Source organism: Mixophyes fleayi, chromosome 11 (assembly GCF_038048845.1).
Source record: "Mixophyes fleayi isolate aMixFle1 chromosome 11, aMixFle1.hap1, whole genome shotgun sequence".
NCBI classification, from domain to species: domain Eukaryota; kingdom Metazoa; phylum Chordata; class Amphibia; order Anura; family Limnodynastidae; genus Mixophyes; species Mixophyes fleayi.
The window spans coordinates 73,666,330-73,738,418 of record NC_134412.1 but is presented as its reverse complement, the minus strand read 5'-3'; the positions used below and the strand labels follow the sequence as shown (position 1 = coordinate 73,738,418).

At 40.5% G+C, this 72,089-nt stretch overlaps 2 protein-coding genes across 2 annotated transcripts; both read left to right on the top strand.

Annotated features, from left to right (window-relative positions):
- The first annotated feature begins 28,253 nt into the window (after positions 1–28,253).
- Positions 28,254–30,569, top strand: LOC142107375 (transcription factor HES-5-like). The gene is made up of 3 exons (XM_075190780.1): positions 28,254–28,479; positions 28,675–28,855; positions 29,346–30,569. The coding sequence occupies exons 1-3, from the start codon at positions 28,420–28,422 to the stop codon at positions 29,582–29,584; spliced, it is 480 nt and encodes a 159-aa protein (XP_075046881.1). The 5' UTR covers positions 28,254–28,419; the 3' UTR covers positions 29,585–30,569.
- Positions 30,570–44,302: 13,733 nt separating this feature from the next.
- LOC142108006 (tumor necrosis factor receptor superfamily member 14-like) lies at positions 44,303–71,868 on the top strand. Its single transcript, XM_075191701.1, has 7 exons — positions 44,303–44,542; positions 53,808–53,889; positions 56,278–56,406; positions 58,467–58,622; positions 65,174–65,264; positions 67,190–67,326; positions 71,216–71,868. The coding sequence occupies exons 1-7, from the start codon at positions 44,489–44,491 to the stop codon at positions 71,299–71,301; spliced, it is 735 nt and encodes a 244-aa protein (XP_075047802.1). The 5' UTR covers positions 44,303–44,488; the 3' UTR covers positions 71,302–71,868.
- Positions 71,869–72,089: the final 221 nt, after the last annotated feature.

The window sequence follows — 72,089 nt, the reverse complement described above, 5'->3', positions numbered from 1 at the left end:
ACTGTCATTTGTTTAAGGCAGTGGTTATCCTGCAAAGAAGCAAAACTTGTTCACCCTGATTTAAACTGTTTTCATAGAATGTTCGGGAAAGAAAAATGATATTTCTGGAAGAAAGCACACAATGATGCTGTCAGGATATAATGGTGGGGTGGAAAAAAGGCCCTTTTCAGTGATTTTACCTATTCTTAAACGTATTTAAAACCAACCCTTTTTCACCTCTTCTCGTCTCATTCTGGTGTCAAGGGGCATTGCATTCCCAGGTCTTAGATGGATGTGACAATACTGCCAGTTCAATGTATGCCTTGGGAAAAGAGCGATCCAGATGGCCTGTGGGGACAGGAATTGCTGGTGGACACAATAGCAAGTTAAACATCATCAGTAATTTGCTTCTTGTACGACACACTTCTTTTGTCCTCCATTCTGAAAGTTACAAATAGACGGAAAACTGTGGGGGACTCTGAGAAAATTCACATCCCATTCAAAGCTCTAGTTTCTCAGAGTATGGGCCACCGATGACTGACAATTCTCAGCAAATCTCATCTGTAATTGTGTATAGCCCAATTAACAATGCACAGTGACGTTAACAGAACTAGCTAGCTGGAGATCAAGGGAGAAGTGAGCATGTAGCTAGACCTCAAAGTGGTGTTTAACCTGGGAGTAAAGTTGCCATCACCAGGGGCAAGATTGTATTTATCATATGGGTGCACTAAGAACAAGACAAGGGGTAACTTAGAAGCGGGTTTATGTTGATTGTATGTGCTGAATGTTTTTATGTGTACTTGACCAAAAGCAAGAACCAGCTTTTGTGTGTCTCTGATACTGTCCATTATTAATATAGACCAGGCCTGTCCAACCTGCTGCCCTCCAGATGTTGTGAAACTACAAGACCCAGCATGCTTTGCCAGTAAACAACCTGTTGATAGCTGGAAGGGCATGCTGGGACTTGTAGTTTCACAAACATCTGGAGGGCCGCAGGTTGGACAGGCCTGATATAGACTGATCACACTTGTGTCACATGACTTTTAGGGGTATATTTACTAAACTGTCAGATGTTGCCTATAGCAGCCAATCAGATTCTAGTTATCATTTATTTAGTACAGTCTACAAAATGACAGCTAGAATCTGATTGGTTGCTACAGGCAACATCTCCACTTTTCCAAACCCGCAGTTTAGTAAATAATATATATATCCCTTTGTTCTTGTTTTCTTCCAGCTCCTTCATTTATGCTTCATGCTTTTACTACAGTTTAAAAACCTTTCTATACGTTTGATTATTACTGAATTTTGTTAAGTATACACTATTGCTTGGCAGATACATTTAGAAAAATACTTATGTATTCCGTGACGTGGGGTTGCCATGGTAACCTCTCAGTGATTAGTGCTTTACTTCATATTCTGAAAACAGTGATAATATCAATTTGTACTAATTACGTAAAGTTACAAAAACTATTAAAACTAAAAAAAACAAAAACGAGAAGTTATTTATATGAGGTGACCTACGTATTTACTGTTTTGCTAGTTTTCTGATTGTTACACATTCCATTATAGGTCACTAGTGTGCTTTAAAAACAAATTATATAGTCACACAGGGTCTGATTCATTAAGGATCTTAACTTAAGAAACTTCTTATTTAAGTCTCCTGGACAAAACCATGTTACAATGCAAGGGGTGCAAATTAGTATTCTGTTTTGCACATAAGTTAAATACTGACTGTTTTTTCATGTACCACACAAATATCAACTTTAAATTTCAGTGTACAAATAAATTATCAAGTATTTGTGTGCTACATGAAAATGTCACCTATTCTGGCCTATTTTGGTCCTTACTTTGTGTACAATGTGTGTTGATACCTTATAAATAAAGTTATTAAAAAATAATAATAATGTAATGCAAGTGGGTTGGTTCTTGAGTCAGTCAAGTGAGTACAATGGGTTTCTTTTATATTTTAGAACAGGGCAGTACAAATAGTTTGTGCTATACTTTTTTTTATCCAAGCCTGTAATGATTATTTAGTATTATACAGATGCATGACCGTCTCCACCAATGCTTCAATTTATAGAATTGATAATAGTAAACACATATCCAGATGTGAGATTATATGGGAGTCTTAAATATAATTTGATTTGGCATTTATTGCTGATACTACAACATTGCAACAGGCAAGCTGCTTCTGAGAAAACAGCTACAGGGCGCCCACCATTAATTTGCAAGTCCCTGGGAAAGAGGAGCGGAACGTTTATTACTGTAAGAGAATTGATGGCCAGATGGTCTTTGTGGAGTAAGGTTTCCCCTCTATTCATCCAAATCAAACAGCAGCACTAATGTGAGTACTAGTAGGAAGACACACTTCTATTGTGCAAGGAGAAGATGTCATCAATTGGTGGGAGGGGGGGAGACTGTGGGAACGAAGAGGAAGCCGAAACGTCCGCAGTCTGGTGCTAATAACCTTGTTGTCAGACTGCTATTATTTCCATGCACCATGAACTCCCTTTGCTTTATATGATGGCCCTTGTATTGTAAAGCACATGGACAGTGCAAGCTGTAGAGCACTTTCTCATAGCTCTTTATTTAGCAACAGAGGAGGAGAAGACAGTTAATTGCCCTTTCAGCTGAAAATGATAGATAAATACCTTTTTGGTTTACTTTTGGTTCATTGAAACATCAATATTTTTGCTGTTTCATGAAAAAAAATGCAGGTAAATGATACAGTACTGTAGGTGGACATGAAAGTTCACCACATATAGGGGTAGATTTATCAAACTTTCTTAAAAGGAAAAGTGGAGGTGTTGCCTGTAGCAACCAATCAGATTCTAGCTGTCATTCTAGAGCATGATAGCTAGAATCTGATTGGCTGCTATGGATAACACCTCTACTTTTACTCCTTAATGTGGATGAGACTGATATGGAAGAGGATGCAGGGTTAAATAAAAGGGCAGAATAAAGTAAAGGAAATGTGTAGATACATGGTAATATACAAAATTAATGCAGCAGAAAATATAAAATATGGCTTAAGTTGGCCAAGAGTAACAAGATCACTATTCAATTTGACCACGCATGTGGGTGGATCACTACCAGCATTACTAGGGGACGGATAATGAGGTTGGAAGATGTCCAGACACACTAGGTTCATGTCATTATACCCAATAATAATGTTTTTTTTCAATTTCTAAAGCATTGCACTAGTGTTCACGTCATACCTGAGGCTGCAAAGTTCTTTGTTCCTATTTTGTGATGTCGTGCAACTATTTTCGGGTGGTTGTGCCTGTTTGTATGGGCACGCACATTGATTATAATATTGATTGCAAGGAGCACATTTTTGCACCATATAATGTACAGTGCTGACTGGACATGGACGGATCAGGGAGTTTTTTTTCTTTGGAGTACATAAATATATGCTACAATAATATAATAAAAACATAAGAAGTAATTAATTATAAAAAATAAAAATAAGTACTATATTCAAAAAGGTGGTGATGTGTTTATTTGTAATAATAATCTCTATTAGATGTGGTGGAAATTTGCAAACTATTATTATGATTGTGGAGCTGGTGGGGGAAATAGGCGTTTGTATTAAATGGGAATGGTATTAATACTGGGCCTGATGATGGCGCTATGTCTTTATTGAAAGGGAATGCTGTTAATTTATTGTTGGGGTTGATGAGGGGTGAAATTGGCCTGATAATTAAATGGGAATGCTATTAATTCAATGTAAACACTATTTAATGTCAGGATGATTAGGTGGAAGGAGGCCTAATTATTAAATGTGGGTGCAATTAATTTACTGTCGGGCTATATGGCGGGGGGGGGGGGAATAGGCATATATATTAAATTCTGGGGATGATTGGCTGGAAGGAGGTCTGTTTATTGGACAAAAAAAAGCTAATAATTTAATGTCGGCTGGTTGGGGTTAAGGTGGTCTAGTGTTAAATCAGCTCCCTCTTCACGAGCAAAGAAGTGTGAAGTGGGACATATCTCCCAACTGTCCTTGCAGTGGGGACAAAGTCCTGACTAATCGGGACTGTCACCAAAAATTGGGACTGACCCACCAGAATCGGGAAAGACGGCTGACTGTCCACTCTCTCCTGTTCATGTAGCTTTCACTACCTCCTGCTCCTCATTTCTTCAGTTGCTGTTTGTCTGGATCCTGGAATGTTGGTCTCTATTTGGAAAAAGGGATAGGTGCATGAAATAAGGAAAGTCTAGTAATAAGTACACCCTCTAGGTCTCCCTCTGTATATCCGTGGCTGCATGTAGTACAATAGCTGATCCTGCAGAATAATTAGACCAGTTACTCAGTCCTGGGCCAGAGTTGGGGATTCTGGGCAACTGAAACACCCACCTAAGTGTGCACCTGGATGATGCAACATGTCACCATAGCTTCTCTCCAGCAGGCCACCGTAGGTCTTTGTCTCCTCCAATGGCGGAGGTTGTCTAGCTGGCAGGTTCGCTGCAGGTTGTCCTAAACTCAGGACGAAATATACTTGATTTTATTACCCAGCCTCAGTGGTGCCTTCCCCCATCCCAGCAATCGAGTCAGCTGCCTAAAGCTGCCTATGGATCATTATTTCCGTAAAATATGCATTTTCATAATGCACATGTCAAAAATGCCTATGCGTACGTCCATATCAATATTTTTGCTATCCCTGACTTGCATCCCCTTATGCCTGGAGATGCGGAACAATGAAGCAAATGGCCATGCAGGCATGGGTCGAGTACAGTAAGGGAAGGTTCACATAAATGCGGACACATCAATGGAGATGTCTGTCAATACAGGGAGGACAATGATACAGAACAATGAATTATATAGGGATAGTTCCCGGTATCTGTTTTATATGGCAGTTACTGGGATGCTCTCTGTTGTGTATGGTGGTCATAAGGACTTTTGCGGTATTATATGGTGGTCACTAGAATGCTCCCTATATTGTATCATGTTCACAAGGATACTTTCTGTATTGTATTTGGGTCACAAATATGCTCTCTGTATTGTATGACAGTCACTAGAATGCTCCCTGTATTGTATGGTGGTCACTAGAATGCTCTCTTTGTTATATTATGGTCACCAAGAAGGCTTTCTGTTTTGTATAGTGGTCACAAGAATGCCCTCTATATTGTATGACAGCCACCAGTATGCTCTCTGCATTGTATGGCAGTCTCTTTGTATTTTAAAGAGGTCAACAAAATGCTTTCTGTATTATACAGATGTTACTAGGCTGTTGTCTATATTGTATGGCAGTCACTAGCATGCTGTCTTTATTGTATGGCAGTTACTAGGATGCTTTCTGTAATGTATGGTAGACACAAAGATGTACATGTACAAACTGAGGGTAAGTCAGGACCTAGACCAATGTGTGGAGAAAAACAAAAGTTCAATAAACATAGTCAACCGATCATACAGAGTAAACAACAGTAAATCAAACCTTACACATAAAATTAGTGGGGGATCCCATGTGGAGGACCCGGAGACGGCTTGGAGAATGTCCAGCAAATGCAGGACACAGTTACTGCAGTGAGGTAGGTCTAACGGTGAACAGGGAGAACTGCAACTCTCTCTATGATACCAAAGAGCCCAAATTAGGTCACATTTATGCTGTTTGTCGTGTAGATAGTAAGGGATACTCTCCATGCTTACCATGTGCCAGACGTAATTTTTGAGAACCCACAGAGTCGGAGGGTCAGGGCTTTTCCAGTTTTAGCTACTAGAGATTTAGCAGCAGCTAGAATATGAGAGAGAAATTGGATGGTGCACTCTCATCTGGCAGTGGCCGAGAGAAGAGAATAGTCCAAGGATCTTTGGAGACCAGTTGATCAAATAGAGAATTAAGAGGCAATAGGAACTTTGTCCAAAAAGAAAGAATACTTGGACAGGTCCATCGTGTGTGGAGTGGTGTACACCCTATATCCGCAGTTCCGCCAGCATTTCGCAGTTACAGTGGGAAACATTCTAGACAGCCGATCCGGGGTGTAGTACCACCGGTAGTAGAGCTTATAAGCTGTTTCCTTAATTTGAGTCGAAATGGAACTAGTGGCAACCCCATTTCTAACATCCTCACATCAAGACTAATCTGGAGGTGGTTTCAAGTCCCTCTCCCATTCTCTCTCATGGCGACCCTGGAAGCTGGAAGTCATAATTAGTATCTATCAGCATGTTATAGAGGGAGGATATCATGCCTTTACAAAGTGGTGATCGCAAGCAGAGCCTCTCGAAAGAGGTGGGGGGTTCTCAGGGCATGTGCCGGGGGGGGGGGGGGGGGGGGAGGATATGAGAAAGTGTCTAACCTTAAAAAATTTAAAAAAATAAGGTGCAGAGGGGGGGGGGGGGAGGGGGGAGAACTTTTGTTGAATATTGGTCAGGGAGGCCCAAGTATTATAGTGAGATCATGGATCAGTCTAATCCCGGTCTGAATTCACAATTTAAAATAAGAAGAGAAGACGCCAGGAGGGAAGTCAGTATTCTTCCGAAGGGGGATTAATGGGGATACAGAGGGATGAAATTTTATTCGGAACCTACAGTAATCCCAGACAGACAAACCAAATTTGAAAGTAGAGAGAACAGCCAGTCTATTGGCAGTAGACAATCTGCAAATAGAAGCCAATAAGTGAACATTAACATAATGGGTTTCCAAATCTACCCAAGCTACAGTGTTGTAAGGGGCGAAAGTAGCCGTCATTTGGCTTAGGCGAGATGGCAAATAGTAAAACGTAACGACTGGAAGAACGTTATTTAATTCTGAATTACGTTGACTTATTTAGAAAACTCAATGCTGACCTTTTTTTCCACGGCGGGGTTAAACAGAAGTTCAATTAGCTAGTTTGCACATGAATAGGAAGTGTGCTGAACAAATATGTGAGTTTCTGGGAAAGATCTGACCCCCAGTTAGAACAAGCTGGTGCTGGGTGTAAAGAATTCATGTTTTGTTTGAACTGACTTGTTTATGATGCATGTCTGCGTGTGTATGACTCTATTACTGAGCCAGAAAAAAAAAATTAAGAATATTACTAGTGAGAAAGTATTAGGTGTCTATAAGCGTGGCACAGACCATTTGTGGTAAGACATTCATTTGTATAAAGATCACATGCTGTATATAGCATTTCCCCCAGGACATACAATGTATGTCTAATGATAGAATTACTTTCTTAGAATAGTTGTGACCATTGTTTCTTGTAAGCAGACTGGCCTGGAAATTATAGTGTTAAAGATTGAACTTGCCAGGACGACTTCTGCAGACTGATATTAGGGGGCACCTAATTACATAATTAACTTTTAACTGTCTCTTTTCTGAATTGCTCAGCTTAGAGGAAACATTAGCCGTGACACAAGCTCCACTTGGCTTGTTGCTTTGCATACAAAATATAGTGACATAAGTTAATTATATGAGGTGTTCCTCATATGTGAAAATACTCTACATCATTGTTTGTAATAACCTTTAAACCTACAAGGTTACTTATTGGGAAAGTTTAGTACGGTATATACTTTTGTATATTCTTGTCATGCAGGTGCCCTGATTGTGCACTAGATGGTGCTCTTCTATTGCTGACCAGTGACCTATGATTCACCTTGCAGATCAAACAACACGGTTGTCTTCAATATATTGCTAAATGCAAATAAGCAGAGAAATATTAATAAATGCAAATAAGCAGAGAAATATAGGTATCTGTGCTGAATAACTTGTGCTTATACAGTATGTTTTATTAAGTGTTTCCTGAAAGATAACTAAGGGTGCATTTACGAAACATTTCACGAATGATAAGTAAGGGTTCATTCTTTTCAGTTTAGAAGCATTTCATCATCATCATCACCATTTATTTATATAGCGCCACTGATTCCGCAGCGCTGTACAGAGAACTCACTCACATCAGTCCCTGCCCCATTGGGGCTTACAGTCTAAATTCCCTAACACACAGAGAGAGAGAGAGAGAGAGAGAGACTCAGGTTAATTGGCTGCTAACAAAATTGACCCACCAGTATGCTTTTGGAGTGTGGGAGGAAACCGGAGCATCCAGAGGAAACTCACGCAAACACGGGGAGAACATACAAACTCCTCACAGATAAGGCCATGGTCGGGAATTAAACTCATGACCCCAGTGCTGTAAGGCAGATGTGCTGACCACTGAGCCACCGTGCTACCCACATTTGTTTTCAATGTCTAATCTAGACTGGCCAGTTAGGCAGATAATATGGAGTCAGTGCTGCACGTACATGATTGGAGGTGAAAACCTGCCTCCACTGTACCCCCATATCACACTACATCATTACATCTTATCGCACACATTGACTGTGAGATGATGGCATCCCCACACCCCCTCTCACACTTACCACCTGAGCTGGGAGAGACTACGTTGGCAAGTATGTTCTAAAAATGAGCGAAGTTTCTGCAGAATTGTACAAAAATCAAATTTTGTAAATAGTTCGGCTTTAGCATCAGTATTCTGCAGTGTATCTGCAAATTCCGTATTCTGTATTCCGTGGATTTTATGATAGTGTGATAACAGTGGTGTGGTTGAGGTATAATAAGGCAGAAGTCTAGTTGGAACAAAAATCATACGGGAAATTCCACGTGGAAGACTAGCGGACAAATTCTGCTGGAGAAACATGCAAAATTGTCCTTATAGATATATACAATGGATATAAAATGTCTACACACCCTTATAGAAATGGCATGTATTTGTGATGTAAAAGCCAGAAATCAAGATAGATTATGTGAAACCTTTTACCACCAATTCAAGTGAAAAAGGAAGATCAAAGTCTTAGAATGGCGCAGTCAGAGCCAATTCCCTCAATCTCATGGAAAACCTATGGAATGACTTAAAGAGTGCTGTGCACAGGAGACCCCCTCACAATTTTGTGGCACTTTCGTTGCAGCAAAGAGTGAGGTACGATTTCAATGTCCAGGTGTGCAAAGTTGATAGAGACTTAGTCAAAAAGACTCACTGCAATAATAAAGGCAAAAAGTGCTTCCACAAAGTATTAGTAGAGAGGTGTGCACACTTATACAACCTGGGTATGATAGATTCTTTATTTTCACTTCTCTTTCCTAAACATTGGGGGCCTGAGTCATTAAGGAGAGCAAAGCATAAAAAAGGAGTAACTTTGCATCTTGGCAAAACCATGTTGCATTGGAGGGGGGGTAAATTTAAAATGTGGGGATAAATTTATAGTTGGGATTGGGCATGTCCTGGATCAACTTTAAATTTCAGTTTAAAAATCAAGCTATCAAGTATTTGTGTGCTATGTAAAAAAGCAGACAGTATTTTCCTTACGTGCAAAATAATAAACTAATTTGCACCCCTTGAATTGTAACATGGTTTGTCCAGGATCAATGTTACTCCTATTTTTGCCTTGCTCTCCTTAATGACTCAGGCTCTGTGAATTTGTGTTTCACTTGAATTGTATTAGTTGCTTGGTCACATTAACGGGGGAAAAAGGTCCGACATGATTTATCTTTATTTCAGACTTTGCATCTCAAACGCCTGCAATTTCAATACGTGTGTGTAGACTTTTTATATCCACTGACTAAGGAAACTTTATCCAAATGTTTTACTGGCCTGTTAACTGTAAATGAGGTGGCAACCCAAGTTTTTCCTCCTGATTTTTCTTTTTACTTTCACACAATGCTGGGCATTTGAAGGTTTGTATCTAAGGACCTATGACTCTCTGCCATTGCATGGACAATAGTAGAAAGAAGGTGCACGGGCCACCACGTGATCTACATATGTATGAAGTCAAGACCCACGTGTTGGGTGGGGGTCCATGGTGTATGTACAGCCCAGGGCCCCAGATCTTCTTGATGTTAGTTGCTGAGCCAGTCATGTCACCTTTAAAACAAACTGTTTTGCATTTGAAACTTCAATACTTGTTAACTTATTAAGACCAGTAAATAAGAATTGGATCTTATGTATAGAAAGAGGAATTGTATAGTGAGGTTGTTCAATGTTTAAAATGGGTACATTTCCAGAGGCAAATTTTCTTTAATACCTGGGAATGCCCATGAAAATTAGGGACAGTTGCCCCCACAATAATGGCTTTACTTGTATGTTAGGTTACTGACCCTTCAAGGGGGAACCAATAAATACAATCACCTTTACTGCAAAATGTTACATGTGCACATAAAAAGTGAACCCCATGGGGTAAATTTATCAAGCTGCGGGTTTGAAAAAATAGAGATGTTGCCTATAGCAACCAATCAGTTTCTAGCTGTCATTTTGCAGAATGTACTAAATAAATGATAACTAGAATCTGATTGGTTGCTATAGGCAACATCTCCACTTTTTTAAACCCCCAGCTTGATAAATTTACCCCCGTATCTATTGCAGCAACAGATAATTTTCCTGAGCGCAGTGACCATTTACAGAACAATTGCTCATTTTCAGTAGGTATCATGGGTCCGTGTCAAACATTATCACCTCTTATATTGGGATGGTGCTATTTTCCAATGAACATCAAGCTGTCATTGAGAGTTATTAAATAATAACAATCCATAACAATTGCAATCGCATATTATAATCGCAATGTAAATGGGCAATCCTTGGAAAACAGAAACTGAAATGGCTGGTTAAATTAAGTTATTTGCAGTTCATTTGATTAATTTAGTAACTGCCATGTATGGTATCATTGTTGTATCAAAAATTCTGTTTCTGAATAAAATTATCTAACGATATCCATTAAAAAACAAAATCATCCTTGGCAAATATTAGAAACTAGAGCTGACAGGCCTTGATCAATGTCCCTGTAGGACACAGTTGCCTCCAGATGGCCTGCCTGTGTTCAGTGATATACAGAGAATACAAAACAAAGCTAAATACCATTGCTAATTCAGCATGTAGCCTGGCACACTTCAATTGTTCTTTCAATGAATGAGCTGAATAGAGCAAAAGTGTGGGAAACTCAGAGCATCTTGGAACTCACAGAATCAGAGGTTTGTCACCAAATCCTGTCACGGGTTTAACATCTGCCTGAGAGAGCGGGAATGTGTCAAGCAGTAAAATAGAGGGAAATGTGACATCTGTCAGAATAGTAGGTGCTCCTTTCCTTGCCAGAGGCTTAATTTGCCTTGAGTAAAAGAAACTTTACAATGTCTACTACAATAACTGCACACTTATGGCGGTTTATCATGTAACATTTACCTGAAAATAACTCATAGCTGCCAGTATTGAAATACAATTTCAAGGGACAATTTGTCACAAGATAGGTGATTTTATGTACATAACTATAACCCTATAAAGACATTAGTAATATATCTGTACAACAGGACGTGACCCATAGACATAATTATAATACAGCATAGATTTAAATATAGGTACTCGCACAAAATCAGACGTTGGTGTGCAGACATAAATGTTTTAACCAAAAGCTCATATTTCTGTATTTTTTATTATATATATATTCAGATTTGTACTGATAAGGATAAGTTTCAGCAACAACTGTTCTTTCTTTATCCATATGGTGTATTTATATTGCCACGAGGCTGGTCCCCTTAAAAATGCAGGTAAAGCCAATTGCGGGCATATTTCTTTTCTGTTTTGCTTTCTAATCATGTCCCTTCAGCTGGGACAAATTTCTGATGGTGTGAGACAGTCCCCATAAATCAAGACTGTCCCACCAGAATCGGGGCAGTTGTATACTACCAGTTCTTGCACTGTTGACTACCTGCTGCTACTGATGTCTTACATTTGGTTTCTGCTAAGCTAGATCCTAGATTGTTGGGGTCCTATTTGGAAAACGGATAGGTGCTATTCGCTTCTTAGAAAGCCAAGCAACAAGTGAATGCTCTAGACTTCCCACCACCCAATACACCTTATTATTAGGTCAATATCACCTACGTTTAATAATTATGCCTTTCTACCAACCCCGCATTAAATAAGTAGCATTCACAATTAATAAACTGAACTATTTTCTCTCTGTCATGATTTGCCTCTGGTTTCACAACAGCATCCTCCATTGAGATACTGCTTGCCTCCTGCAGCTCCTGTCTGCTAAGAACTATGCTTGAACTTTGCCTTTGTGTGTATCTGGCCTGCAGTACCCCTCTACCACCAGAAGTTCTGCTGTCTCACCATTACGCACACCACCTCTCTAGCAGGAGTTACCTCATTCCCCAATCAGCACCCACACCTGTTCGCTGCCTTTATAAGTCTGCCTCTTCCAGTAACCTGTGGCAGTTCATTGTTGTCTTGCCTGTTATTGCTGGCTCTTCTGTGTATCCTGTGTCTAACTTACTGGTATTGATCTGTGCTTGTTTCTCGGCTTTTCTCCTTATCTCCTGACCCAGACCCTGGCTCTGTACTTAAATATGCTTCTGCTCATTCCCTGGTACCTTCTCGGCTCTCCTGTTTTGACCCCTTGGCTTGTTTGACCCTCCTCTATTCTGTCACCCACAGTTCGATCCAGTGCCTCGTACCTCCTGGCAAAACCTCGAGCTCTGCTTATCGTGGTTTATCCAGTACCTCGTGCATCCAGGCAAGATCTTGAACCCTGCTTATGATCGTTTATCCTGTACCTTGTGCCTCCTGACTAAGTCAGGCTTCTCTGCTTCTCCAGTCTCTGAGTTAGGTCTGATATCCAGCTAATCTGTTCTGCTTCTACTAACTATGTTCCCGTTTGGAACTTTCTGAGTTATTTAGCCATATTACCAGTGTGTCCTGCTCTGCTATCCCAGTGGTTACCTGTTCGCAGTTCATGGCACCTTCTGATCCAGTCATCTGCTGCAACTACCTGGACTCTGGTGTATACCTGTCGCAGAACATCACACCTTCCGATCCAGTCTCCTGCTGCAGCTAGCTGGACCCTGGTGTTTACCTGTTGCATAACATCGCTGCTTCCTATCCAGTCTCCTGCTGCAGCTACCTGGACCCTGGTGTTTACCTGTTGCATAACATCGCTGCTTCCTATCCAGTCTCCTGCTGCAGCTACCTGGACCCTCTGATCCAGTTTCCTACTGTCACTACCTGGCCTCTGCTGTATACCTGCTGCAGATTATCTACCCGCCTGATCCAGTCTCCCGCTTGCTGCTACCCGGACGTCAGTGTACACCTCCCACAGATCTTCCTTTCTGCACTCTCCACTGGGCCTCGCTGAGTACCTAACTGGAGGGCCGTGACCTGCGGGGCGGATGCTGCTAAACCCAAATTCCCTTGCGGGGGTCACTGGTGAAAACCTTCTGTCCCGTTAGATTCCGTGCCTACCTGTAGGTGATCGTGACACCCCCAACCATCCTTAATATCAAATCACTTGCATTTAAATCTAATAAATAGGCCTGTTTCCTCCATTGCGGTTGACATTAAATTATTAGCCTCCACATTTAATATAGAGGCCCCACAATGCAACACAAAAACCCCACATTAAGTTAACAATCCCCATATGTAAACAACACCTCTTACATTACATTAAGTCCCCGAACAACCCCATTTAACATTAGTACCCCCTCAACAGTCCCCATATTATATTTACTGGCTCTGCAGGTACTCTGTGTGCCTCCCATCCGATTTCTGCATATGTGGGCAGCCAGCAACAGCCCTAATATGTAGTTGGGACAGGGAGCTGGCCTGTGAAGTGGGCAGAGATGGAGATGGAAGGAAAAGGAGGAAGGACCAGACCCCTGCCTTGCCTGTCGGGGCTGTGAGCTGATCCGTAGAGCACTTACTATAAGGCCAGCACTGGCTCCATAATCCTGGCCATCCAGACCTGCGCACTAGGTCACATCCTGCAGTCAGGTCCTATGGTGTCACGGGGGCTGCTGGTCTCCTAGGAAAGCTCACAGTGAGGCCTATGGTTAATGGCCAATCTGCTCCTAGTTATAGTAATTAGTCTGTGATGTTTTATCACTCAACATAGATAGCGGTAACTTACAGTACTACCACAAAAGGTCATTGAGAAACACTGATTCCTTTTAAGTGTAACTTTTACTAAGTAAACATGTATATTGTGGGCCTGATTCATTAAGGAACGTAAATGCCAATACGTACTGTATTTTGCGTAAAATACATCTGCACATGCCCAGAACAGGATGATACACAGTAAACGCAGCAACATCCAATTCATCGTCAAGCGCAAAGGACCCTACTACAGCCTATGATTTTCAAGGGCGGAACGAGGAGGGGGGAGTAGTCAATGTATAGTAAGGACATGCCAAACTATAGCACACGCAGCATCGCCCGATTTAAGCTTTGTTCATCTCAAAGATACGTGACATAAGTTTTAATTTTTTTTTCTCTGTGCGTTTTGGGACATTATCTACCATATATATATTGGACATATCCTGCAATGTATTGTCTGTTAGAGCAGTACGCACCTAGACCTGCATTCAACAAAAGACTGATCTTCAGATCCGCTTGTAGTTGAATATGGACGTGCATATGCCCGAATTATGTGCGTTTTAAATAAAATACAATTTACGTTTATTTTGCGTGCCTTGAGGAATCAGACCCCGTATGTGTATTTATATTTTTCTATTACTGAATTTTTCCTACAGATGCATATTATTCTAATTTGACTACTTTTGCTGTTCTCTTTCTCTGTTCTCTTTGTTTACCTCTACCAAAAAATTATTTCTGTCTGCTATCACCAACCAAAATATTGTTGCACATGTAATATGTTCACATTTCTGTGGCTATAAAACCATACCATATAGTTTTGTGATGAGGTGCCTATATTGTGATAATGTGATATATATTTTAATTTCCAACATTTTGTACATTTTGGAATCTACGTTAGACTGATTTTATATTAATATCTCGTCTGTCTATCTATATATATGTACTAACAATAGCATTACCTATAGAAGATATAAACTAGTCTTATCGGCACAACATATCATGTACAGTTCACAAATTCGTCCGTCTATGGGTTATATTTACTAAAGTTTCTAAAAAGGTAAAGCAGGGGTGTTGCCTATAGCAACCAATCAGATTCTAGCTATCGTTTATGTAGTACATTGTACAAAATGAAAGCCAGATTCTGATTGGTTGCTATGGACAACACCTCCACTTTTCCTTTTTTTTATCAGATTTAGTTAATCTACCTCTAGGATTTCATTATTCTACACTACTGTATATTACAAAATGTAACCTATGACAGATTGCAGGCCTTTGTATAGTAGCAAAGGGTATTATTTTTAGATTCTCTGAGCCAGGCCAGCTTGTCTGTAAGCTGAGTTCATGACCCATCTCATGATTGTCGCATCAATATCAAACTTAGCCTTCAGTCTGTCACTTCTGATGTCTGTTTATCCATTTGCCTATTGAGCCTTTCCGCCAAACTATATGTCGTATTAGGCTAATAAGTTGAAACATTTCCACTCCTTTCACTTTCCCACACTATTACCCTATGATCTATACTCAGCCTTGTATAATAGAAGTGTGCCGAGCAACAAAGCCCATTAGGAATGGTGCTTGACTTTGTCTTTGTATTTGGTGGGAACGCTGGCTGTCAGAAAGCCATCTGGGATGCAGTGATCGCAGCCAATGTTTGGAGCGTCTGACCGTTACTTAGCCTTTGAAGATTTGGGACTTTCCACAACTCTTTCATTGCTGCAAATTTACCTTAACAATTAACATCTGTCTGAAATCCAACCAGTTTGAGATTTCCAGCTCTGTCAGAAGAAGACTTAGTATCTTTGATTTGTTGTGTCTTTTATTTCAAGTTGATGCTACTTTGGTCTACTTTTATGGACCGATTCAAACATGCTTATGAGAGTTATGCTTATTTACCCAAAAATAGATGTATTTAAATGTTAGCCGGGATGCACTAGTATTAAAAATTAGATGTCCAACATGTCTGGGCCAAATATGGATCATGGAACACAGGTGGTTCCAGGATTAACCAGATGGTTCCCCAGTAGTGACTAAAGCTAACTAATAAGTTAGACGTTGTATTCTTCAAAGTGGCAACGTTATTTTTGCTTGGGTCAAGGGCTATAAGTCTAAACATCACACAAATTATATTTAACGTGCTATCTTTAACGATGGTCAGGTGGCACAGTTGTGGAGTGAGAAAATAACGGTCGGGTTGAATTAATTCCAAAGTAAAGTTGATTGAAACTGGGATGAGCACTCCCAGGGCTAGATTTACTAAGCTGCGGGTTTGAAAAAGTGGGGATGTTGCCTATAGCAACCAATCAGATTCTAGCTATCATTTTGTAAAAGGTACTAAATAAATGAAAGCTAGAATCTGATTGGTTGCTATAGGCAACATCCCCACTTTTTCAAACCCGCAGCTTAGTAAATCTAGCCCCCAGTGTTTTCAAGACTTCCTAATAAATTGATACTCTAGAAACAAAAGAACCAGGATTCTATACAAATGTTGGTTCATTTAATAAAATGATGCCATGTCCAAAAATGTGATGTAATCCATAACAACTAATTGCACATAGCACCAATGTATTAAATAAGACCCATCAGGGGTATTTATAAAAAGTTAGTGAAAAGGTCCATAGCAACCAAACAGATTCTAATTATCATTTTGTAATGAAGATTAGAGAATTAAAGTAACTATCTGATTGTTTGCTATGAGCCATTCACATGTTGCCTTTGTACTGGTTTTCAATAATTGCCCCCCCATTGTGTCATACCAGTGCAGAACTGTGTGACTATGTGAACGTATGAATAGCCAGGTGTATTGATAAGTTACCAAAAGGCCAGCAATTAAAATGCAACCAGAAATTAAATATATACATACATACAGCAACTTGTGGTAACCTCTGCCCCACCTCATTGCTACTTTTAGCTGAGAGCCAGTTTGCACCATGGGGTAAATGTATAAAGCTGAGATTTTTCCGGCGGGTTTAAAAGCCAATCAGATTCTAGTTTTCATTTAGTTAGTATATTCATTCATGTACAAAATGACAGCTAGAATCTGATTGGTTGCTATAGGCAACATTCTCCACTTTTCAAACCCGCCGGAAAGCTCTCAGCTTGATACATTTACCCCCATGTCTTCTGGTCCTGGAGAAGTCCAGTCTGTCTAAAGTTATTCAGTAGAGCTTTGTACTATATTTGTTTTCCTTGAAGCAAGCCGGCTTTCAGTTTTAAAATTTTGTTCATTAGTACAGGTATAATTATTATATAGCCAATTAAATGTATGACAAATTGTTATGTCAACGAGCTGTAATCCAATATAACACAGCCCCATCTGACTACTATTCAGACCTCTCTACAATGCAGACAGCATTCTAGTTACCGACACACAATACACAGAGCATTCTAATAAGCCAATTTGCAATACAGAGAGCACCTCATTGACCTCTATGCAATAGAGAGAGCATTCTAGTGATCGACTTAGAATATAATGAGCACCCAAAGTGACCTCTATGCAATACAGAGAGCATTCTAATGACCTATATATAATACAGACAGCAGTCCAGTGACCTATATACAGTACAGAGAGTATTCCAGTACCTCTGTACTATACAAAGGGCAATTCAGCAACAAAGAATCACACTTTGACTACTTTTCAATGCAGAAACTATTCTAGTAACCGCTAAACAATACAGATAGGATTATGGTGATCTCTATATAATCTAGAGAACAGCCTAGTAACCAATATACAATACAGAGAGCACTGTAGTGACCTCTAAACAATATAAGCAATATTATAGTGATCTCTATACAATGCAAAGATCAGTCTTATGATCATTAGTCAAAACACAATGCATGCTGCTACTACTATTACCGACTACTGTTCAATGCTATACAATGCAGGCTACTTTAACATGCAGACACCTAACATCTCTGGTTGTTTTAGAATTCAAGTCCCCCAAATCTCTGATGCCTTTTCTATACAGACCTCAGATCTGTGGTGTCTTTCGTGTATAGACCCCATGGGATAAATGAATCAAGTTCCAATCTCTGCAAGTCACCGGAAAGTTTGCCTTTACAAGCCATCACCGCTTTAAATTTCCCCTGCAAAGTCGCCGATTTCCGGCGACTTGCAGATAACGGAACTTGATACATTTACCTCCAGATCTATGGTGACTTTAGAATGCAGACCCACCAGTCTCTGTCTGTGATAAGCATGGTGGCTTAGTGTTTAGCACTTCTCCCTCACAGCAGTGGGGTCATGAGTTCAATTCCTGTCCATGACCTTATCTGTGTGGAGTTTGTATGTTCTCCCTGTGTTTGGGTGGGTTTCCTCCCAAACTCCAAAAACATACTAGCAGGTTAATTGGCTGCTATCAAATTGACCATAGTCTGTGTGTGTGTGTGTGTGTGTGTGTGTGTGTGTGTGTGTGTGTGTGTGTGTGTGTTAGGTAATTTAGAGTGTAAGCTCCAATTGGGCAGGGACTGATGTGAGTGAGTTCTCTGTACAGCACTGCGGAATTAATGGCGCTATCATCATCATCATCATCATCATTTATTTATATAGCGCCACTAATTCCGCAGCGCTGTACAGAGAACTCATTCACATCAGTCCCTGCCCCATTGGAGCTTACAGTCTAAATTCCCTAATATATACACACACTCACACAAAGACAGACAGAGAGGGAGACAAATATATAGAGGCGCTATATAAATAGTTGATGATAATGATGATGATGATGAAACCCCAGATCTCGGCAGTATTCAGATTAATAAGTTAGCCCTCCTGTGTTCCCACGCTATCTCAGCAAGCTGGAATATCACAGCTTTCAGCACTATAATTGGTGGATAGTTCCAACCATTCACCAACTAGTGTGTGGAGACCATTCACCATTCTGATTGGTGAATGGCCAGCTCCATCCATCATGCTAGGAGCCATTTACTGACAGAAGCCTATTATATCCAGTAACTGTGCAGTGGCATAGTGCATGGCTGCCTCTGGTGACCGAGGAGCAGGCAGAGTATGCTGGGGATCATTTTCTACCTATTCCCCCCCAGGCACAACCATACATTGTGTAGCCGCAGCCAGCCTGGCCCCAAGAGTCCTGGGGAGGCTGATGCCCTCTGGCTCAGTGTGCCCCTGGTTTCAACCATGTGTACTTATAGGGAACTCTGCAATCCCACAAAACGAGATGCATCTGTCAGTTACGGAGGTAGTTCCAAAGATTGGGAAGTGGACTTGTATCTGTGTGGAGTTTGTATGTTCTCCCTGTGTTTGCGTGGGTTTCGTCCGGGTGCTCCGGTTTCCTCCCACACTCCAAAAACATACTAGTAGGTTAATTGGCTGCTATCTAAATTTGACCCTAGTGTCTCCCTCTCTGTCTGTGACCCTCTCTGTCTGTGTGTGAGTGTGTGCCTATATTAGGGAATTTAGACTGTAAGCTCCAATGGGGCAGGGACTGATGTGAGTGAGTTCTCTGTACAGCGCTGCGGAATTAGTGGCGCTATATAAATAAATGATGATGATGATAGTTTGAAATACGCTTGGCAGAAAAATAGGCGTATTTAAACAAATAATGCAGCGCAGGTGGACATATTTTGCAAGTTTTTAATGAGCCTTAGTGACGGTAGGATCAAAATGTGTTCAATAAAGACATAAAAAAAACAAAAAATGTTGGGCCTGATTCATTAAGACATGCAAAACAAATGTATTGTGTGTTTGTTTTAAAAAAAACATATGTGTCAAGCTCCACTCCAGTTCTAGCGGAATCTGAATATGGAATGGTGCCTCTAAACAAGTCTACTTCTTCTTTATTTGATATGGGAATCCTCAATCCCCTCAGCCCTTCCTCTGGTCCCTACATTCCTCCCCTTCTACTCATTACTCCCATCCCCTCCATACCCTATAGTTCTGAAATGTTAAAACAACATCTTTGCTGTTCTGGATAATTACACAATTATCTTCCGAATATGATAGAACCATGAGAGTGTTTTTGTGTTTAGCTGTATGTAAACACATGTTATTTGTTATTGATTAACCTCTCGAGACTTTGTAATGCTTTTCATTGAAAAAAAAGATGTTCCTAATAAAAAGTTTATAAAAAACAAACAAAAGAAAACACATGTGAATTGGGCATCGACACGTCCGTATTCAACAAGAAGTGGATGTAAAAATACATCTGTGATTGAATATTGGTCTAGGAGTGCTCAGTTCTAACAGGCAATATACTGCAGGATACGTCCAATGTGTGGAATATAATAGTCCCAGGAGAATGCACAGAAAAAAAGAAAATAAAACCTAACATGTCACCTGTTAATAATATAGTTATTAATGCCAAAACATAAAATAAAGAAAAGCCCCCATAAAATACATTTATGATGATGGTATGAATGTCTACTGTACATAATTGTAATTGATTGTAAACACATGTTCTAACATGCATGCCCAGCCGTCATCACCAGTAACTTACACCTGACATGTAGTTGGTTCAAGTGATATGACGTAAAAACACGTACCTTTGAGATGCCCAAAGCTTGAATCGGACACTGCTTCTTGCGCTCGAGCTTGGCGCGCCCTTACTGTACATCATACATGCCTACTTCTAAGATTTCTAAGACCCGGGGGAAAAGTCATGTGACCTGGGGCAGGAGGAAGGCGTGGCGACCATAGACCCGCCCCCACTCTAAAAAGCCGAAATTCACGGCATTGAATGGAGGGGGCGCAGCTTAATGACACGATTAAGCCCCGCTCCCTCCATTTACTGCCGTTAATTTCGCCAAATTTCGGAAGTTTTGCCTACTCTTCCGGGAGCCCGGGAGGACTCCACGAAATTCGGGAGCCTCCTGGGAATTCCAGGAGAGTAGGCAGGTATGCTGTTCATTGACTATGTGCCTACGCCCATTTCCCTCCTCATTCCGCCCCTGAACTCGTAGGCTGTAGTAAGTGTCCTTTGCACTCGAAGTTGAGTTGGATACACTTGCGTTCTCTGGCGTATAGTTCGTTTCTGGGCCGTGCCAATTTCAACGCAAAATATGGCACATATTGGCATTTGCGTTCCTTGATGGATCGAGTGTAATTTCTTTAATCAGGTTCCATTTATCTATTAATGTCTCATTAATGTAGGCATACAAAAGATATTTCAGGGTTTACACGGTTTCTCTTACTACTTCCACATGAGTTTCATTCTAACACAGTTAGAGCTAAATTCTTCCAGTAATAGAGAATTCTATGATATATGGTTAAGTACAGATGACTGTAGCAAGACCTATAGATTGTACAGACCTAAGTGTTTATGAATAGAGATCATCAATAATAATTTTGAGTGATCTAAATGACCACCCTCTGACGGACAAAAATATGTTATCCAGAAAAAAAGAAAGAGAACTGGTGTATTGAACATATTGTCACTACACATAGACTGGGCTAATCTTTGGTTTCTAAGAGCCAGTCTGAGAAGGAGTGACAGACACTTTCCCACCAGTTCATAAAAAGGACTGAAAGCCTCACAGCTGCTTTACTACACAAAAGACCTGATCTTATTCCCCTAATAATAAATGTGATAGAGGAGAATAGATTAGTGTGCTTAAGCCTTACCTGGGTTTGGTTACATGTAGATCGGAAACTGTAAACGTGCTGCCTAGTGTGGTGCTCTTGAAGTCAGGGCCCTTATGTTTACACTGTATATCATTTACTTTCAGCGACTGTGTTTGATCTTTTCAAACCCACATCCTGCGTTCTACTTTCATCTGAGCGGGAAGTTTAAAACATTGCATCCTATCCAATAACTGCCCGTAGCATATATCATTTCAAATGGCCAAATAGTAACATTGAAATGGGCACCTGTCACAGATATGGGCAATTTTTTTTCCGGCGCCGGATTTGAAAATCTGGTACTTCAAGGGACACTAAGTTCAAAATTTTTACTTCTTCATTTCTTTTGTTTACAGGACAGTGAATGTGAAAACATATATGTTTATGTTGTAACTTTGAACATTTTGTAGTGGGTCTGTTTACGCACACGGAGGATGTAGACCACCTTTAGGATTCTCCCAGGCACCCAGGGGCTGATGAATAGTTGGTCGCAAAATGGAAATGGAATTACTGTGAAAAAAAAAAGAGCGTTGCAAAATAATGGATTTCTGCCAAATTACTGTGCACATCTCGAGATTCGTCCGCCTCCACAGCAGCTTATACACCTGGTATATGATAAGTCATCATAATCAGTGAGTATTTCCATCTGCCCTATACAAGGTGGAAAACATACACCAAGGGCTAGATTTACTAAACTGCGGGTTTGAAAAAGTGGAGATGTTGCCTATAGCAACCACTCAGATTCTATCTGTCATTTTGTAGAATGCACTAAATAAATGACAGCTAGAATCTGATTGGTTGCAACATCTCCACTTTTCCAAAATGGCCGTTTAGTAAATATACCCCCAAATGCATATGTCGCATTTGCGTAAGCTTCCTACACGGCATCAGCCCCAAAATGTTCAATAAAAGCTAAACTTTATAAAAGTATTTGTAGAAACATAGAGGAAGCCATCAGATCACCTAGATAATAAAGTTTGTCTTTTATCACAAATTGTCCGGCAGGGACGTGTGTATTATTGAAACTAAATGTGGGTGTGGTTTATTCAAATGTCGTTTTAATGGAAATGAGACAGCTCACACTTATTGGATACCTCCATCTTTAAATAATAATGTAGTAAAGCTATTATTTGACCAATGTGCTTGTGATTTATTTTATTATGTTATTCCAAACAAAACCCTGTAAATACCATTTTACTTTGTGGAACTGCAAGTCCCAGACAGCCCAGATGACCACTAAAAGTGTGGGCATGCTGGTGCTTGTAGAACTACAAGCACCAACATACCCATGGCTGCCAGGGCATACTCTGACACCCAGGGCCACTTCATTACATTATTATATTGTGTACCAATAGGGTAATATCATAATTCCATTCCGGGAGACTCCCAAAGTCCGGGTCAGTCTCCCGGACTCCCAGGAGAGCAGGCAATTCTCCCGATTCCCGGCTGGCTCTACAAATTAAACAGGGGGTGGGGCTTAGTGGTGCAGTGTATGCCTTATTGTGGCCCCACCCACTATTTTATTGGTTAAAAAAAAAGTGATGAAGACTTTGGGGGTGGGGCTAACAACACGATCCTTTGAGCCACGCCCCACACACCCACCTGCCTCCCGGGAACACATTTGGCCAATGTTGGCAACTATGGGTAATATGACATTCACAATTACAACTAACACTGTCAATTCACCTCTCTTCTCTTTATAAACGCTATTGTGGTGTATAAGTATACACACTTGTTGCTCCAGAGGTAACCCTGGCACATATGCTGGTATTGCAGAGCTGGAGATGAATCCGAGTGACCATATGCACCGTAAATGCGTTTTTTCATATGTGCATCTTTTCCTACTTATCTTCAGGGAGAAAATGTGTCCAATTCTACACAAGCCCCTTAACACTCAGCATAATGGAAGGTATATTGCATGATGGAAGGCGATTGTGTCTCTCACCACAGGTGTGCCCTATCTGGTCAGACATCTGTAGTCTCTGCCCTAGAAATGTGTAAAGTTGCTGCAAAAGAACCACATTTGCTACCATTCCACACTGAGGGCCTGAGTCATTAAGGAAAGTAAGGCAAAAAAAGTGTAAATGTTCTTTGGGACAAACCATGTTACAATGCAAGGGGTGCAAATTAGTTTATTATTTTGCACACAAGTTAAATACTGGCTGTGTTTTCATGTAGCACACAAATACTTGATAGCTTTATTTATTTATTTATTTATTTTCTACCTCCCCCTCGAATGCAACATGGTTTTGCCCAGGTGCAAAGTTACTCCTTTTTTATGCTTTGCTCTCTCCTTAATGACTCAGGCCCTATATTTGTAAGTTTGCCTTTTGCAGAATCATTCTGCTATGTGGTGTGTTTGGTGTAGGACTGGGAGCAGAGAGGAACAACATTTTCTAAACTGTTCCATAAACTACTGACCCCAGTCTGCATTTGGCCAGGTATGATTAAGGGTATAGGATCCACGGAATTCACGGAATAGAAAAACGAAAGCAGAACTGGAAGTTTGTATTGCTGGAACTTCCCACTTCTGTGAAATGGCCAGTTCCACTACGAAGCGTGATTTAGTCTGAAATTTCACAGCAGTTTCATCTAATCTCTGACTGAGAACACACTAGGACAACTGGCAAAGTCTGCAAAATTTCACTACTAAATGCAAAATTAGGTGTATATTTAGTGTAACGGTTTGGAAAATTTAGCTCATATCTACTCTCTTCCACTACTTTTATCACACCCAAAGATGTTCCTTGTCCTCACCATGAGAAGACACAATTTGTAGATATTCTCCAAAATTGGAATATACAGTATGTCATGTATATAAAAACTCCTGCGAATTTTGATGTTGTCACAGCTGTATTTGGAACTTGCTTTCTCCAGGTATTCTTAGAAGTCATTTGACAGAGGTTGAATTAAAGCATGCGTAATGCTATTATGTAATAACTTCCCATCCATCATTCTGCTTTAAGGATCAATACAGTTAAAGCTTCTATGGTGGAAATGGGGGCTCGCATACAGTATTAGAGGACCCCCCACATTTTACAAGGTACGGTAGTGCCCTGCTGTAGCATCCAATCTTCTTCTGTTCATTTTGTGCAATTACATACTGGCTCCAAACACAAAGAGGGATCTCACAAACAGAAATAAGGATATCACCTCATAATTGATTGGGTTTGTGGCCATTTAATCTGGAACTGACTGCTTCAACACTGAATTGCTGTTGGGGTCTCCAGCGGGGGCCCTAGAAAACAGATGCCAGTGGGCGTGACCAGCATGCATGGGGGCGTAGCTATAATTTTAGACAGTGCTTGGCTGTTCTCCAACTCTTCCTATCCCCATAATATACATGGGCAATGCTGAGTGCACTACTGTTAGGTGCACGCAGCTCTCCCTTTTCAAGCAGAGCTGTGTGAAGCGGGAGCAGTGTCCAGTCACCTCAATTATACAGTGCCCCAGGCTTGGAGGGGGGTTTCCATGCTCTAGAACCCCCCCCCATCCTCAGTTTGCCTATGGATGTACTACTTTGGATATCTCTAGTACGTAAGGCAGGGTTCTCTTCTCCTTATTTCTCATGTAGGTCTTCCTCGTACAACCTTGTTATCATAGCTGTGTGATTCGGTGCTTGTTCTTTACTCTGTGGAATGCAGTAGATACATTCATGTTATTACTGAGAAAGAATCTTGCTCCATCGATACATGTAACATTGTTGAACACATTTTAAACTAATCTCCATGTATCTGATTGGCTAGTATTGTAACTTCAGCCAGCCTACGGGGATTTATTGATTTATCTAGAACTATTAAAGTCAGCAGTTACTATTTTTCTTTTTTCTTTTTTTTTGTTTCAATTTATTTGGATGTTTGACTGCAGATGGTTTTGTTGACATACCCGCAGGGACACCAGTCCGGTGACATGCTCACTGTGCCTGGGAAGAAGAGGTCTGAACTAGACTAGGGTTGTATTAGGATCTCCAGAGACATGTGCCTGAGTGTATGTATCTTCACCAATCCACAGACATAAAAGGGCTTCACAGAACTGATGTAAGTTAGTATATTTCCATGCATCACATTCATGTGTATTATTATTAGCTAGTCTGACTAAACATAACAGCTATTTTAGCAGACATACAAAGGGAAGGTGCTATACATAGTGTCATAGACATTTTTTTCAGATAAAAAAATACTTAAAAATATACATTGACATAATGGGCATGCGTCATTAAGGAGAGCAAAGCATAAAAAAGGAGTAACTTTGCACCTGGGCAAAACCATGTTGCATTGGAGGGGGAGGTAAATTTAAAATGTGGGGACAGATTTATAGTTGGGGTGGGGCATCTCCTAGATCAACTTTAAATATCAGTGTACAAATAAAACTATAAAGTATTTGTGTGCTAGATGAAAAAACAGCCAGTATTTTCCTTATGTGCAAAATAATAAACTAATTTGCACCCCTTGGATTGTAACATGGTTTGTCCTAGAGAACATTTACTCCTTTTTTTTTTTGCCTTACTTCCCTTAATGACTCAGGCCCCATATACACAAACCAATATAACGTACATATAACAGTCTGACATTTTACACTGCATTACAGCACCACAGTGCCTCCTTCATTACCTGCAGTCATCCTTATAATATACTACACAATACTTTACTTGTCTTACACTGTATGCGACCATGTGACTTGACTAAATGCTATTGGGGCTGTGACCCCAGTGGCTTGCTATCTGACCCTGTGGCATCAAGTGTGCTTCATAAATGAGCTCCTATGTTATACATAGGCATAATCCTTCTACGCCTTCATAATTAGACATCTCTGTCCCATATGGCTACTCAGAAGAATAATATGTAAAATGGCAATACATTTTATTGGTACTTTAGACTGACTGTGGCCCATAGAATGAGCCTTTCATCCTGTTAGTTAACGCGACAGTGAGAGACCAGGGGCTAGATTTACTAAACTGCGGGTTTGAAAAAGTGGGGATTTTGCCTATAGCAACCAATCAGATTCTAGCTTTCATTTATTTAGTACATTCTACAAAATGACAGCTAGAATCTGATTGGTTGCTATAGGCAACATCTCCACTTTTTCAAACCCGCAGTTTAGTAAATATACCCCTTAGTATCTTATGTCTTTGTAGGTTAGCTTAGTATATGATAGCTGTGAAGTATTCATGTAGTAAAAACATTTTTGAAAAAAGTAATTATATTTTTTATTTACATCACTTATTTAGCTTAGTGCACACTGTTCCCTTTCGCTATTATTTATTGTGGGCTTCAAGAGGCTCTTTGGAATACTCTATTAAGGTGGTGTCACATGGGCACATTAAACTCTGAATTTGTCCCATGGCGACAGGTTGAATGGAAGCGGGAACGCTCCTCCTGTCTCACCGAAGCTCTGAAGACACTGCATGCAATGTTTCCTAATCTTAATATAAAAGCTCTTCTGGGACAGGAGAGGAGCTTTCCACTTTCATTTCAACCTGTCACCATGGGAGCAATTGAGCGCTATAAATAAAATCGCTTTTCTATCAGGCACAGTGATATCGTTCAAAGCAGCCATATGACACCACACAATCCCAGCCTCATACTTAACAATATTAGTATTAAGTTTAACCATACTTGCCAACTCTCCCGGAATGTCCGTGAGACTCCCGAAATTCGGGTAGATCTCCAGGACTCCCGGGAGAGCAGGCAAATATCCCGCAAACGGCCTCTTGCTGTAAAAATTATGCGATTTGCGGTGAATCGTTTAATTTTGGCCCGGTCCCCGCGAGAAAATTACGTTTTTGTGGGGCCACAATGACGCGATTCACCGCGCCCCGCCCCTCCCGCCCTCAAACCAAGCCCCCCTGCTTGGGATCTCCCGGAAAGAACTTTAAAAAGGTTGGAAAGTATGGTATTAACATGTTCCACAAACATTTGCATATACTGTATAACATATACATCTATCTATCTATCTATCTATATCTCTATATGTATATCTATCTATCTATCTATATCTCTATATGTATATCTATCTATATGTATATCTATCTATCTATCTATCTATCTATCTATCTATCTATCTATATATCTATCTATATGTATATCTATCTATCTATCTATCTATCTATCTATCTATCTATCTATCTATATGTCTATCTATCTATCTGTATATCTATCTATCTGTATATCTATCTATATGTATATCTATCTATCTATATGTATATCTATCTATATGTCTATCTATATGTATATCTATCTATATGTCTATCTATCTATATGTCTATCTATCTATCTATCTATCTATCTATCTATATCTCTATATGTATATCTATCTATATGTCTATCTATCTATCTATCTATCTGTATCTATATGTCTATCTATCTATCTATCTATATGTATATCTATCTATCTATATGTATATCTATCTATCTATATCTCTATATGTATATCTATCTATATCTCTATATGTATATCTATCTATGTATCTATCTATCTATCTATATATCTATCTATATATCTATCTATCAGGACTCCACACATGGTAAACCTCATTCAGTGTGCCTGCACGTGTGTCACCAGAGATTAGAGCCTAACCCCACTCCTAACTGTCTGTGGTGATTAGCTACTTCCCGCCAAAAACAGAATGCTGTGTAATTCATGAATTGCTGTGAATTGTTAAGTGTGTGTTGCCAGAATGCTATTGATCCGGGGCATTAGTCAGTAGCCCACCACTCGTCAAGGAAGCTTTTTTCCCAGCACAGGTCACGTCATTCCCAGCACACTATATCCCCTCTCACACACTCCCCACCTGCTCCTCTGAGAGCAGCTTATTGTACCCAAGCCATTCACTGTCAATGCAGCATGACATAATGGATGCCTCTTCTATTGTCCCCTGCCCCCCTCTGATTGGCTACCGAGTGTGGGAAACTATAACAAACCTCAGACTCACATATCTTTAGCCAGTCTGTGGAGTATAAATAGGAGACAGAGCCACTCTCCTCAATCTCACTTTTCACAAGGATTTACAAAAGACAAGAGCCTCTGTTCAGCTCTGAAATATGGCACCTAGCACTGTTTTCCTGGATCAACGTAAGATGACCCCAAAGGAAAAAAATAAGGTAAGAAAATTTCTTTTTTTTAATCAATACTACAAATTTTGCTATTTAAATTTTGGAAAATCAACAACTGATTGTAACTTGAATATATAATACCTGTATATATAATATAATAATATGATGCATATAAATATAATATAAATATGCTATAAATATAAAGTGACCTGTGTATTAATGTATTCTATCATCGTTCCCCAGCTAAGAAAGCCCACCGTGGAAAAGATGCGCAGAGACAGAATTAACAACAGTATTGAGGAACTGAAGGTTCTGCTGGAAAAAGAGTTTCACAAGCAGCAGCCCAATGTCAAGCTGGAGAAAGCAGATATCCTAGAAATGGCCGTCAGCTATCTGAAGCAACAAACTCTGCCCCAAACCAACAGTGAGTATTAATTTCTAATCACACAAGCGCAAGCAACAAAACTTTATTTAAAATAGGGTTATACAAAGCTATATCGACTACTGTTTTAAAATGTTAGAACCCTGTTATGGACCCACAAAATTAATTGATTTCTCTAGGACAGAGGTAGGGAACCTATGGCTCCCCAGCAGTTGTGGAACTACAAGTCCCAGCATGCTGGAGCTTTTAATTTCACAACAACTGAAGAGCCGCAGTTTGCATATGCCTGCTTTGGACACAAATAGTATTCAGGGCATCCTGCGCATTGTAGTTCATCAACAACTGCTCTAGATCAACACATATGTTTAGTAAATCTTGTACTTGGAAGATATTTTGTCTTTTTTAATGCTAATTGGACATGGAGCGATTTTTCTTAAAATGGTGACATTTTTCAAAGATTTACTAAAAATGGGGCTATAGAATCGTTTCTGGTTTCAGTACAAATGTCTAATATTTGCTTTTCTTCTTTCAGATAGAGCACATCACAATAATGATCTGCATATGGAATTCAAAGATGGTTATTCCAAGTGTTCCAATGAAGTTCTCAGCTTCCTGTCTCTGCACCAAAAGCAAAGGACAGCTGAAATCAGGCTGATGAACCACTTCAAGCCAATCACAGCCATTCATGTTTCTCCATTGTCTCCTGTCAGACATTGCCAGACCAAGCCAACGGATGTCACTAACAACACCTCTCTCTGGAGGCCTTGGTAGACTATACTAATACTAACTGACCCAGAGGACTTATATATTTTTTTCAATAATTGTCCTCTTTTTCTGTAGGAAACATTTTCCTCTACCTCTTTTACTAGGAGGTTGATATGACTTGTAAAAAAAGAATGGAGTGTGATTGCAGATTTGTCCTGCAGTCAAAATCTTAACACTCTGTTCAAATGTATTGTATATTGCAAAATTTGTAGTACACTACATGTGAAAAATTCAGCCACAAAATTGTGGTAGAGTTTAAATTCAATATGAAGTTTCTGTATTGAATGCTAGATTTGCAGATTACGCTTTTAGTGCTATGATGAGTGACACTTATCATGTCAGCTGTAACTCCATGACATTTCCCAGGATGTCCAGCCAGCCTTGGTTTAATACAAACAACTGTTGTTGGCAAAGGAATAGTTATATCTATTTTTATACATAAATGTTTGTATTAGCAAATACTCAGGCGTTGTGCTTTAGAGATAAAACCCATAAGCCTCTCTTAGGCTCTGTACACACTGCCGTTAAAATTCTGCCTTTAACATATGTTTCTAACGCAAGTTAATCGCTTGTAAATGGATGTGAAAATCATTGTACCAAATGGGATGGTAAATATTTTTATAATGTGCGTTTAGCCTGCGGTTTTCGCAAGTGTATTTTAACATTTGTTTCATTTCTGTTTGACCCATGTCAACGCCATTGAAAGTTTCCATTCATTTCAATGGGATCGCATTGTAAATATATATCATATAATTGTATCATAACATGGATTATGTACAAAGTATGTGGAATATTTCTACTATTTGCTATTTTGATAAAATAGTGTTAGCGTGTATGCTTTATAGTAAAGAGCACTGAAGAGATAACAATGTATTTCATTTTGAAAGTCATTATGGTCAATTGTAATTGCAAAGTGTTTTGCTTCTAAAGTGGACTTTGAAATTACTATTTTTGTATGCATATTATATATGCGCTCCATGTATCTTTAATTGATGAGAATTAAACATTTTATATAAAAACATGTATTTTTGTTATTTTAGTGCTGCGCTGACTTATAAAGAATGCTATGCAATAATGGTTATTACTTTTTTTTTATTGTAATCTCTTTATTAAATATTATCAGTCAAATTGCAGTAAATGTCACATAAACAAATGAATGGGGAAATCAGTATATATCCGTATATATACATTATTAATGGAAAGAAAAGTAGGAAATTAAAACACTTCCAGATTATTGACTTTTAAAGGTAACAAAGTATTACATAAATGCTTTTACAAAAATGAGTCTTACACCCCTCCGATGACACATCAGAGACTTTGGTGGTCAGAGCATCTGTTGCATTCACTTTACAAAGTTGGTTACACACAGGTGTGTAGGAGATCAAGGGGGTGAGAATGTTAAGAACAGCTCAGAGTATATCAACACCTTCAAGTCTAAGATGTGTAGGCAGATGTGTAGAGTGGAGACTCTGGGCCTCATTCAAGGGTTTACTATGCAAGGGGTGCAAAAACATTTTTAGTTTTTGCATACAGGGAAAATACTGACTGCTGTTGCATGTAGCACAGCAATATTAGGCAGCTTAATTATACACTGTAATTTAGAGTTGCTCTACGACACGCCGCCTCCCAATCCTAAATGTGTCCGCACATATTAAATCCACCCCCCCCCCCTCCTGCAGAGCAACATGGCTTTGCCAGTGTTTTGGCCTTGCTCCTAATTCTAAGGGCCTGATTTGCATTTTAAAAACCTGCACGGAACTTAAACATAGTTCCCACCATATGCATATCAAAGTGGGTCTCAAGATACTTTTTGATATGAACCTGGGGGGTATATGTATCAATCTGCCCATTCTGCAAGTCGACAATAGTTTTGTCTGTAAAGACATTGCCGTTTTAAATCTGCCCTGCAAAGTCGCTGAATATTGTCAAGTTGCAGAATGCGCAGATTGGTACATTTACCCCAGGGTGTAAGTACGCTATTAGCTTACCATATGTTAGCAGACAGAATAGAGTACAGTATACGAACGAGCATATGTGCAATATAAGGTGACAAGTGCTACGGAATTTGCTGGCACTATATAAATAAATGATGATGATCATCATCATTATCAGAACACATACAAAAAATGTATATTCTAAAATAAATTAACAACTCCAAACAGAATAATCATTATTAATAATATGATTGGTAAAAACAATAAATATTTTTGTTTACATTAAATACATAAAGCAGGATGTTCTTAATGTGTACTGTACATTCAATGCATTTTTTTTTTTTTAACGAATAACATTTTTATTGGTTTTTAAAGTTTTTCAAAAGGGGTACAGAAGAAAAAAAGGGGGGAAGGGTACATAAAGGGGATGGAACACAAACACAATGCACTTGAAAACATACAGAATTAAAATCAAATGTATCTGACTATTCGTTGTATACATTAGGCTTGACTAATACTTTACACACCAACAAACAAAAGATCATTCACCAGCGTCATTAGAGGGCGAGGGTAGAGAACATGATGGATTTTCCTCCCTATCAGTCACATAATTGTGCCAGGCTCTCCACTTAATCAGCGGAGACGATGTTGACGTGGAATATGGGACACCCAGGGTTTCCATTTCGAAATTGAATTTGGAGATCACCTTTGCCAGGGTAGGGGGGGAGGCTGCTTCCAAGCCTGAGCTATAGCTGCTTTGGTTGCTATCAATATCTGGCCTGTCACGTATCTATCCCAACTGGGAAGAGTAGGGGGATAGTATTGCAATAAGGCTATCTCTGGTGTGGGGAGGACCGAGTGACGAAGGACTGAGCTTATCAATTGAAAGGCTTTATTCCATATAGGCCTTACTACAGGGCATGACCAAAATATATGGAAAATATCACCACGCTCAGAACAATTACGCCAACATAGTGGAGATATGGAAGGCCAGATTTTATGAAGTTTGTCTGGGGTAACATACATTCTATTCAATAATTTTACCAGCATCTCAGTATGGTTAAGGCACTTGATTCAATGCATTTTTTTATAGTCTGTATATAACTTGCATACACATGTTATGTGCTATCTAGTGGCAAGCATATGTGTACTTTCCCAAACAAAGGCTATGCTGTGCCAGTCCTCACTATCACCAGTCCTCACTATTGGCACTTACAACTGTCATTGATTTTACTTTCTGCTCTATGATATAACATGCAGTCATATCCTGTGACATTATATACTATAGTACTATAGAGGGGTGGAAAGTTCTATAACAACATATTTTACGCTAGAGACCAGAAAGTACTATTAATGACTTTGTGTGGCCAATTTGACATTTTACATAAATCAGAATAATAACACCTCTTTTGTAGAGTGGAATGTTTCAGTCTTATTATGACTTCCTCTGTAGTACAAAAATGTTTCCCTGAACTGTACACCACGAGGTAAGGTGTACAGGTGCTAGTAAAGTTTTTGTGCATATGTGAAAATGGTATATTATTGGTGTATATTTGTGTATATATGTGTGTATATATATATGTATATATATATATATATATATATATATATATATATATTCATTTGTGTGCGTGCGTGTGTGTATATATATATATATATATATATATATATATATGTGTGCATGTGTGTATATATATACAATGCAACAAGGCCACATATATTGAAAACATAATTTTTTGTTTGTAAACAATTGTTTGTTTGTCTGTCCAGTAATGCATTCGGACACCCCTGCACTGATTGGGATATAACCTGGCCAGGTTTTAGGGGGGTTAGGGTCCCGATCGGACCTTACATTGCTGGATGTTGGGCAGAACTTTGACTTGGAGAGCCTGATCTGAGCCTTCCACTGGATGGATTTGGATGAACACTTCACAGAGTGGTAAAATTGGATCCCAGAAGACATACTAGGGGGCTGAGGTCCTGGTCAGACCTCCTGTTGGTGTTCGCTGGGCAGAACTTTGACCATGGGAGCTTGTTCTGGCCCTCCCACTGGATGGATTTAGATGAAAACTTCACAGAGGGGTGGCAATTGGTCTGGGATGCCTAATGGAGTGGTTGGTGTTGTCAAGATCTGCCTGCAGCTTTCTGCATTTCCTGCTGCTTTGTAGTGGCAGCCCCTAACTCTAGGACCTTTGGACTTGTTATATTAATGTTTATCTGGCAGTACCTCTATTCACAAGAGGTGCTGCTATTGTGCCTTTTCTCCTTCTCACACTAATTATCTCCTGCACCTGGTGGTTCCCTATTTATACCTGCCCATCACTATTACCTGTGCTGGTCATTGTTGTTTTGTTGTCTTTCCTTATGGTTGTGTTCTCCTGTGCTCTGGGACTTTCACATGCTGCTGCTGACATCACTACACAAGATTTCTATCCACTCAGCCATTCTATCTGCATCCACTGTATTCCTTTGCTACCAGTATTCAGCCTTACTAAGTAATCCCTGTGCAGTATCACAGTATTTTGCGATTAAAACCTGCTCAATATACACCTTATTCTCAGAATTATTGGTTTAACATTCCATTCCTGGTTTTAATTATTTTGCTAATAACATTGTTCCTTAATAAATATTTAGTATTAAATTATTTATCAGTGTTTTGCTTTTAACACATACCAATAAAATGTAGATGTTTTATCCTACTTAGCCATCAGAGAGCCCCATTGCACATATTCTTTTCCTTTTGATATCGTGTATATCAGATATCAAAAATTATATATTAAGGAAATCTTATAATACGATATATCATTTTGACATTGGGCTTACCCGGTGCGATACACACTGTTTAGTATTAGTTACGGACCCACTCAGGAGATTGTCAGATTTTGTCTCTTCCAATTCTAATGCTGTTGATTTATCTCAACCTACTTTCTCTGCTGCTGGTGCTGAATCAGTGCACACAACACCTTTTAATAGTGGTACCACAAACTTGTATTTTATTAAGAACTACTGTGCAACAAACTCCAGGTTATCAGGTGGTCCACGCCCCCATCTGACTGAAGAGGAGCGGCGGCGCAGAAGGACTAACAAATTATGTCTTTACTGTGCCAGTAATGTACACTTCTTACAAGATTGTCCTATCCACAGACCACGACAGCCTACAGAAGCGTCTACTGTTTTTTCCCCTCCTCATTCTGGATTTGTTTGCGCTTCACTTCTAGTATGGCCTGTTCTGCTCCCTGGGTTGAGGCCCAATCCACCAATTCCAATTTCTGCCGCTTGTCCCAAGGTGCCAGTTCCAACTGCCTGTCCTGAGGCACCAGCTCCAGTTGCTTGTCCTGAGCCTCTGCCTCCAGTTCCGAGTTGCCAGACTCGGTCTCCAGTTCCGAGTTGCCAGACTCGGTCTCCAGTTCCGAGTTGCCAGACTGGGTCTCCAGTTCCGAGTTGCCAGACTGGGTCTCCAGTTCCGAGTTGCCACTTGATACGGTTCAGCACGAGTTGCCACTTGATACGGTTCAGTCCGAGCTGCCACTTGATATGGTTCAGTCCGAGTTGCCACTTAAGGTGGTGCAACCAGAGTCGCCACTTGTTACGGTTCTGCCTGAGTTACCACTTGGTGCTGTCCGGTTCAAGGCTTCTCCCAGTGCTGTCTGGTCCGAGGCTTCTCCCAGTGCTTTCCCGTCCGAGGCTTCTCCCTGTGCTGTCTGGTCCAAGTGAGTCCAGTCGGGCCCTCCTCCAAGTGTGCCCAGTCCAGGCTGTCCTCCAAGTATGTCCAGTCTGGGCCATCCTCCAAATGTGCCCAGTCTGGGCCATTTCTTGCTGAAGTGTCCAGTCCGAGCCATCACCTACCTTTGAGGGGCACCTTTCTCGACTCAGTGCCCTTCTGAGGTTTTGTGCTTCACATACCTCCTCCGTAACTAGCCTAGTTAATGACTCAAAGAGACAGGAAATGTTTTTGTTATCTCATTTTAGTGGAAAAGCCTTGCAATGGGCAAACCACTTTATTGAGACAAATCATCCCGTCCTATCGGATGTCCTAAATACTTGCTTGAGGAAGTATTTGTCACTATATATATATATATATATATATATATATATATATATATATATGTATATATATATATATATATATTTTAACTCTATGAGCAGATATCCAGATATGAGTTGTACTGAACTTCAGTGTAGAAGCACTGGAACAAATATCTGGAGCAGAGGGAGCCACGTCTTGACGCAGTCAGGATAGACAAATAAAGAACAGGCAACTTGAGTGTCAGCTCAGGTGTCTTAAATAGTGAGTTAATCGAAGGGCTGGATGAATGGGAGCAGAGAGGAGGTGTTAAAAGCCAGCACCCAAAACCAAGATGGCCACCACCACCGGAGGGGCACGGCGCTTGGCGCCGAGGGGAACCCCCGCCTGTAATGAGTAAGTATATTGGACCCCTAGTGCAGAGCCGATGTGTGATATTGTTCTTTGGATTCCCACACGACAGAGCCTTGGATCTTTTGTTTGAATTCCACACTTTCCGCCACCTCTCCCGTTGCGGAAGAGGTGGAGGTATCAGACCTGTACACCATTATTGCCAATCTGGAAAAGTGGGTTTTGGATGATCCAAAGTGGAGCAGAACTGATGAAGTATCCTTTGGCTTGTTTGCCATTGCATGATGCCTGTAAGCTGGAAGCTCCAACGTTTTTTTTCTTCTGTGAGCAGCTTCAGATTTCTTCGTTGTTGCAGAGTATGTCAGCAGAGATCCTGGAAACCCTAAATCCTGTTACCGTCAAAGTCAATCCCATCCATGGGAGGACAGGCATCAATGATACCCAGGCCCGGCACTCCCATTAGGCACGGTTAGGCACTTGCCTAGGGCGCCGGGCTCTGGAGGGTGCCCTCCAGGCGCCACAGATTAAAAATTTCTTTAAAACTGTGCAGCGACCGCTGACCATACCTTTCACGGCCGCCGCACAGCTTCAGATACATCCACAGGGAGGGGGGAGGGACTATTGATCATCACCACTGCCGCCTCTCTGCTCTGTCTCCTCCCCTCCACTCACTGACTGTAGGGCCGTGACATCATCATCACGGCCCGACAGTGTCAGTGAGTGGAGGTGAGCAGACGGGAGCAGAGAGGAGGCAAGTTAAGGTAAGAAAAGATGGGGGAGGCGCCGATTTTGAAAATGGGGCGGGGGCGCCGATTTTGAAAATGTGCCTAGGGCGCCAAGGACCCTAGCACCGGCCCTGATGATACCTTGGGGGGTATGTTCTCCGGGATTCCCCATATACAAAGATTATTGCACCTAACCTCTATTGTCAAGATTATCCACTCTGTCCTGCAGCTCTTTTAACACCACGGCTTGACGCAGTACAGACTCCTGGAGGTTAGTAATGATTGAGGTAGAAAGGCTGCTTAGTGAGAAGGTCTCGCGAGACTATCATAGTCTTACAAGACCTCTTCACTAAGCCGCGCACTGCGCCCGCACTGACAGCAGGGCAGCTAACAGCATCAGATTTGCTGCTGCACCTCTTTAACGAGAATGAATGGGAGGCAATGGCAGTGACAGTCGGGAACCCCCGACCCGATCGCCACCATTATTGAGTAAAAATCGCGTAAGCTGTAATACAGTAAATACAGCTTACGCAAGTAGCGTAGCGCATGCGCAATGAGCTACGTTACTTGCGCAAGCTCTAGGTACAGTATTATGTGATTTCCCCACTAGCGTGGGAAAATCACATTATACTGTAGTTTTAACTTACGCAACCAACGTAAGGGCATTGCGATTCGGACCTCCTACTAGGTAGGAGGTGTTTGTGGTGGTGAAAGTTTTTTTTTATTTTTCTGCAATCAAGTACACAGAGTCGGGATCTTACAAATATGGGCCCCTTCTGGGCGAAGTGTTCCTGCTTTTCTTCAATCGTTTTTGGAAGTACAAAATGGCTGGGACTGGGGCAAGCCGGCAAGATTGGAGGTATAAATATTAAGGGACTGGGGCAAGCCTGGAAGTTTGGATGAAGAAAGAAAACATCATTGGTGAGTATTTGGGTTTTTTGTATTTTTATTAAATAGATGTGGTTAAAAAGAGGGTGGTTTGTGTATTTATTGTGGGGTTTTTATTTTTAATAAATGTTTGTGGTTATTATGAGGGAGTTGTTGTTTTGTAAACTTTTTTTTTGTGGAATTACAGGTCCCAGCAAGCCAGGCATGTCAGGGCATGTTGGCACTTGTGATTCTCCAAGTGCCAACATGCCCTGGCTGGCGTGGGTATGCTGGTGCTTGTAGCCACAGTTTTTAGGGCAACCTGGCTGGCTGGAACTTGTAGTTTCACAAAAAAATTGGTGTCAGTTTGTTTTTTTAACACTTTCTCACCAGGGGTAGTAGGAAGAGCCCTAGTGCTATCAGCACTGGGCTGGTTCTTTCTAGGGGGGGGGGGGGGGGCGCTCGTTTTTTTCGGCGGACCCCACTCCCTAGGGAATCCAGCCCAGCGCTGAACAGCCTAGGGTTGGTTAGTCATTATGGCAGGGGGACCCCTGCCGTGCGTCCCCCTGCTATAGTGCCGCCAACCCTGGCTGGTTTGCCTAGTGCTGGTAAAGTGAAAATCGCTGTTGAGTCAGGCAGCACTAGGGTTAAGCATAAATAGCAGGGGGAACCCACATTTTTTTTTTCAAAAAACTTTTATCTATTCTTTAACTTTTTAACACTGCCAGGTCAGTGTAACAGTGATGTGTTTATACAACACGCTGCTATCAAGCAGCGTGTTGTATCTGGCGTGTTTAGAAGCAAACTCTCCTGAGTTTGCTAACTCGCAGCTTCATACATTGGAGACTTGTATAGCTGCAGTGGCAAACAGTGGTGAGTTTGATCTCTGGCGATTTTGCAAGTAGCGATTTTGACAGAACTCTGGCGATTTTGTATGAAAACTCAGCTTCATACATCGGCGAGTTTCAACTCTCCTGAGAAAATCGCTGGAGTTGCAAACTCGCACTTTGATACATTTACCCCCTAGTGTTCCACACAGGTCACTTCGAAGAGCGAGCCCGTGGGGTAAGTGTAGCCGGACCGTGCTATTAGTTACATACCGCCTCACTCCCGCAGGGTGACCTGGAGAACTGGAGCAGAGGCAAGATCCAAGGAAGCAGAAACGGTTCAAGTCCCCACTGGGCACCGAACCATCCAAGGCAGGTAGCACTGATATATTAGTCAGACTGTCCGGCCAGACAATGAGCGGAATCACACACAATGTGTTCCCTTGAGAAACTGCCACTTAATTCTGCGACATAAAAACATTGTAGGGAAGGAAGATCCCCAAATTACATGAGTTTTGGGCTCTCTATCAAGCAGCTTCAATATTATGCAGGCTCTCACTATGGCTGCCAAGATACCACTCCCTATTTTGTGTTTTACAATAAATATACAAACTTTTTAATTTGCACATCTTTCAGTGGAGCTTTTTATAAGGGATATAAGTATTCCACAACACAAGTGACATTTTATGGTGTACCTAGGCTAACGTTGTCAATTGCTACCACACATGTTATTTAACAGAGATGTTCTTACAGCTTGAATCCTATAATGTTTGTCTGTTAAAAATCTTGATAGTTTTTCAGCCAATGCATTCTTGTAATTTCCCTGGCTTACACAACATCAGATTTCAAGCTGCAAAGCATTTAAAATATTGAATGTCACAACATCTATGTTAATGAAGCCTAAAATATATGCTCATTGTAGTTTTGCTTAGCTTCCCTCACAATTAAAGCTACAATACCATGTTAAAATCAGGTGTGTGTTTCCAACATATATCATTTGGTAGGCTGTAAGAAGAATGTTGGTATTTGCCATTTTGGTTGTTTTTTTTCTTCATGATGCTAATAATGATTTATGATTCTGGACTACCGTGGCAGCCACAGTTACATGGCACATTATGTGGTGAGCAGAGTTGTTTCGGAAAACCCCTCTGAGCTCTCTCTCTGAACTATGACATTCTCCTTCTTCCACTTCTGCCATCACATGACATGCTGAGAGCTGTGAGCCTCTATTTAATTTATGTGAATTTGGCATCTGGCATGACAGTTACATACCATGTAGAACGTGTTATTTTGCAAGATTTGGTAATGTATCAATAAAGTTTTCATATACATACATGCATGCAGTTGTGAATGGGTGCCGTGAATGGTGTTTTGGTGGTGGGGAGCACATGGCAGGCTACCACTTCAAAAGTGCTAGGCATGCCCCAGGGTGTGTGGCCACGTCCCATTATAACATGACCACGTCCCATCATAACATGGCCACACCCCATCACAACATGGCCACACCCCCATCGCGACATGGACATGCCCTTGCCTTCGCTGCCGGATAGACAAATACTGGGAGATATGTATCAATTTGAAATGAAAAAATGTTGTCACGAGTCGGGAATCATATATCCATATGTGTAAAACACTTTTCAAAGCAAGTACTAATAGCCTTAATTTCCCAATACTCTCTGTGAGTCCAGCTGGTGTGGATACTATTAACAAAAATTGTCCAATCTGGAGGCATGTGATTTAACAAGTGCTCCATCATGTATTGTTGCACCTGTGTCCAGAAAAGCCTTATGCCGGAATATTTCCATAAACTATGATAAATATTTGCTTCATTAGCATGACACACAGGATATAAGTGTGTATCAGACAGTCCTATTGAATATCTCCTGTGGGGTGAGAGATATGCTCTATGGAATGTATTTAGGGTAGTTTATTTATACATGCTAGCTGGCAACATATTGAAAGAATATATATTTGTGTTCTTTAGTGTTTTCACGGTTTTGGTTCAATTAAGTGTTATCACAGGCCATGCGTAAAAATAATTACAATCATCAGTAGCTAATTATACAGAGCCACTAATTCCGGAGAGCTGTACAGAGAACTCACTCACATCAGTCCCTGTCCCATTGGAGCTTACAGTCTAAATTCCCTCACATACACACTGAGAGAGACTAAGGTCATTTTAATAGCAGCCAATTAATCTACTTGTAAGTTTTTGAAGTGTTGGAGGAAACCGGAGCACCTGGAGGAAAGCTGCTCAATGTATGCAATTCCTTTTTTTAGAGGGGGTCATTTACATGATGTGCAATAGGTTTGTCCAATGTACATGAAATGTTTTAAAAATATTTAATTACCGGTACATTACTGGAATACTGTTGCCAATAGAGGAGATCTAAAAAAAATGTTTTTGTCTATTGCTTGCCTTTATGTGAGTGGTTTCCTTGTGGTATGGTCTAATGAAGATCTAATTGATTTGATGCCTCTTCTTGCCCATATGTACAAGGGTAACTGGCATGTGAAATTTGAAACTTAAAAATGTAGGGCCTGATTCATCAAGGAACGCATACTTAGCACAACCTGCGTTTGGTATTAAACGTACATATTTTGACTTTGCACCCACCACAATTCATCAATGCACGGATCTCAAGATACGTGCGCTGTTGAATTCAGGTGTAGGACTACTGTGCTCTACTACACAAGACACTGCATGATACATCCAATACGAATGTGGAATATAAATTTGTCAAAGAACGCACAGAAAAAACTATAATTAATGCCACCTGTTAATAATAATAATGACATCAATGAGCAAATAGTAAAATAAAAAAGGGGGGGTTCTACTTTTTAACTCATGAAAAACATTTATTAGGATGTTCTTAATGTCTACTGAACATAAAATACATGTTTACATTTCTCGTGATTGCAAATACATGTTATAGCATGCATAGGAGACTGCATCACTGCTCAGGACTTAGACTAGTCCTGTAGCTCCCGGCAGAAAAACAGGTAACTTTAAGGCACTCGGAGCTTGATTCAGATGTGGCTGCGTACACTTGAGTATCGTAAAAGAGGTTGTATTTTACTGATGCTTTAATGCTGAATCAAAATCTTGTATTGCAAGCCAGACCCTCTGGGTCTGCCGGGAGCAGGATTCTGATTCAGCACTAAAGCTTCAGAAAAACACAACCTATTTACGTCTATGTCTGTATACATTGTATTTCTGGTACATGCATAATGTGTTTTATATTTGGCTTAATAAAACTTTTTTTACGGTGTAAATGTCTTCTTTTTCCTATAATTTATCCCTGGTGCCCTGCACATCCCAGAGGGGCCATGTGTACCAGGGCATGCTGGCGTTTCCAGTTTAAGGCTGTGTGACATTATGGCAGGAGAACCCCACACTGTGGGTTATCATCAGGGTATGGCTGGCAAATTTTAGCCCGGGGGGCAAAGACTTGATTCAGCAGCCTATTAGGAACATTTTTTTTTTTTTAATCAAGTAATTTTTATTGTAGAGTTTAGACAAAAGACATTGTAAAATTAAATAAAACAAATAAAAACAAAACATAACAAGATAAAGCCGTACAGCTTATATAAGATAAAGATATATAAAGATAGGGGACACTTTAAAAATTTGTCATCAGCTCTCATTATTAGGAACATTTTAAAGGAAAAAAATGCAGGTGGCTCAGTGACTCAGGCCAAGGTAGCCCACTATGTGATGGGCCCCATAGGCATCTCTGTATTTAAAGCGGCAACACCAGAACCTACTGTACAATGTAATCTAAGGTTTAGGGTTAGGATTAGGTTTAGGCACTGTTACCTGCTATTGCCACTTTAAATACTAATGTCGCTGTATTAAGTGATGTCATTGTTAAGTGCCGGGATTTTGTGCATTCGGATTTAATAATAGGCATGTCGGGGATCTTCTGTGTCTTTGTAATAGTAAGTCTATATTTTATTTATGCTTGAATGATAGTATTCTGAATTATTTTGCCTATATATTAGTTGTTGGGGTAACCAGCATTGTAATAACGTACCCCACCCTTTTAAAGTCCTAGGGGTATATTTACTAAACTGCTGGCTTCAAAAAGTGGAGATGTTGCCTATAGCAACCAATCAGATTCTAGTTATCATTTATTTAGTACATACTACTAAATTAAAACTAGAATCTGATTGGTTGCTATAGGCAACATCTCCACTATTTCAAATCCACAATTTAGTAAATATTCCCCCTAGCCTGTGATCATCCGTTTAGTGTATCCCTGGAAAGAATGCTTAAAAAGTATGCATTAATACTGACATTAAAACATAACAGGCTTCTGGGCATTATGCAAAAATGATCATGTAAAAAATGTGTGAACAACACTTAGGATAAATGCCACTCAAGCCCTAATGATGCCTTGGACAGCTTCTCATCGTACTGTGGGACCTACTTAGTAATCACTTTTTTTCCTGTAAATCCCCCAAAATGGAATGGCCGCAAAACTAGGTATATTGCAAATTTATTATTGCTATATAGATATCACTTTTTTTTTTTTCCCGAAATACATAGCAGTCCCCATAGAAGTCTATGGGGCCTATTTATGAAAGGTTTCCCCCCTGTAAAATCCCCGATAACAACAGTTTTTCGGGGATTAAACACTAAATTGCTATTTATGATTGTAGCATCGCAGCAGATATCATAGATATCTGCTGCTTTGCATCTCCTATCGTTTTACTGAGCACTCCCCATAACAATGTATGGGGAGTGCTCAATAACGCTATTTAACAATGAATGTAATTAACCTTTCAAACATGATAATGTACGTCAGCTGAAGCTGGCGTACATTATCATAATTGAAAAGTTTCAGTGCTGTCAGCTCTGCTCCGAAGAGCAGAGCTGGACAGCGCATGTGTGGAGGGATCACATGATCTCTCCCTGTCACTCACCGCTCTCTCTCTGCAACTATAGTTACTGAGAGAGAGCAGAGATGTCTGTGCGCATGCCCGAGGATTTCCCACTCGGCGCATGCGCACTGGAGTCAGAAGAGGAGCCCCGTTCATCGCTTGCTGCTTCAGAACCGAAGAGGCAGTGGTAAGTATGATTTCCACTTCACAGGAACAGCAGTTTTTCGGAACTGCTGTTCCTGTGTTGCTTTTTTAATAAATATGAGAAATAGTTCAATCCTTATCAATGCGATAAGGATTGAAAACTATTTTTCATATTCTGCGAGTTTTGATAAATGTGCCCCTATGGGGACTACTGTGTATTTCGAAAAAATAAATAAATGCAAAGCAACAGATATCTATGATAGCTGCTGCGATGCGGGGAATTTACAGGAAAATGATTAATAAATATAGGCCCCTTAGACTTCACAGGGGGCAGCAGTTTATCGTGACTGATGTCCCTGTGTAACTTTTTTGATAAATATGAAAGATAGTTCAATCCTTATCTATGCGATAAGGATTGAAAACTATCTTTCATCAATTGTGCTGGCACATAAATCATACTTGCCAACTTTTTTTTTTTTTCTTCCGGGAGATGCCGGCTGGGACGTGGGCGTGCAGGGGGCGGGGCTGCGAAATCGCGTCATTTTGGCCCCGCCCCCGTGACGGAATGACGCAAATCGCGTCATTTTACAGTGGGGGCGGGGCTAAACGCCGCGATTCCGGGTGAATCGCGGCGTTTAAACTAAATTTTTCCCCCTTCCTATCAGGGAGATTGCCACACTCGTCCGGGAGACTCTCGCAAAATGCGGGAGTCTCCCGGACAATGCGGGAGAGTTGGCAAGTATGACATAAATATGCCCCTGTGAGCACTTATAACAGATGCTTTGTATTCATGTCACAAATATAAAATACTAAAAATTAAAAAAAAACCGTGGTTGGGATTTTGCAGATTGCATTTTTAGTCCACCATCCTTACCTAAATATTCAAACTACTTAATGCCTATTATTTTTTTTTATAGATGACGACATCAAGGCAAAAGTGAAACTAAATAGAAGTGTGATCTGCGCATGCGAGTGTGTGCTGCGCCTACTTGTAGCAGGAAGGTGAAGTTCTCACTTTTTAATTATTTGACTTTTGCGGGTACATTTTCCGTTCAGAGCACTGAGGACCGAAGCTGATCATGTTAATATACAGCCTGCTTATTATTACCGGGGAGCCGGCACCGAGTACTTCTGTATGACCGCAGGACTTTATGGAAATATGGATTAGCGCCGAGATGAGTTTCCTGATAATAATTCTGTACCTGGTGAGTTCCTGGGTTCATATCATGTAGAATATGGAGACTGCTGTTTAGAACGTTATTAACTGTACTGTATAGTCTGCGATTATCCGGGTTTGAATACAGTGTAGGTTTTAATATTCGTTGGAGATTATGTATTGCTCCGCCTATTCTTTCACAATACAATGTTGTTTATCTTCAGCCAATGCAATTGAGCCATCTGTTTTCATATAAAGCAGTTATATCCCGGATCGTATTTAGAGAATATGACCTTGGTATTTTTACATTTACAAAATGTAAAGAGCATATCTATCTTCCCATATTTCCAATATAATTGAGAGATGACTGTAAAATGCAAGTTTCCCCCTATATAAAAATAGCAAGTAGTTATTTGTGTAACTTTTTTCAGAATACACGCAGACATTGTGGGCTCATTATCATCATCACCAACATTTATGTATATAGCGCCAGCAAATTATCACCTCTTACATAGTGACCTGCCCCTCGCTGGCCATCAGCTTTTCTCACACATGCCATCTCCATTCTACCAGCTTTTCTCACATGTCCCCCTGCCCAGTAACTTTTATTTTATATGCATCCCTGCCCTAGCCAGCTTTTTTAACACGTCTCCCTGCCCATCAGCTTTTGTCGCACATGCCCCCTTCCCCACCACTTTCTGTAGTCCTCTTACTTCAGGTTTTCTGTAGTCCCCTCTCCCCCAATTTTCTCCAGCCCCCTCTCTCCACGTTTTCTGTAGCCCCTCTGCCCCCCATTTTCTCCAGCCCTCTATCTCCACTTTTTCTCCATCCCCCTTTTCCCCAACCCAATTTTCTCCAGCCTCCTTTTCCCTCACCCCATTTTCTCCAGCAACCTCTCTCCACGTTTTCTGTAGCCTCCTCTACCCTATTTTTTCCAGCCCCCATTTTCTTCAGCTCCCTCTCTTAATATTTAATTGTAGCCCCCTCTGCCCCCCATTTTCTCCAGCCCCCTCTCTCAACATTTACTGTAGCCCCCTCTGCCCCCCATTTTCTCTAGCCCCTTTTCCCTCCGTTTTAATGTAATTACCTTTTCTTCTTTTCTCCTTGTCTTGTTCGCATCTCCTCTTCTCTCTCTTCTTTCTTGCTTCTTCTTTTCTTCCTTGAGCCTCTCTGCTCCTCTCTGCTGGCAGCGTCGTAACTTCACAACACTGTCATGAGCCGCGCACCGGCCTTTCATAGGAACAGCCAGCGGCCTGGGGAAATAGTGGGCGGACAATAGTACCGCCCGCACAGCCTAACTAACAATGTCTCATTCAGAGACATTGTTAGTTTGGGTACCCGGCCACCGTGCCGCCCCCCCAGAGCCCGGCAGCCTAGACAACTGCCTAATGCTCATTGAAGATAACAAAACAAACCCGCACAAGGTTAGTATTATCCTCATCCCTATATTGTCATTATTGATTAAGGTGAGGGGGTGCTCTTCCCATTGGTAGACATTAATGAAGAAGAAAAGACATGGTTACAAGAAGGCACTCCTATCCTATTTTGACAACTATATTTAAATACATTGGTTTTACACCTTTATTAATTATATATATATTTTTTTAAAATGATATGATTAACCCACGAGCACATTATTAATCCTTGGTCCATAGCGGTGAAATATTAAAACAGAGAGACATATGGGAATAGAAAGAAAAAGCGTGTTTAAAATGATCAACCCCTGTCACGGTTATAGACACCGTAGGAGGCACTGTCTGGTATTTTCGCAACTGAAAAGGTAGGCGCGGATTCTAACACACCCCCGGACTTTATCAGGGACCCCCGCAAGGAGGTTTGGTCTTCGCTGAGTGGGATGCGCAGGTCGCGGTTCTCCAAATCAGTTACCAGCGCGGTGGAGTTGTAGACAGGAATAGTCAGACCGTCCGGGTTGAGCCAAACAGTAGTGCAGGACACAGGGAGAACCAGGAGACGTGTCAAGGACGAGCAGAAGGTCAAAACCAAACGGACTGTGCAGTACCAAATCAGGATCCAGAAGAATGTCAGCAAACCGCAATGGAGCATATAAACAGGAAGTGCTGGAGCTCGTTTGAACCAATACCCTGGCACGCTAATGGTGCCAGAGTGTTCTTTAAATAGAAGGGAGTGAAAGATGATTCGGCTGTCGCAATCAGCTGACCGCCGACAGGAAGCCCGGGCATGCAACGGGACGCGATCATCCCTGCGCATGCGAGTGCACGGAGACCCCAAAAACCGGAGGTGCTTCCCGTTGTCTAGTAATGGGACGCACCAAGCGGCAAATAGAGGCGACTATCCCCCGCACTGAAGAGTGCGGGAACAGCGTCTGACAGTTCTCCCCCCCCCCTCTCTCTCTCAACGGGTGGCTTGATTCCTCAGAAATTCCCTCATGAGACAAGCGTGAAGATCCTCTTTTTTAACCCAAGATCTCTCTTCGATGCCGTAACTCCTCCAGTGCTCCAGGAATTGAGCCTTGCCTCTAAGTAGGCACGATTTTAAAATTTGTTCCCCCTCGAACTCTTCGCTCTGGACAGTCTTAATAGGAGGAGAGGAACCCCGGGTAAGTTCGTTAAGGACAAGTGGCTTCAGTAAAGACATATGGAAAGTTATTATGTACCAGGAGAGAAGGAGGTACTCAGAGTTTATAGGTAACAGGATTGATTATCTGAGAGATAGGAAAAGGACCAATATAGCGGGGTGAGAGCTTTATGGAAGGGACCTTGACCTTAAGGTTGCGGGTCGCCAGCCATACTTTGTCCCCTACATGGAGAACCGGAAAGTTTCTTTGGTGGCCATCCGCAAAACATTTGTAGAGGTCTGAAGATTGTTGCAATTTGGACTGTACTTGGGACCAAATCTGGGCAAAATCACGAACCATACCCTTAGCTGCTGGCACTGAAGATTCAGTTAGCTCTGTGAGAGTAGGTAACGCAGTACGTTTTCCAAAAAGAATGAACAAGGGAGACAGTGGACTTGTGCTGATGGTTATTGTGAGAAAACTCCGCCCAAGGTAGGAACTCGCTCCACGGGGATTGGCGCTTGGAGTAGTAGCACCGAAGAAGATAAGATTCTAGGTCTTGGTTGAATCGTTCGGTCTGGCCGTTTGTCTGCGGGTGATACCCAGAAGAAAATTTCAGGTTAATGCCTAAATTTTTACAGAACGCTCTCCAAAATTTATAGACAAACTGTACCCCGCGGTCCAAAATGATCTCCAGAGGACAACCGTGAAAATGGAAAATGTTCTTTATAAAGAGCAGAGCCAACGTAGGAGCGGATGGTAGTCCCTTCAAAGGAATAAAGTGAGCAAATTTAGAAAAACGGTCAACTACAACCCATATGGAAATGTAGCCATGGTGTAGGTCAGTGATAAAATCCATGGAAACACTAGTCCAACAAGACTTCGGTACAGGGAGAGGAAGGAAGAGACCTGGAGGTGAACGTCTGGGGGTCTTGTGTCTGGAACAAACCTTGCAGGCAGAAATATATTTCTTGACATCGGCGACCAGGGAAGGCCACAAATAGAGACAGGAAAGGAGAGCCACTGTCTTCTTGATACCAGCATGTCCAGCAAACCTAGTCTTGTGAGCCCATGTCAAGACCTTGACATGTGCGCAGGTGGGTGGTGACAAAAGATCTGCCAATAGGAGGAGTTTTGACAAAGGATTTGGTCAAGGCTAAAACTTTAGACAGGGTAATAATGGGCTTGAATACCAGAGAAGAATTAGAGTCAGAGGGGTCGAAAGACCGAGAAAGGGCATCAGCCCTGAAGTTCTTGGTGCCCGAAGGCATTGAGCAGACTGTAGGTAGGTTAAATGTTTATGGTCTGTAAACAATGTAAGAGAGCTCCCTCCAATAGGTAACGCCATTCTTCAAGGGCAACTTTGATGGCCAACAATTCCTTGTCTCCGATACAGTAATTGGCTTCATTAGGAGAACATTTTTTAGACAGGAACCCACAAGGTCTGAGCTTACCGGAGGAATCCATTTGAGAGAGTACCACCCCTACTCCTACCGCAGAGACATCAACTTCCAAAAGAAAGGGTTTGTTTGATCCGGCTGACACAGAACAGGAGTGGAAGAGGGAGCCTGTTTCAAGGCCTTAAATGCAAGGATAGCCTCCTGAGGCCAAGATCTGACTCTTCCTCCCTTACGGGTAAGAGAGGCGATGGGAAGAATAAGAATAGAGAAATTCTTGATAAATTGTCGGTAATAATTAGAAAAACCAATGAAGCTTTGAGTAGCTTTCAAACCGACGGGTTGGAGCCAATTGAGAATAGCCTCCACTTTGCTCGGATCCATCTGCAGGCCTGTGCGAGAGATCAGATATCCAAGAAAGGGTACCTGAGACTATTCAAAAAGACATTTCTCTAGTTTACAGTAAAAATGATTCTTCCGTAGGTGACTGAGTACTGCCTCAACATGGTTGCGATTAGAGATGTTCACTGACCCCCGTGTTTTGGTTTTGGATCAGGATTAACTTTGTGTCTTGGTTTTGGCAAAACCGGCCTTGCGTGTTTTGGTTTTGGATCTGTATTTCTAAAAAAAATAAAAATAATCACATAATTTTGCTCTTTTTGTTCCTACATTATTATTAACTTCAAAAACACAAATTTCCAGTAAATTTTGAACACCTCACAGGTCACAATATTATTTTTATACACTTTCGACCAAAGACTGCAGCGACCTGGCTGTATGCTAAACGAAGGAGCAACGACACAAAAACATGGCAGTTCATAGCACATCTAGGAAATATTGCCATATAGCAGTGACAGAAAAGAAAAGTGGTGACAACAAGCTGACGGCTCAAGGGGTACATGACACTATGACGTCTCCTCCTTCATTTTCTCTGGAAATTGCTGCTAAGCAAAAACGTAGCTTTCCCAGTGGTGATGCAGATGAGTCTGCACAACATTTTGACATTTGGTCTGGTGTAAAATAATTTCCCAAAAATCGTGACAGCTCTGCCGTAAAATGAACTAGAAAATCCATGAGGAAGGCCATAACCGGCAATTACATCAAAATATAGAGACTTCTGTGATGGTGGATTCCAGCAGAGATGAATTAGTATTGTTTGAGGATGATGTACACACTGATAAGGGTGATTATGATGACAGTGTAGATTGCAGGTGCTGAGATCTAACTGAGAGAAGGGAGCTAGCTGATGATGGTATGCTTGGTAATATTTTGGGTAGAATGGCATGTTCTCAATTTTATGTTTTTCTACAGTAAACTTTCACCTTTATTGTAGTGGTGTTTTTGTTCTTTAAAAAGCTTTTTATTTACATTTTTGTTTCCCTAACTTAAAACCACTATGCACTTGAACATAGGCGTTAGCACATGATAGAGGGATTTATATCATCATGACTGGATAGTGACAAGGACACTGCCACCCTTCCTGTTTCTGTATGCGCTATTGCACAGTAAAATGTGACAGGAAACTTTTAATAACACTGCCAACCCTGTTATTTGAATTTCTGTTTCAGCCGTAAACACTGCCAACTCTCCTATTATTTTTATTTCAGCAATGACAATTAGCAATGGAGAAATGGAGCTCTCCTGTTTCTGTGTGAGCCATATATCACTGGAGACTTTAGAGACACTGCTACCCCTCCTCTTTCTTTTATAGCTGTGACACTGCCCAACTGCACTAGAGACTGCCAAGAAACATGCAACCCCTTCTGTATCTCTCTGTGAAATGGTGCTGGATCGCTGTGGAGGGCGGTACTTATAGAATCCAAAATTCACGAGATCCGACATCGTAACGATGATGATTTGCCTAATTTTTGGCTAGCCTCTGTACTCGGATCTGCTCAGTTCGGATGGGCTCAGTTCTCGGAGAACCGAGTCTGAGCATCTCTAGTTGCGATGGGATGAGAGGTCTTAAGAAAAGATCAAAATATCATCCAAGTAAATGACTACGGTTTGGTATAAAAGGTCCTGGAAGAACTTATTGACGAACTCTTGGAAGCCCGCCGATGCATTACAAAGCCCAAAGCGCATTACAAGGCATTCATAGTGACTGTCCCTAATGTTAAATGTGGTCTTTCTTTCGTTCACCTGGCGAATTCTGATCAAATTATAGGCACCTCTTAGGTCTAATTTAGTGAAGATCTGTGCCCCACGGAGACGGTCACAGAGTTCAAGAATGAGAGGAAGTGGATAGCGATTTTTTTTTTTTTTTACCGTAATTGCGTTTAGTTGACAGTAGTCAATGCATGGTCTAAGGGTACTGTCCTTTTTCTTAACAAAGAAGAACCCCCGCGCCAGAAGATTTCCGGGAAAAAAACCTCGTTTGAGGTTCTCCTTCACGTACTCGGACATAGCCTGGGTTTCGGGTAAGGACAGAGGGAGGGTACACCTTGCCTTTGGAAATGCTTTTACCAGGAATCAAATCTATAGGATAATCCCAGGGTCAATGAGGAGGCAGAAACTCAGACGCAGCTTTACTGAAGACATTGAAGAATTCGGAATAAGGCTCAGGCAGAATCTCAAACGAGGATGTGGTGAGACATGTAATAGCTGACCCAGGAGGCCATATAGACTTCAGGCAGCGTTCCTTGCAGGACGGACCCCAGGAAATAACTTGTTCATGTATCCAATCAAATTGTGGTGAAGGCATTCTCAACCAATGGAGACCCAAAATAATGGGATTGATAGACTGCAGGAGCACTAGAAAGCTAATCCATTCAGAGTGCAGGACTCCTACTGACAGTTGAATGGAATTGGTCTTACTAGTGATTGAGCCATTAGAGACTCGATTACTATCAACAGCAGTTAATGCCAAGGGCTGTGGCAAAGCCTGAGTGGCCAAATGGAGTTCAGAGACTAAATTGGCGGGTATGAAGTTCCCGGCTGATGACGAAAGTGTCACGATCCGCCTGGCAGCTCCTACCTTTTGGACTTTATTATTTGTATTTGTTCTTTTTATGTGTTTGCAGCAGTACCTCTGATGTCCAGAGGTGCTGCTATTGTGCATTTCTTGTGCTTTAAGGGGTAACTTTTCTGTTCTCCAATTATTCCATGCACCTGGGTGTGGTCTCTTTTTCCCTTTATATACCTGTTACTCCCAGCACACAGGGCTGGTTATTGTTGTCCCATCCTGTGATGTCATATCCTTGTTGCAACCTGTGGATTCTTCGTCCTGCCTTGCTCCTGTGATTGTATGCTGCATTGGGATCTATCTCAGCATACCATCTGCTGACCTGTTCCTTATTTGTACCTGGGACTTATCCGTGCATTTCCCTGTGCATGCTGTCTGGAATATTTCCTCACCTCCTATTTCCTGCATCAGCTTGCACCTGGTATTTACTACTGCTCTCGATTACCTGCTGATTATACTTTTCTGCAAATAAACAGAGTGTTTTCACCATATTCGTGACTCCTAGCTGTACTCCTGTTGTAACCGTGACAGAAAGCTTGTAATGATTGGGGTCCTTTATGGGTATGAAGGGTGATGGGCATCAGAAACTCAGATTCTTTTTGTGAATAGGGAGAAGAGGACTGGGATCCTAGGTTGACCTCCTAACATCACCTAGGAAGTGTCGATTCCCGGCCTCTTAGAGCAAGTGGAGAGAAGATGCCCGGAATCTCCAATCAATATAAGCACAGCAGATTCTTGAATTCCTGAATTGTGAGGGTCCCCCAACCCCTCTGTGCCCCATATACTATTGAAGACATTGGGCCTTAAGGAGGAAGACCCCCTATATATACCCCCTTAGTCCATCACGTTAGTTCCCATATGCAATTAACTTTTGAACAGCTACAGCCTTTAAGTGAACAATTAATCATCGGGCTCCTCTAATCATTCAGTGACTCCCTTCTACAGACAGACAATGATCCCTTCTTTAGTATTTGTTTATGTTGCCTACACTATACTTTAAATGTTGCACAGGGCAGTGTTCCATAGATGGAGCTTAGAACGCCCATGTGTATGTAGCCTTACAACTTAAAGTGTTCATTTATCATTAGACACTCTTATTTGTTGCTTCATCATTTTAGATGTGAGCCTAGACCTGTCTAAACATTCTAATTTACTCATATCCTTAAATAATCCTGACAAATTAAAACTTAATAAGACAGGGATTGCTTGTACCAAAATATTAGAAACCAAAGATTTGTATTAGCAAATATAGGGATATATTGTGGTCACCAGAAACATTAAAAAAAAACTTGGTCCAATAAGGGTGTGAAGATGCAGCAAACAAGAAGAAATTGATTAGTTGGGGACATGTTGTGATGCCATATAGCTACTTTTAAATGTACTCTGTATTAATAAAGGAATTTTAGTGCAAATATATTATAATACATGCTCAGCTGACCAATTGCTACACTCCACTAAACATCAATTCTATCAGAATTGTGAAAATCATTATAGCTATGCTTTTGTAATTGGGCCACATTTTATCTGGCCACAGTTTTCCAAGGCAAGTATTGCCCTGGTAAAAATCAGCTTCATTAGACACCAAGGGAATTATATGATGCTAGCTGGAGAGGAGTTACTATTGGGAGTTACAAGAGTGTGGTCACAAACTCCATATTTAGAAAAAAAAAGGGATATACCGTGATTATCAAAAACATTAAAAGAAAACTGGTGTTTTGAAGACAAGCACAAATATTTATGATCAAATTGTTAAAGTTTACATAGTAAAAATAATGTTAAAACATTCCCCACGGTAGGAAGAGTGTTTTTGGCAGTGCATCTCAGGTACATTTTTAAAATATCCTTAGAAATATCTTATGTTTGCACGGATGTTATAGAGCTTTATAGAATTTTAGCCTAAGCAAAACATTGAGGTTGCATTTGAGAACCGTTAAGTATAGCCCGGTTTTGGGCATAATAAAAAGCAGCCGCCGCTGTCATCGGTTGCGCTGGCGGCTTTTCTTTTAGTGAGTGTATGTGAGCTGTGTTGAGCTCAGAAGAGGAAACGCAACATGCACAATTGTGGTGCTTCAGTGCTTACAGTGCAAGTGTTTTATGCTTATCAACTGTGGCTGTGTGCTGAAGAGTTTGCATTTGCTCCCCTTGTAAAAGGATTAAACTCAAAATGGTCTTTATTCCAATTATGCAGAAGAAAATGTTCGCTGACTTCAGTGTCTGTTTTTGTACAGGGAGGCTAGGATGCCATTGTGTGAATGTCCAGAGTGGCTGGAAGATCTGGTTGGCCCAGGGTGACTGGGTATGATCAGTGTGTTTGCATTTTATTTTTTCATGACCACCTAATAAGGAGTAATTTACGATGTATTTTCAGTATTTGAATATTTGCATGGTTTTTATAATGTTGTTTTCTTTTTGGCAGGCAATGTTAAAAACTATAGTTTTCTGCTGTAATCCTGGAGAATATTATATCAATGATGTGTGCTGTCCTATGTGCCCACCAGGTAAGTGAACACAATACTATATATGTGGATTGTAAGCTCTTGTGTATAGGGCACCTTTCTAGGTGATATACTGTACACCCTCTATCCCCTATGTACAGTCCATGACAACCATTTAGAACCCTGCACGTTGCTTAGACAGTTACAGCTGTCTAATGATAAGTTGAGAATAAAGGAGGTAGGTAGGGTTAGTTGTTTGTTTTTTTGGGGTCTTTTTTTTGTTTAAAGAATATTTGTTAAATTATTTGCAATACTATTTTAACATTTGGAAAATGGTGTTCACCAATATTTAGTGGCAGCATAATTTTAAAATGTCTGGTTTTTAGGGTCATTGACCTACAGTTAGTGATCTAAAATCTGGGCAGTACATCCCAAAGCCTAACTTTCCTGGGGTAAACTATGAAGATTGTTACCCTGTGTAATGCATAACACAATGCTTCCACCTATATATCTAATCATATTTTAAGTCACTCAATTATGTGATCAACTATCACCAGACAGTGGAGACAACATACATTAATCAGGTAGACAAAATGGAGATGTAAAAGTTAAAGGCCCGGGAGGACCCTGCTCATGAAAGAACTTGCAATACAACGGGAAAAGAGCAGATCTAAGATATGAGGAATGAGTAGGGCTCCGACACTGGTGAGGGTGTACCACTGTAAGTAATACAGATGAGTCTATGTCCTGTAGACGGGTGATTATCAGAGAGGAGGCGAGGTAGATCTAATAGGGTGTGAGAGGGTATTTAGTGGAGAGGTTTGAGATGTATGAGGGGTTGGTGGTGTTTTGAAGGCTCTATAGATGAGGGTAATTTTAATTGGACTGGTGGGGGGAATATGGGGAGGCAGTGCAGGGATTTGCAGAGTGTTGCAGAATATGAGAGAGGAAGCTCAGTCTTGTCACGGCATTAAGTTCGGATTGAAGCGGGGACAGATGGGTGAGGACAATGCCAATGATAGGGATATTTCTTGAGCGGTCAGTGATCAGATAAGGTATATCAATACGGCCGGAGAGAAAGTGCAACACACACACAGCTCTGGTATCAGTAAGAAATTTGATTTTCAGACAGTTATGAAGTTCATATTTCATAGACATATTACAATCACGCAGACGTATAATATATGGCATTATGTCAACGAATAGAAAAATACATATCTCAAGGCTAAGCAGAATACATTAGATGTGGGTATAATGATATTATAACGTATTTCTAGAATACCTCTCTAATAAGCAGGTGCCTTATCCTATATACATCATACGGCCTTGGTTCCACAAGTAACAGAGAGCTGTAAAGCTTCCATGGCAATGACCCAGCATATAGCAAAGTACAAATCTCAAAAACTAAATAAGCTTTTTCTAAACAGAAGCTGCTTTGTTTCATCTGACATTCCTTTTCAACAAACACAATCTTACCGTTAACTCTTTCACCAAATAGGAGGGGATTGCAGTAGTAGAGGTGGGATAGGATGAGAGAATGGGTAGCAACATTGGTTGGATCTTGGATAACAAAAGTGTGTTTTCTAGCAATCTGTATTTTTTATTTGAAATTGTATGTAACTATGTATATTTGTCCCTGGCTTCTGTACTACTTTTGTTTGACGTTTCAGTATGACATGTCCACGTTAATAAATAAAAGTCATTTTATGACGGTCAACCCTTTTCAATTACATTGCATTGACCCTTTAAATTAAATAGCATTGCCACCAACTCTGGCAAAGCGCAACATTGCACAGCCCCGGTTCTCATTTGGAGCTATGAGAAGAACTATGGAGCCCAAGGAACATTAACAGCAAGGAGCAGCCCCTGTGATTCCAATGAATGACACACTGGGGAGGGTGAATTTTTCGCAATACTGGGGACTGCTGCTTTATATCCAGCTGTTTTCAAAATGCCTTAAATGTTTGGGTTTTTTAAACCGCACTGGAAGTAATATTCTCACATGATTGCTGAGTCACAGCAAGCACATTTAAATGTCTAAGTGTTACTGGGTTATAGAGCGCGGTGGAATGAGATCTCTGCTCAATAAAATCTTAGAATAATAATAATATGGATAATGTAAGCAATTGTTCCGTAGTGAACAATGATTAAAAAGTATTTTCTTTGTCATTATCAAATATGTTATTTGATTAAAACTATTCTCCTTGCCCTGATTTAAGTTGGACAGTCCGGATTCGTTACTTAGAAGTCTCCTGATTTAAGAGCATGGTTTGGATGGTTTGCGTGTCATCCTTGTGAACCAGGTTGCACGTGGCATAAAATGTCTAGAATTCCTAATTGGAAATATTGTGAGATACACTATAGGGATCAACCTATTTCATTGGAAGTTTTAATTGATAATATTGTATACTAGGTGCATACTGTTAATTATTTTCTTTCTTTTTTTCCTAGGTAATGTTGTAAGTGTACATTGCACGACAGCTATAAGTAGTACTTCTTGTGTACCTTGCATTGAAGGAACGTACATGGACCATCCCAATGGCGAGACTAAGTGTTTGAGATGTAGAGACTGTGATATTGGCAAGTAATCTGTATTTTTGTACACCAGTTTTTACATTTTTTCAGCAATTGGCGATAGTGACTTATTGTGACAAAATAGGCTACCAGAGATTCATAAAAATAAATTTAGCCTGATCAGCACTCTTTACAAGGGCAGTGTTAGGAATTCACAGGAATACGACTTGATGATGAAGTAAAAACAATATGGAGTTTATTGCAGGTTACCATATTTAATGATAGTCTGAGCACAAGCTCACTGGATATTGCAGTAATCAAAGGCACAGACAAAACAGGATGAAGTGGGGACTACATATCACACTGGGAAAAAAAGACCAGGTGGCGAAGGGGGAATTTAAAAGAACTACAAATTACAGTGGGGTCTGGCAATGTCATTGCCCAATGAAGCTGTGGGGGGAGGACGGACGTGGGAGCTAACTGAGTATAGCAAATCGCCCGTGCTTGATGTGTATAGAGTGTGGGTGAAAGTTGATATTTACATGCATAAGATTAGGGTGTATCAATTGTCCTTGTAGCGATGTGCCAGTTCTCCTTGAGGACTGGGTCTGTTGTACTTGAGGTCTTCTGTAGATGAAGGCTCTATCAGTTGTCCTTGTAGCGATGTGCCAGTTCTCCTTGAGGAATAGGTCTGTTGTACTTGAGGTATTCTGTAGATGAAGGCTCTATCAGTTGTCCTTGTAGCGATGTGCCAGTTCTCCTTGAGGAATAGGTCTGTTGTACTTGAGGTCTTCTGTAGATGAAGGCTCTATCAGTTGTCCTTGTAGCGATGTGCCAGTTCTCCTTGAGGAATAGGTCTGTTGTACTTGAGGTCTTCTGTAGATGAAGGATGTATCAGTTGTCCTTGTCGCAATGTGCCAGTTCTCCTTGAGGACTGGGTCTGTTGTACTTGAGGTCTTCTGTAGATGAAGGATGTATCAATTGTCCTTGTAGGGATGTATCTGGTTTCCTTGTAGTGTGTGCCTAATTGTCTTGTGGTTCCCTTCATATATGTGCTAGTTAACCTGTAGGTGAGAGAAGGAAAAGAGGGGAGAGGGGAGGGGGGGGGGGGGGTGAGTGGGTCAGACACGCAGGGTAGCTGATATAGTTCTGATGTGTTTATAGCTCAGGTTTGTAAATAGCTCCATGTGGTGGAGTAGAGAGATAGAAAGCAATGTTAGGAGTGTTTATAGCTTGGAAGGTAGATGGAATGAATGCAGAAACAGGAGAAACAGAATAGAAAAGTATACAGCTCTGGCGTATAGCTCAATAAACAACTCTAGTGGTCTAGGGTAGTTAATGTAATAAATACAAATGCAAAAAAATTCAAATGCTTAAGCTCAAGAATGTTTAGTCTCAAAGGTCTCAAAGCACTGCAAGGGCACACGTTTTGTAGCGCAGATTGCAGCTTGGTAGATTGGTGCAGGGGTATACACTGTTTGTATGCTGCGTGCTGTAATGTGATTGCAAATCAAAGAGGTCCACCGTGGTACGTAGATCGGGTGCAATGGAACACATGCTCCGATTCTGCTTCCTGATGGAGGTGTTTACTTGGCAAGGGAGCTTAGTGGTCTGGTAAGTACTTTAGATGCTGTGGGGGTTCAGTGTTAGATTTTCAGTGCATTTTGTCCGTGTTGTAGTCTACTTCCAGGTTTCAAAACATGGGCATGGCAAAAGGGATATTGTCACGATATACAGGGTGTTCCCAAAACCTTCGCCATGTGGAATATACACAACCAGTATATAACATGCTTGAATAGTATTATTTGAAATAATAATTTTGGCTGCTGCTGCAATTTGTGGAGGCAGCTATTTTGTGACCTGGACCAATATTCATGGAAATCCATCCTCCAATTCACTAAGAACTAGTGCTATATCTGAGGCATGAGGCACACTACCATGTCACATACTTATATATTCAAATGTTCATATAAAAATGCTCGACCTATCGAGAGCATATGATCCTCTTAGTTTATGTATTAGTAATGTGTTATGGTACATTTTAAACATGTTTCTCCCAGGTTTATTGTTAGTTTATTAATAATATTTTGAATCCCCAAATAAATTATAATCTGTATACTCCTTAGGTGCTGGACTGGTGGTAAAGAGCAAATGTACTTACACGTCAGATGCCGTATGTCAATGCACAGATGGTTATTTCTGTTCTGCAGATGATACATTGCAATGTGATTTATGTCAACAATACAGAACATGTGAACCTGGTCAATATATTAAAGCATTAGGTAAGACAACCGTACATTGTTAGCTAAATATTAATATGCATAATTACTGCATCTAAACGTGAGACTGAAACCTGTCACTGCTGTGAGGCCAGGGACCTATTAGCATTGCTTTAGCTACGTGGTTTTTATGATTCTTGGCGGGTCCAAAATAATACAGCCAAGGCTTATACGCGTTACTTGGGCCCACACAAAGCCTACTCTAGATTAGACTACCTTTTCAGACAATAAGCACAAGCAAACAGGAATGGAGGGAGGGAAGAGAGCAGGGAGGGGGAACACGTTACTATTTAAGTATATCTGAAAAATGTACACACAAATTACATAGCAATAGAGCCGGTCCGATTAGCCGGTGGAGGAGGAAGGTCGCGAGGCTAAGTGTTCCGTGTAATAATTGCTCCAGTCGAGCCATTTGATTATAGGAAATGAAGTATAGGTGGAGTACAGGAACCCAATTGTTTCCATGACGAAGCCTTTTTGATTTTTATCGATTATTACAGAAAAAGGCGGGGCAGGGAAATTTCCCATGTTGAGCAATTGCAGCTCTAGTAGCGCTAAGGATATTGCCCAATAAGACTACTTTTTTTTTTTTTTTTTTTTAAACTCCATTATGGCTCGGAAGATAGTCGAGGCAGAGACAACGGACCTGATTCATTAAGGATCTTAACTTAAGAAACTTCTTATTTCAGTCTCCTGGACAAAACCATGTTACAATGCAAGGGATGCAAATTAGTATTCTGTTTTGCACATAAGTTAAATACTGACTGTTTTTTCATGTAGCACACAAATACTTGATAGCTTATTTGTACACTGAAATTTAAAGTTGATATTTGTGTGCTACATGAAAAAACAGTCAGTATTTAACTTATGTGCAAAACAGAATACTAATTTGCACCCTTTGCATTGTAACATGGTTTTGTCCAGGAGACTGAAATAAGAAGTTTCTCAAGTTAAGATCCTTAATGAATCAGGCCCAACGTTACCGCTATATTACACAGTCACCTTGATACAATTGAATTTAGTTCACCCCCCTCTGAATTTATATGGAGATTGGAGTAGTCTATGCTCCTTAACCAGTCTCGTACTGGAGGGGTCAGGGAAGCAATACATCTCTTCGACCACAATCTCTGTGAACATTGATATGGGATGCTTGCAAAGCCACAATTCATGGCTAAATGTCAGTCCGGCCCTGCCCTCAATAATGTCACGCAGTACTCAGGATATATGTGTGCACAATCCTCATAATATATTGATTTACACTCAGCGCTTTCGTATTGCATGTCTGGTTTCTTAGTTTGGCAGTGGCTTAGTTTTGAAAGCAGAGAATGCATAACAATCTTTATTAAATCCTGATTTTGAGAAAAAAAAAAGTTTTAAATTATGTTCCTTTAATTTTGATTTAATTATATTAGGTGTGCCAGTGACATAATTATAACTTTTCATTTTTAGAGTTTTATTCTTATCTCCCAGTAATTTTATTTTGTATAAGAAATGAAGGTACATGACGTTGTTATTTTGCACATAGTAAATGAGGCGTAATGTCTACTGATCTAGTGAAAATCAATAAACTAGGTCAAATGAACTATGGTTAACAGAGAAACAAATGTTTATGTCCGTGTAGCCATTCTAATACATCTAGCTAAATGTTTATACTTTAGCCCTTTTGCTACCCAAAGTACTTGTTGAATTTGAATTTCAGATGGCTCACATTTTGAACTGTTGGATTAAATAAGGATAAACATTTTTTATTTTTACTTCAATAAATTTTTATTGAGTTTTGCAAAGTTAAATGGGGTACACAAAAAAAGAAAGGGTAACAAACACAGTTGAAGGGACAAACAAAAGGGTAACAACAGAATAAAAGCGATCTTATAACATGCACGTAACTTTAAGAAGCAGAAATAAAATATACACATTGGTCTTTCTCATAATACCCCAGATGGGGGCATATTAATACCTAGGTGGCTCAAATGACACACAGGCAGAACCTATTCATTAGGTTGGGGATCCTCTATGAGGGCTGTTGGGGAGGGAGGGTGTGAAATACTTGAGGCTACTCGTGCTCTGCCGGAGCCCACTGTGACATATTCGTGCCAGCTAAACCATTTGAATATTGGATTGGAGGCTGATACATTTTTTTTATTTTTAACTGGACGCACAAACATTTCCCAACAGGGCATCCTATTGTATCACATTTAAGTCAATATTTAGGGGAAACACGCCAAAATAGAAAATAAAATATGCACTTTTCTCTGAGTCTTCTATTTACTGCTTCCTCTATACATCAGAACAAGGGATGAGATACGTAAGAAATATGGGGTATAGTATAAGGGTTCAATTAATTTTGTGAAAGTTGCTGAGTATCCATTAAGACTTCTTGAATGTGAGGCGGCTTCTGCATTTAATGGTTCAAGTAGCAGACTGACAAAGGTGCAGTAATCATCTGCTAGGTAAAGGCTGGATATCGGGAAGCTGCTTTCATCTACTAGAGCCAACCCAAGCAGAATAACACAAAAGCAGGAAATAACTATGCTTTTAATTATAACAGTCCCTACCTTAGCTGGTAATTGGGAACAGCCAGCAGCTTTATAATAATGGTATACTTTGAAATAAGCTATAGTAAATAATTTAGAGTAGAGTCACCTCTATGCCAAATGTGACCTATTGGTAAATGATTGTAAAAGGGCAGCATAGAAGATCACAGGTAGCATAAATGTATCCATCAAGCAGTAGACCGTGCATAACAGAGTGTATCTGGAGATCATGTGGGCAGTGGATTAAATCACAAAGCTGTAAATTGACATAGGATTGCATATGGTGGCATCCTGCATAAGGTTTGGGCCTGATGCAGTGTATAGTAAATATATATTCTAGTCCCTGGAGAGAAATCCCCTTCTTGCTATTTCACTTTCATTTTACTCTTTTGATTTCATTCTGTTGTCTTCTGATTTTAATCTTATTTTCACTTCTTATTCTTATTCCTCTAAGTTGGACATTTTTTGTGCTGTCCTTGACACACATTACAGTAATGAAAAATACTTTAAATACAGATTACTAATTGGGGAAGTGATTCGCTTAAAAACATTTATTAATGACCAGACCAATTTACATGTTTTGTGATGAATTTCTTTCAGTGAAAATAATATTTCTACCCATTATTTTTGGGAAGATAGCGTGCTGGAGTAAGTATATTTATTTTTTGTGCCTAAAGAGAACCTGTTGGGTTGTAGTTTAATAAAAAAAAAAAAATGCTTTAAAGGTTTGATAGTTATTTGCATACAATTTCTTTGATGTGAATCGGGGCATGTAGACTCCCATCCTGCACACTTCACTAGGAAGTGTTCAGGATGCGGAGAATGGCCGACACTCCCGGGAGACCTACTCGGAATGTGGGAGTCTCCCGGACATTCCGTGGGAGCGGGCAGGTTGTAGAGGCACAGCATACTGCATCGGTCAGTGACTGCTAGAAGAGAGTGTAAAACATGTAGCCAGTCCCAGAGGGAACCAGCTGTTTCATGTTGCCCAACGGGACACATGCGCTTTTTCAACTACAGTTGTTTTGTGACCAGTCACACACCCGTGTAGCTCAGTCCTTAGTGTATCGTGTATTTGTGGAGTCAGGCAAGGTCAGCTGCTAACTTCCTCAAACCAACTGGAATATTATGATCATATTCAGAGTCCAGTGTTGGGACACAGTATTTTGTATCACTGCAGATTAGTGACTCTCGAAAAACCAACTCAAAATTAAAATGTTTCAATATGAAGAATGACAGTAAAAAGATATTACCTGACATTTAACTCCAGCTCTGTTGAAGAGGTAGCGTATTACCAGTGCCCTCCATCACATACAGCTGAAACCTCACCCATATATTTTGGACAGTGGGGCATGATGCAGGTCAGAGAGCTGAGACTGCAACCTGTACAGCTGCTGTGATATCACTGTCCCTGTCTATGAATCCACAAAGTGCATTTCTACAAGTCTGTCAGCCTGTCAGTCATTGTCTGTCTGCTCAGTTAGAGAGCCATTCTTAGTGCTCATTGGCCCTTTGTACACACAGCTATAACCACAGAAACATGACCCGCTGGTCACAATGAAGTGCACTTTTATTCGGACATATCTGTGCCAGGAGCTGCTTCATACAGAGATGTTCAATCTCCTTCATGTGCCCCCTGCTACCTCCACGAGCAACATATTTGCTCTGTGTAGAGCAGACCTACTGACCCTAATGCACTATGTGTCAGTCTCTATACACTTATTTGTTATCCCAGTTACAAATTAAAGGTCTGAAGACTGGATGGCTTAGCAGCTGTGCTCGTCATAAAGTTCTGGAGATCTTACCTCATACCACATACTATGTGGATGCTGTGCTGGGCCAGACAGTCAGCCATTCTGTTGCTTGGCTACTGCCCTATGGCAGCGAGAGCTGGTGTCCTAGTCCATACATCCATATCCTGTACTATTTATTGATAGCAGGTTTCTGCCTTAGTGTCAGTAATCTAGTGTTTGTTTTTGATTTTGTAAACACAAGTCAAGCAGCCTCATTTACCATTATATTTATGTCCGAATGTAGTCCTTCATCATGCTAGTACATAGCTATATATTTCCTACCTCTATTGGCCTGGAATGTTAGAGATCTTAAGATCCCTCATAAGTGTACATTGATTTTCTCATTCTTAGATACACCCATGATATACACTGCCTGTTGTAGACTTAACTTTGAAGGCTGTCCCCACACTGCAAAGGTCATGGAGGGGGGGGGGCTTGGTCATAGCGCTCCAATCATACCTCATACACCTGAGGTGTGTCTTTATTGGTTCATAAAAGGCTGTGATTCCAGGTACATCTTGTTAAATCTGACCCAGATTATAGAAATTTATTTGTCCCTACTATAGTTGTGGGAAACGATTATATCCTGCTGGAAATGTATCTAGCCCCATCTGCCTCCCTTTATTCCTTGAAATTGGCCTTAACCTACCTGGAGGCTCCTGCTATTGTTTGGGGACATTTAATATGCTCACATAGTCCTCACTTAGATAGTCTTGTGATCGAGTGGGTGGCTGGCCTCGTTAGTGTGTTCACACGCTGGTTATTACGTTTAATAATACAGAGCCTTTGATTTATTAATGGGCAATTTTTGAGTCTTTACTTTAAATATATATGATAGACTTTGAGTATGAGGCTATTGCAGCAATAGTACAGTTTGTTATATGCAGGAACATCATCATCATCAACAATTATTTATATAGCGCCAGCATATTCTGTAGCGCTTTACAATTGGGGACAAACAGTAATAAACAATACTGGGTAAAACAGACAAAGAAGTAAGAGTGCCCTGCTCGCAAGCTTACAGTCTATAGGTCAATGGGAGTCGGATACATGAGGTTAAATCTACATACTGCTTATTGGTCCAGCCAGATTGCGAAGGATAGCAATCTCAATGAGTTTAATAATACTTTTTTTTCTGTAGAGAATTCAGTAAATCTTTACATGGAGTCGCTCTGTCCTCCAAAATGTTGCACACACGTGAGCACACATGCATAGCTTATGGAATGTTTGTTCCTATTGCATTATATAAATCATAATATCTGCTAAGAAGGTAAAGTTCTTGCCTGCCGCTTTTACGTTAATGGATGAGACAACTTTTGGTGTTGACCCAGCCTGTCAAAATATTGTCATAATGTGCCAAGAAACCTAAAAAACACCTATTGCATTCTCTGCCCTCCCCCCAAAAAATAAAATAAAATAAAACTACACAGACAGTACCCTAAGGGGCAATGTCACAATATTAATCTAACAATAGTAAAACTACTAAATTTCTCAGTTATAGTAGTCACCCAATAAATTAATTTTCAAATTGTCTGGATTAGATTCTCGCTTCTGTTAATTGCTTCTTAGTGAAACTCTCATTTCTTAGCTGAGAGCATCTAGCTAACCATAGAGCTCTGCCCTTGGCTAAATAATCTATATAAGTTTATTTTTGTGCATTGTAACTTCCTTACTGATTTACGGCAGTGGTTGCTTGTAGGTTTATTGACATACAATAAATACCAGTGTCTTTGCTTGAGCAGCACACACAGGTCACCAGTCTGAGTTGGGGTATATTTATGTCTGCTCAACTTAATGCTCACGGTTGGTGTCCTCATATGGTGGAAGAATATTAAGGGATAAACATTATTTCATGGAATTATATTATCCCTATGGTTACTGTCATTTACTGCTGATGAAGGAGATGATTGTATTGATATATATTTTCCAACAAAGAGTGAGCAACATGGATACTTTTCTGAGTAAACAGAGGCTGCATTCAAAGTAATAACATTAAGTTAAGATGAATAATGTTTCTTTCAGGTTTGGTACCACCTTAATTTAAATAAGGTGAAGGCAGAGTTTACATATATTGCAATTCATTTATCCTCTTTTTATGCAGCAATGTTACAAACTGTCAGTATATTATGTTTACAAATAGATGCAAAGATCTATGACAAAGAATGTTAACTTGGCTTTAAAAGTACAATATCTAAGACGTGTAACATGATCTTCTCACTCTGAATAGGGACTATGAGAACAGACACAGTGTGTGAGGACTGTCCGCCTGGTCATTTCAGCAATAAGAGCATGTCATCCTCCTGTACTCCATGGACAGAGTATGTATTCTATACTGATAGAGAATGCAGACATGGGGCGGATCTAGGAAATTGTTATACCAGGGGCGATTGGGAGGGGGGGGGGGGGTTTAAACGCAATCAGAGCGGGCGGGCAGCACATTGTCCCTGCCTGTCACTGCCGAGCGGACCTGCACATACTGTGCAGCCGCCGGTAGCAAGCCCCTGCTAGGGGGGCGATTGCCCGATCGCCCCCCCCTGGATCCGCCACCGATGCAGACTCTGTTTTTATATATATATATATATATATATATATATATATATATATATATATATATATATATATATGCATGTGTGTGTGTGAGAGACACATGGTTTCGGGGCTACATATATCAAGTTTTCTATGACCACATCGTCATATGTAGACCCACACTCACACCTACATGCTGTGTACTGTTCCTGCTACTATACACTGGAACAGTACACAGCATGTAGGTGTGAGTGTACATGGCTTGTGCCTTTTTATGTTTTTTTTTTTATAGGATCTTGTGCAGGACAAATGGGGAATAGTTTGAAAACTATTTTTTTGAGCCATTATAAAATTAAATTTAAAGGAGATGACCCCTAAATGTTTTATTATATGCTCCACAATTTACATTTTAAGTTTATTTGGAATTATTTTTTTTCTGTCTTCTGGATGACAAACCCTTCTTACTAAGCAGCAGTTACTATTATTGCTCATCTTTCCTCTTTAAAATTTACCTCAGTAGTAGTTTACTACACAATAGTGGTATTTAAATTAAACCAAGTGATGAGCAGGAAACATGGAGAGAAATGGCTGGTACTATGGGAACACAGCAAAACTGAGCTAGTGACTGATCTGCAATGTTATTCATTTGTTGAGACCTGGTGAAGGATCACCTTCCCCGTTCCCCCACTACTTGGTATTCTATTGTCAGTGCACTTTGCACCACTGAACTCACAAATGTGCATTGGCAGTTGTGATGAGCAGTGTATACACTGCAGCCCACCTAATGTATCTGACTGGGGTTTTTATTAAACTTCAGGTTGAAATTTTCAGTAAACTGATCTGCAGTTGTTTGTTTGCTTTGTACTTCAAATGCACGGCAGGGGCGGATCCAGACTTTTGCTATACCCCGGGCGATTTTAGGGGGGGTGATTTAGGCCCCGCCCCCTTTCCGACTTCTGAGGCTGCCGTGGGCTGCACAGTATGTGCAGGTCCGCTCGGCAGTGACAGTGTGTCTGCCCGGCTGCTCTGATTGTGTTTAAAACACAATCAGAGCAGCCGGGCAGCACACTGTCACTGCTGAACGGACCTGCACAGTGTGCAGCCGCCGGCAGCAAGCCCCTGCTAGGGGGGGCGATCGCCCCAATCGCCCCCCCCCTGGATCCGCCACTGATGCACGGATATCATGACCCCGCAGTATGTGCTTCCTCCCACACAAGCCACTCAGGGGTTAACATATTTTTTTGTCAACAATCTGTATATTGCTTGTCTGCTCACTCCACTAAAAGTGGGTTTGATAATTTGATAATAAAAGTAACAATTTACCATAAGACATTTAATATTATTTTTTCTTATATTAACATATTTTAAGGATGTATTATCCATGTTTCATTCTTTTTCTTAAAAACGCATGATGGCCACACTTTATAGGAAAATTCCACTATATCAGAATGTGTTAAAACAACTTTATTTTTAAACTACTTACACACCCCTTGTACCCGAGTGGTTTAAATAACGTGCATATCTTGCTGCAGTGCGTGTCTTTCAGCTCATGTTCATTAGTGGTCTCACAATACTGATGAATGAGTCCCTAAATTGGTACATTGTGAAATAGTGTAATTATCCATCTAATGTGGGTTTGATTCATCTTTAACCCTATGTGAGAATACAGAACTGAACTAATGAAATTGCATGAAAATTGTGTGCTTGTATTATGTAGGTGCTCTGTCGTGAAAAAGCCAGGATCATCAACATCAGATCCAATATGTGGAAGAAGAAGTCGTCTGTCACTGATTGGTTCAGTTATAGTCTGTATAGTAGTAGCAATGTATGTAATAGTATTGGCTAGAGAGAAAGGTAAGTCGACAATCATAACTGATTCTGCTATATCATTCTTTGGATGTGTAAAACCATTGATTGACAACATAATTAGGATGCAGTAATTTATTTATTTTTTTAATTTTTATTTTGAAACCGCATAAACAAGTAAATGAACATACTCAGTTTAAGCAATAACGCTTTACATCTGAATCATAAACGTCATGACACTTTAACAGTGATGAAAAAAAAAAATAGCACTTTCAACAACACGGAAAAATAGAAAGCTGAGCAAATATCAAATGTGAAACAATCATAAGGCAGCGGTGGTTTTGTATTTTTGAGAAGGGGAACGGGATAGGAGAAAAGGGGAGGGTAAAGGTCAGGGGGGAGGGGAAGAGGGGGGGTATTAACCTCTCAATCTATTAGAGTTACAAATAAAGAATTTCCCGGAATGGAGGATTGTTGCCAATTAAACCAGGGTGACCAAACTTCCCTAAATTTTGGTAAGGAATCATTCAACAGGGCAGAGATATGCTCCATATAGGAGATAAACCAAATACGGTTAATCAGTTCTGCTTTAGAAGGGGCCGTGGGTTGTTTCCAGGCTCTTGCTATGAGTAGTTTGGAAGCTTGGTAAATGTGTGCAATTAAGCAATTTTCAGCTTTACTTATATCAGGGATGGGCTGGTTAAGTAGGATCTGAGCAGGCTTCTTACTAACTTTAATCCCTGTGGCTTTTTGAGCTATAGCCAGAGTGAGATTCCAGAAAGTTTGAATGACAGGACACTCCCACCAAATATGCAAAAAGGTTCCCTTGGCCCCGCAAAGGCGCCAGCATCTATCTGAAACCGATGGGTATATTCGATGCAACCTTTCTGGAACCAGGTACCAGCGTGTGTAAATCTTATAGCAGTTTTCTTGTGTACCTGCATTAATGGAGACCTTCGCTGTTCTGGTGGGAATAATAGACCACTCCTCGCTGTCCAAAGACTCCCCCAGGTCCCGTTGCCATGCCTCTTCATGAGGCTCGAGAATTAGATCAGGTGGTGCTGTGAGTGTACGATACATGATTGAGATATTTCCCCTACGGCCTGCGGGCTGTATACAGTGGCGTTCAAATTGGGACCTGCTACGGAGACGGGAGGACCGGGTTTGTGACTGAATAAAGTTGCAGATTTGTACATATTGAAAATGAATAGGGGGGGGGGGGTGACATTTATCTAGAATTTCGTCGAAGGAGGCAGGGGCGGTTTCTCCCTTAATATGTAGAAAGCGTTCTATCTTGTGTGCACGCCACCATCCTGATATTGCAGATGATCTCCCGGGTGGGAATAATGGGTGAGTCCAAATAGGAGTCAGGGGAGAAGGGTATGGGGCTAGGTTATGTTTTTTATTAGCCAGATCCCATGAGTTTAGAGTAAAGGCAATTGCTGGGCAGCAGTATACTGACGCCGGTCTACAAGATTTAGGAAGCCATAATAGGTGGTGTACAGGTATATCAGGGGTCATAGCATTAGGATGCAGTAATTTTTATTCACATGTAAAGAAATAACAAAATAAATCCAGTGATTCATTTTTTGAGGAGACAGAATGATTTTTATTGAAAGCATTGAAGACACAATAAAGTAAAATAAATGCTGCCATTGTAGACTCAGCCATTTAGTAACAGTGATCATACTGACAAATCAGATCAAATACAAACAGGAAACAGACAGGAATGCTGGTCATGTGCTCCATATCATACATCTGCCAAATCCGGGTGAGCACCATAGAAATAGTGGGAGGGTTAGAATATTTCTAGGAGCCACCAATGGACACATGACTGTGCTTATGATGGGCCTGAGAAGCTTGTGGGTATGTCTGGGGAGGTCTGGAATAGGTAAAGGGAGCAGAATGATTTGGTTGTTGGATGATACATGTCTCACTCAGGACTCTGCATTTATCTGGCCTGATAATGTCAGTAATTGGCCTTTATAGGATTACCAGCTGCTGTGGCACATTACATTCTTTTGTCAGTTGTCTGATGAATCAAGGGATAGACTACATCTTGCTCAACCCCATAGATTAATGTTCTCCCACACTATTTATGCTGGCTATGAAACTTTGTAGTTTTTTATTTTTCGTTTAAACATGTGTTAATTAAAACAAATGATAAGACATTCAATTCCTCTTTAAACTGTTCTGTGCTTTTGATTCTGCAACATTCCTAACCTTATTGAGAAGACACATCACACATCATTATACCTTTTCCCATATCAAATGGTCACACAGGGTGTTAAATATTTGTCCTTTACGGCAGGTGGTTTTACCTTTCTGCTATATATTGATTGACCTCCCCAGATGAGTTGTCTTTACATTCACTTCCAGATCACGTGGGCTGAGTGTATATAACTGTTTTAACTTTAATACGCCTATCTAAAGAAGAAGTACAATGTATATCTGAAACATTGCTGACACTAATTGTGTGACACTCTCTACAAATACAGTTTGTACATAGGTCAGTGTATGTGATTACACATCTTAACACATTGTGGGTCATGCAGCACAACAGCATCTTTAAACACACAAGTAACTCAACAAATGGATGTCCTGTGATAGGACACTTAACGTGATAGTTGCTAAAAATAATAATATTCCTGCATTGATTATTGCAAACTCCCCTCTTACTGGTCTTTCCCGAATCAGACTTTCACTCATACGATACAATTTGAATATAGCAGATAGTCTGATTTTCTTTGCTAAACGATCTTCTACTACTCCGCTCTACCAGTGCCTACATTAGTTATTTTACCAAAATACTTCTACTAATATACACAGCCAATAACAAAACTGCGACAACATACATCTCTTGACTTGTCTCGTGGGGCTGGTATGGAGACCTGTGGACGATAAGGCAGCTAATGCAGAGGCATAGAGCTAGGATAGGATAATGGGGCTACGTACATGCTTACACAGGTATTTCTATCGCCTGGATTTTGTGCTTTAGTCCCACTGTCCTGTTGAAAGTCTATGATAGGGCAACATATAAAAACTGCGAAGGTGATGGGTGAACATGTTGGCGTTATGTCCTGGACGAAGGAGGTTATAGGTGGGCTTCACCTTTGTTGACATGGCCGGGGCACCCCCTTTCATTACACTTGGACAAGTATTATTTGACTGACATGAGAGAAAAACAGAAAATGGAACAGGGCTAACAAAATAGCAAGTAATGTAACAGAACAAATCACAGGGGAACATATAAGACTTACACACAATAAAACTATATCTCTGCAGGAGCAGCACAGGGAGTTTCCCTTGAGTACTAGGTGCAATGTGGCTGGTTAAACCGGGAGGCAATTTCCCCATTATGCTAATGTTCTAGCTATAGACAAAACATAATTACCATATACGTATTCATTTTTAAGAGTAGTTCACATTAGTTGCTTTACACACAGAACTTTCTTCCTTTCTTCCTGCACAGTGTATTCCATTAGACAGATCAATGAGTGATGTATGATGTTGTAATTTAACACATCACATTCTGTTTCATTTTTATTTGAAATAAAAGTATATGGTTTAATAAAGGGCACAGGTCTGTCCATATATTTCTATCTCATAGAATGTATTTCCAATCCTTAATAGTTTAATATTCATCTTCTGCCAAGTTCATTCTATATAATTAATTCTGTTAACTGTCATCCCTCACAAACAAACTTTTTCTTTGCACGACTTTTAACAACTGTCCACCAACAGTCCTCACTTATTTCTCATACTCACCTCAAACACTTGTTTGAAGCTGGCAAGTTACTTGGCCCAGGGTGTTTCTGACACATAAAGATGTTTAATGGACATTGTAGCTTTGCATAAAACTAAATTGTGATCGATATATTTTTTTGCCATCTTGTGTAAAAACGTTTTAAAATCGTCTTTCTTTTCTTTCTTACAGAAAAAATGGAAGAGATAAAGAAACATCGTAACAATGGCTCAATTAATAGTCCACCAGTGCAAGAGCAAGGAACACGCTCAGTATAAGTCTACTCCTGTAACTCCTATAAACCTCTCTGATCATCTGTAGTACTGATTTTAATGTGTTTTGTTTTTTTTTTAATTGAAAAGAAAAATAACATTTTAAAGTAATTAAGTCGTTCCTACATTTTTATGATGTTGCTGATATTGTGGGAGGCAGTGACTTCAGTACTGGCAGTTCTTCCGGTGGTAATCAGTATTCCGGTGCTTTTGTGACGTCAAACTAAGTGCTTCAGAATTAGCAGCTGTCACATACCAGTCTGTTTGGAAGACTGTGCTGTCTGTGTCAATGTAAGTCTAAATTTAGATTATGTCGTTTTTATACTCATCAGGTTTTTTTTGTCGATACACTCTGTGTCGGTATTCCAAGTGGTGGAATACCGTACCCAACCCAGGTCTCCATTAAGTTGGTTAGTGCCTTCTTTAAATATAAATTAATCAACAAATATATATTACTATGTTGTGGTGAATTGAGAAACATGCAAGAAATTGAATTGAATGTCTGAACAGTTCTGTAGATCCAGTATAAAAAAAACCCACATCAAGATCAAGGCTTATATTTTTTTTTCTGGACTTTTTGTGTATTGTACTATGTCTCTATTAAAATTGTTTTATAGTTTGTATTTTGTATTCTGGTTCTAGTCTGTTAATTTTATTTGAACAATTGAGCATATGCAATTTACTATATGGACTATGCACAGCATTTGTTTCTTTTTTTGGTAGATAATTGAGTGCATTTACCTCTATCTATTTTTGTATAGAGAGAGAGACAGACAGACAATGCCCTTTCCATT

What these genes read in the sequence shown, in the direction of transcription:
- LOC142108006 (XM_075191701.1), top strand. Translation starts at nt 44,489, where the DNA reads ATGGAAATATGGATTAGCGCCGAGATGAGTTTCCTGATAATAATTCTG. An exon ending in CTGTCCTATGTGCCCACCAG is followed by an intron (nt 53,890 to 56,277) that starts GTAAGTGAACAC and finishes TTTTTTTCCTAG; the next exon opens with GTAATGTTGTAAGTGTACAT. An exon ending in TCCTGTACTCCATGGACAGA is followed by an intron (nt 65,265 to 67,189) that starts GTATGTATTCTA and finishes TGTATTATGTAG; the next exon opens with GTGCTCTGTCGTGAAAAAGC.
- LOC142107375 (XM_075190780.1), top strand. Translation starts at nt 28,420, where the DNA reads ATGGCACCTAGCACTGTTTTCCTGGATCAACGTAAGATGACCCCAAAG. An exon ending in CCCCAAAGGAAAAAAATAAG is followed by an intron (nt 28,480 to 28,674) that starts GTAAGAAAATTT and finishes ATCGTTCCCCAG; the next exon opens with CTAAGAAAGCCCACCGTGGA. An exon ending in AACTCTGCCCCAAACCAACA is followed by an intron (nt 28,856 to 29,345) that starts GTGAGTATTAAT and finishes TTCTTCTTTCAG; the next exon opens with ATAGAGCACATCACAATAAT.